This window comes from Mesoplodon densirostris, chromosome 2 (genome assembly GCF_025265405.1).
Source record: "Mesoplodon densirostris isolate mMesDen1 chromosome 2, mMesDen1 primary haplotype, whole genome shotgun sequence".
NCBI lineage: Eukaryota > Metazoa > Chordata > Mammalia > Artiodactyla > Ziphiidae > Mesoplodon > Mesoplodon densirostris.
Genome location: NC_082662.1, coordinates 59,543,400 through 59,615,488, shown reverse-complemented (window position 1 = coordinate 59,615,488; position 72,089 = coordinate 59,543,400). Strand labels below are relative to the sequence as shown.

The window sequence follows — 72,089 nt, the reverse complement described above, 5'->3', positions numbered from 1 at the left end:
CTTTTCCAGTTGGTGCCTCTTTAAGAGTAGGTCATGCCTATTAAACTTTCTAATCTTTATGTCTGTGAAACAAATGCACCAGCATGGAATAATGGGAAAGAGAAATATTCTGGTGCCAGAGGAACCTAAGTTTAAATTCAAGTTCGGCCACTTACTAGTTGAATGACCTTAGACAAGTCACAAGCCCATTTTACCATTAGTTTTCTTCTCTGTAAAATATGGGTAATAATACATACCATATAGGATTTGGGGGAGAATTGAATGAGATCACATCTATCAATGTATATCACAGTGTCTGGCACATAATTATGCAATAAATGTTAGTTTCTTGGTATGGTGATAACAAATGGAATAAGGCAAGAGTCCTGTCTTGAGTTCAATGCTGTGTTCCTTTCCACACTAAAATCGAATACTATTACAAAAAGGAAAAAGTCTCAAATAAAATGGAGCACAAGTTTACACAGGAGAAAAAAAGTAAAACATTGAAGTCATTGGCACTATACTTGAAACCAAAATTTGACTGAAAGAAAAAAAAGCAGTTGTTTGTTTTGTCAACTATTTCTGTCAGGAGAATCTTCTGGTAACCTAAACCTAACTGTGAGAGTTTTGCTTCACCTCTCAGGCGGTAGTGGAGCACATGTAGCTTCTTGTTAAACTGTTAGAGTACAGTGGTCTAAACACTGAGGAGCTTAACAGATCTTTCACTAACCACAATTTACAGGTGTGATTCAATTTTTTTAACATAGGAGAGATGTTAACTTTATCATCAGTAGCTAACCAACTTTCTCCTTCAGGATATTTCTTCCATGTGCCTCCTTTTCTTCACAGTATTGGGAAATCAAAGTGTTCACACCTGTAAATACATTGTAAAAAGGCAATTTATAGTATAAATTAGGTTGTCAATTTTCTACTTTCCTGCTTGACAGAGTATATCTTGGAAGATTAATTAATTTGTCTTCTTTAGCTGCCTTTATACTTTATGCATTTCACAAGTGGTCCTTGCTGCAGCCTTGTTTACAAGAACCTTTATATTTTGTCAGCATTTTCATAAGAAAGACAACTCCTCTCTTACTGAAAGGAAACTCTTCCTCTTTCTGTAAGGAATGCCAATGTAAGGAGACAAATCAGGCCTCAGTAGCAGCAAAAAGTAAAGAGACATACAAAGTAAGAAAGTGGTTTAAGCATTAATTCAATAGTTTCACTGCATTATAATAGTAATTTCATGACTATTATAATAGTATAAAAACAGGCAGGGGCTGGGGGAGAAGGGACACATTGGAGAAAGAATTTTTCTGAAAAACCTACAATATAGTAAGAGTAGCTTAATCTCCAACTGGAAAATGACACATTTTGGGGAAATTGTTTTGCAGCCATTATCATGAGATATTTAGTGTCATTTCAAGTCATTACTACTATTTTTTTAGTTTCAATCATTTAAACTTTTGTATACTGCCATCAAGTGGTAGAAGGGTGTGTGAAATAAGAGAATATTATTTTTCTCTTCATTTTATTCTTTGAACCTACTTCTGAAACTGCATTTTATTCTACTAAAGTTACACACCACACACACACACACACACACGCAGTTATTTACTGGACTCTGTTGATGTCCTACTTGAATCCCCTCAATTCACTCCTTTAAAAAAATTTTTATTTGTTTGTTTACTTATTTCTGGCTGCGTTGGGTCTTCGTTGCTGTGCGCGGCCTTTCTCTAGTTGCAGCGAGTGGGGGGGGGCTGCTCTTCCTTGTGGAGGATAGGCTCTAGGTGCATGGGCTTTGGTAGTTGCGGTGCACAGGCTTCTTATTGCGGTGGTATTTCTTGTTGCGGAGCATGGGCTCTAGGCACATGGGCTTCAGTAGTTGTGGCTCGCGGGCTCTAGAGCACAGGCTCAGTAGTTGTGGTGCACGGGCTTTGTTGCTTCGTGGCATGTGGGATCTTCCTGGACCAGGGCTTGAACCCGTGTCCCCTGCATTGGCAGGCGGATTCTTAACCACTGTGCCACCAGGGAAAGCCCCTCAATTCACTCTTGATATCACTTGCAGCTTCAAGAAGAATTGCTTTATATGCCATGGGCATCTCACCTCAAGCATCTGTATCTTTCTGCCTAGAGACTTTCTCTGGCCTCAGGAGTGAGCTCAGCCCATTTGTGGGGCAGGGTCGAAGTGCCAGGAATATAATGGCTCAGAATAACCATCAATCAGTGAGGGATGAGTGTTGTGGATAAACCCTAGCTTCCTCACCCATCGTAGGGACAATTATGTCATCAGTTCTACATCAATTCCATCAACTCTCAGAATTATCCAGGGAAACTGAGCCCCAGTTGCCCACAGCAGTAACCCATTCATTAAAGCATTGACTTTTCTTCTTTCCTTTCCTTGTTTCACTTCTTTATCACACTTCATGGGATCGCCTCCTAAATAAAGTCCTTATACCAAATCCTTGTTTTCGCTTGGTCTGCTTTTGGGAGAACCCAAGTAAGAAAACAATTCATCTTTAATTTTACTTTTAAAGCAAAAATCCTTCCCAGCACTATATCCTAAGTCATGCTATTCATTGCCAAACAATCTAAAGGTTGCATATCTATTAGTTTGTAAAATTTGTCTTGTGTCACAGATAAGATATTCACTCTGCTTAGGTTTTGCCTTTGAAGCACATGTATAGCCTTTGATTTTGTTTTGCTGTGAGGTGGAGTAGAAAGCTCCTGGCTTTGAAAGAAAAAAAAAATTACCTCTTTCTACCTAAGTAGCTTTGTCAAATTACTTAACCTGTCCAAGTGTCAGTTTTCTCATCTATGAACTGGGGATAATAATACCTACCTCTTAAGCCTGTGGGGAGGACTAAGTAAGGTTATGCCCTGAATACAGGGTCCAATTAAAAGTGGTTCATTCTTTTGTTTTAATATATTTTATTTTTATTTTATTTCTTTATTTATTTGGCTGTGTTGGGTCTTAGTTGCAGCATGCAGGATCTTCGTTGCGGCATGTGGGATCTTTGGTTGCGGTGCATGGGCTCTTTGTTGCGGTGTGCAGGCTCTCTAGTTGTGGCAAGTGGGCTCCAGAGCGCATGGGCTCAGTAGTTGCAGCACGCGGGCTTTCTCTAGTTGTGGCGCACAGGCTCCAGAGTACCCGGGCTCAGTAGTTGCGGTGCACAGGCTTGTCTCTAGTTGTGGCATGCAGGCTCTAGAGCATGCAGGCTTAGTTGCTCCATGGCATGTGTGACCTTAGTTCCCTGACCAGGGATCAAACCCGAGTCCCCTGCATTGCAAGGTGGATTCTTGACCACTGGACCACCAGGGAAGTCCCAAAAGTTGTTCATTCTTAATATTGCCATCTGCAGTGACATGGATGGACCTATCATGTGAAGCAAGTCAGACAGAGAAAGACAAACGTTATATGATATCACTTACACGTGGAATCTAAAAAATAATACAAATGAATTTATTTACAAAACAGAAAAAGACTCACAGACATAGAAAACAAACTTATGGTTATCAGAGGGGAAAGGGAAGGGGAGATAAATTAGGAGTTTGGGATTAACAGATACACACTACTATATATAAAATAGGTAAACAACAAGGACCTACTGTATAACACATGGAACTATATTCAATTGTTTGTAATAAACTATAATGGAAAATAATCTGGAAAAAATATATATATAACTGAAAAAAAGTGGTTCATTTTTTAATGAAATAGATAAAACATCTAGCAAAATACCTTGCACATGTGTCTTAGTTCCTTTCTCCTTAACTTCTTTCCCTTAAAGTATTACCTTCTTTCTCTAAATAGTACCAAAAAGAAGAAAATAACAAAAGAGCTATCTAGGGCATATTCTTATTTGGACCATAAAACCGTCATGATTATTTTTCCTTATTTAGACATAAATTATTTATTTGCTCTTTAATACTCTTCCCTCCTATTCAGTTTATTCTTATTTCTCTCTCTGTCCTTTTTATCTTTCTCCTACCTTCCCTGCCTCAGTTTAACTTTGCCTGGTTTGTCACTGGTCTACTAGGACTATAATAATAATATTTTTCCAATTTAGTTTTAGAGTATTTTTGAACAGTTTAAAGTAATAAGACAGATTTCCTAGAATTTTCCTAAGAAGTGACAGAATCCCTTGCAAAATATTTCTAATAAAACATATATTTAAAAATCACAGCCTAGGGCTCATGTCCCTGTCCAGGCACTACGGATGTGTGTTTGGGACTTCCCTGGTGGTCCAGTGGTTAAGAATCTGCCTTCCAGTGCAGGGATGCAGGTTCAATCCCTGGTCGGGGAATTAAGATCCCACATGCTGTGGGACAACTAAGCCCACGTGCTGCAGCTGCAGAGTCCATGTGCTCTGGAGCCTGCACACCACAAATAGAGAGAAGCCCGAGCGCTGCAATGAAAGATCCCGCGTGCTGCAACTAAGACTCGACGCAGCCAAAAAAATGAAATAAATAAATAAATAAATTTTTTTTAAGAAAATAAAATCAAAATCACGTTAAACTGGTTTTCCATCACAGTTGTAGAAAAGTTGAAAAACTGATTTTGGAATTATAATAAGATTCCCAACACCAAGTTCATCTAAGCAGGAATTCTGAGTTCAACTCAGCATAAGAGATTGTTTTAATTCAGTTGAGTGTACCCTCACTAGTTTTGAACAATAAAAATGTTTACATCTGATGTTATAAGTCAGGAGCAACTAATCTATTATTTCCACTCTAGGATACAATCTATATTTAGGAGTCTTGATGTCAGAGTTAAAGTGTCTTGACCATTTCAGATTTTTCCTGCCTTAGGATCGAAGCAGATTGCTGTATTGTATTTGTAAAACATCTTTGAGAGCAGGCCAATTGGAGGGGCTCCAGCTCTTACTCACACAAAAGTGTCTTGACCCCTCCCTCAGGTAAAAGTGCCATAGCCTGGAACAGACAATAGAAGCATTTTAAAGGGGATTGCTATCAACTTATCAGCAATTTTCCTCTTGTCTACATTCAGCTTTTTTTAAAAAATGTATTTATTTATTTATTTGGCTCCATTGGGTCTTCGTTGCTGCACGCGGGCTTTTTCTAGTTGTGGCAAGTAGGGGCTAATCTTCATTGCGGTGCACAGGCCTCTCATTGCGGTAGGTTCTCACTGCATAGCACTGGTTCTAGGCACGTGGGCTTCAGTAGTTGTGGCACGCAGGCTCAGTAGTTGTGGCACATGGGCTTAGTTGCTCCGCGGCATGTGGGATCTTCCCGGACCAGGACTCGAACCCATGTTGCCTGCATTGGCAGGCGGATTCTTAACCACTGCGCCACCAGGGAAGTCCTACACTCAGCTTTTCTATTTTTCATTAGTTTATCCCTTACTTTTGAAATCATTAAATTATTTTTTAAATCTTTAGCTTTATGTACTTTTATTCAAACTTTTTTGAATGCCAAATGGAAAGACATTTCAAACTTTTTTTCAAAGAGGCTCTTGCCTTTTCAAATTTCACAAGAAGAAAAAAAATTGGGGGCCATATTGAAGTATTTTAATAACTTGGGTGCAAATATAATACATATTCATATGTAGTCTCTACTATGCATTAGTCTTTTGTGCATTTAGAAAATGGAAGAGTACAAAGTAGCAAAAAAAACTCCAAGGAATAGTTTTACCACCCTAAGATAACCATCTTTTAAGAGTGTTTTATTGCAGATCTTTTCTGTGAATATAGACCCATACTTTGTTAAAAAAATAATTCTAAATGTAAATATGTAAAGTCCTATAATCTGATTTTTTTTCAACTAACACAACATCATGAACAGTTTCCTATATCATTAAATATTCCTTTACATCACTTTCAATAGCTGCATCATATGTAACATCCTATGGCTGGACAAAAGCTTGACAAGAAAATCTGAAAATAGTAGTAAAGATTATAGGCTTTGGAAACAGATATAACTGGGTTTAAATTCTGAATCTGCCACTTACTAGCTTTATGATCTTAACCAAGATACTTAAAGTCTCTGAATCCAACTTGTAATCTATAAAATGAAGAATAAATGAGACAATATATGTGAAATTCAGTATAGTACTTGATACATAATACATTTAGTAATTGAGAATTCAATAAATAATAAATAGATGCTATTATCCTATTTTTTACTTTTCACACCATTATAAAGAATGTTACGCTAACAGCATTGTGCCTAATTGTTTGTGCATTTCTATGATTAATTTCTAAATATAAATTCTTGAAAATGGAATTGCTGGGCCAAAGTTTACATATATTTTGAAAGATTTCCTACAAATTGTAAATCACCATTCTAACAATTCATACTTCCACTGGTACAGCATAGGTGTGCCTATTTCTCTGTTTCTTTCCCCAGATTGCCGATAGGATAGGGAAAAAGTTATATTTTGTAGGTTTAATGCATATGGCTTTGAATATTCTATTGATAATTAAAAATATAATTAATGGTCATTTGTAGGTATTCTTTTGCAAGTGGACTGTTTATATTCAACACACATTTTCCCCCCATTATTGTTTGTCCTCTTCTTAATGATTCCTAAGATTTTTGAGATACTTTTTGTTTACACATGTTGGGTAGTTTTCCAACTTTAACATGTTTTGATATTTTTTGACATGCAGAAATTTTAAATATTTATGAAGCCAGATTTTACAATCCTTTACTTTAAATATTCTGTTTTTGCATGTAAAGCAAGCAAAACATTTTAAGATACTATACAAAAGAATATGCTTAAAGTTGTGGTCTTAAACAGGAGAGGATTTATGGGGGAAAACTCTAGGATTTAATAATTTAAATATTTGAGAATATGTACTTTCTTAGTACTATAAAATCAAGTTCAGGTGGCAATTTTGAATTGTGCTGTGAGGACTTTGTGGAGATAGGGAGGAGGGCTAGGGGCACAGAAACATAATGAAAGTTTTGAGAATCTGCTTTTGTTAGGCACTGGGCTTGGTGCTTCAGATTGGTAAATCATTTAACTCTCAGACCAGCCCTATGAGATCATTAATCTACCTATTTTACGGTTTCCATTCATTTGACAAATATTTGTTGAGCATAGTATCAGTTTTTAGATTTCCTTTTATAGGAAGTGAAAAAATAAATCCAAACTGGTTTGTACACAAAGAGAATTTATTTTATCATGAAAAAGTCTGGCAGTAGTTGTAACTTCCACGGTAGCTTGACCCAGGGCCCTAACTGGCCTCACGTGAGTCATGTGTCTCTCCCTGAGTCAATCACTGTGGTCAGGGGGTACAGTCAGTGGTCTCATTGGCATAGCATAGACAACATGTTCTCCCCTTGGAGCTTTGGGATTAAGTTCCTCTAAAGTGTCTGTACTGAGGGAGCAGCATAAACAAAGGCACAAAGATATGAAAACCTGAAACATCTGAAAAATTTACATGAACAGATAAGGCTGTCATTTTGTGTACCAGGGATTGGCTGAGATTAAAAAAACACAATCAGAACTCAGTTCAACATAAACTGGACTCAGATGGTAGAAATTTCCATATCCATATTCTTTGCTGTGTAATTTGGACTGTGTTCTGAGGGCAATGTCAAGGCCAAGAAGGGAACGGAAACCGCACACCTCAGATGGGACTCGAACCCAGCCAAAACTCAGATTGATACTTGAACCCTGGGGCTGAGACTTTTACTCAGCCAAAACTCAGATTGGAACTTGAACCCATGGGCTAGGACTCAAACCTACTGTCTTTTAATTGAGATCGGACACCTGGTCTCAGGACTTAGTGAAGCTCAGACTCTTTATGTCTCAGTGCAGAAGGAATTCAGCAAGAAGCAAATTGATAGGTAAGAAGTGGATTTATTTAGAAAGATACACATTCTATAGACAAAATGTAGTCTGTCTCAAAAGGTGAGAGCAGCCCCGAGATATGGGGTGGTTAGTTTTTATGGGCTGGGTAATTTCACGGGCTACCAAGTGGGAGAACTGTTCCAAGTATTTTAGGGAAGGGCTGGGGATTTCCAGGATTGGGCCATCACTCTCTTTATGGCCTCTTATGGTCAGCCTCAGAACTGTCTTGGCACTGGTGGGTATGTCATTTAGCTGATGTATTACAATGAGTGCATAATGAGGCCCAGACATCTACTGGAAGTCAAATCATCTGCCATCTTGGGGCAAATCGGTTCTAACCAGTTATGTTGTATCCTCCACAGCTATGTCATTCTTTTAAAGATTGTGCCCTGTCCCCTTCCCTCCTGTTTCAGAACGAAGGAAGATAATAACAGGAAAGAATCTCAGGGTAGAATAATATTTGAGGAGTGAGAAGAGGAATAGGAGTCCATAAAGGAGAGTAATAAGAAAATTCTCAGTAAGGCAGGAGAAGTAGGCAGGAGAAGTAGGAGAGAGTAGCATCCCTTGAAGCCAAGGAACATTTCAAGGAGCCAGAAGTCAACAGTGTCAAATTCAGAACAGAGGTCAAATAGCATAGGGTCTGAAAGATGTCCATTGGATTTTCAAATAAGAGAGATGGAATTAAGGGGTCACTAAGGGGCCAAAGAGCCCATTATCTAGAAGTAAGAGAGGTGATAGGCTAAAGGGAGGAGAGTTTGTGATCTAAGATGATCTATTAAAGCTCAAGATTTCAGAGTTTCAGTTTCAGTGGACAATGAAGTAAAGATAGCTTTAATCTGGGAGGTTAATGAGTGTTGAGGTGAAACTATTGACTTCATAAATTTAATATAGAGACTGAGAAAGATCCCAACTCCAGAAAAGTGAGAAATGGCTGGGAATTTGTTAATAAGTAGGTGTGGAGAGATGGTTGGCACAAACCTCATAAAAGGAAGCCTTTCCTAAGGAAGAAGATAAATAGAGGTATGAAAGGGACAGTAGGAAAGTTGAAGAATAATGACACTTCTCCCAGGCCTCATGGTTTGTGTGGGGCAAGAAAAGAAATGCTCCCTTTTCTAGAGAGGACAGAAGGTGGGGAAAGACAGGATTTCACCATTTCTGAATGGCTAAATAAAAATCTGAATATTTTCTGAACAAGATATAGTCAGTATGTAGTAAAGAATATATAATAGGGGCTTCCCTGGCGGCGCAGTGGTTGAGAGTCCACCTGCTGATGCAGGGGACATGGGTTCGTACCCCCGTCTGGGAAGATCCCACATGCTGCGGAGCGGCTGGGCCCATGAGCCATGGCCGCTGAGCCTGCACGTCCAGAGCCTGCACTCTGCAACGGGAGAGGCCACAACAGTGAGAGGCCCGCGTACCACACACACACACACACAAAGGAATATATAATAAAGAATCTCTTGCCCAAAAAGATGCTCTGGACTTTGCCCTTGGCTTCTGGGAGGTAATCTCTGGGTTCTAGGAGTATTGTATCTGATAGAGTGTCTTTGTTTGCCTCGGGTCCTTGGGTCACACTGGATAGTCCAACAATGTGAGTTAGGTGGAGGGCTGGCTCCTCCCGCATAGTCTTAGGGGTGGGGAATGACCACTCCAGAAAGACCAACAATGTGACTTAAAGTGGGGGCTTTGGATCAGTCAACCTGGAGACTGAGATTAACCCTGTAGGCAATTAATCAGTCAGTCACGCGTATATGATGAACCTCCACTAAAAACTCTGGGCACAAAACTCAGGTGAGCTTCCCTGGTTGGCTGTGCTCCTTATGCATTGTCATACATCGATACTGGGAGAGTAAGCTGTTCCTGACCCTAGGAAAAGGACAAAAGAAGCTCTGCATTTGGCACTTCTCCTGGACTCTGCCCTATGTGTTTTCTTCCTTGGTTGATTTTAACCTGTATCCTTTCCCTGTAATAAACCCTAATCTTGATTATAATGGCTTTCAGTGAGTTCTGTGAGTCCTTCTAGCTAATTATTGAACCTGAGAGTTCAAACTTGGTGTCAGAAGTGAGTGGTCTTGGGGAAGATGCCCTCTAACTTTGTGGTTGGCCTAAACACCTTGCAGGAGGAAAAAGTCTGCAGATACTACTTTCTTTGCTTTCTTATATCGTTAGAATAGAGTTTATGTTTTAAGATAGTGTTGTCTGTTTATGTTTTAAGACATTGTATACTTTTAAAATAAAACATTCATTAGACTCCTTTACACAATATTTGTCTATAATAGGTTCATGAGCTCATTTAGTAAATACCTGTTGAATTTAACTGAGAGCAGTTAAGGAAGTTAGGAAAGAATCCATTTAAATTGTTTCTGATGTACATTTTTTTTTTTTTTTTTTTTTTTTTTTTTTGCGTTACACGGGCCTCTCACTGTTGTGGCCGCTCCCGTTGTGGAGCACAGGTTCCGGACGCACAGGCTCAGTGGCCATGGCTCACGGGCCCAGTCGCTCTGTGGCATGTGGGACCTTCCCGGACCGGGGCACGAACCCGCTTCCCCTGCATCGGCAGGCAGACTCTCAACCACTGCGCCACCAGGGAAGCCCTCTGGTGTACATTTTATCAAACGTTTTTTATTAAAGAGAAAATACTTTGTTATATTAATGCTTAATAATTGTATAATATTGGGCAAATCACATAATTTCTTTGCGTTTGATCATTTCTAAAATTGAAGATAATACCATTCTCATACATAGTAATTAAAGATTAAGGATTAATGAAAGATGAAGCATTGAATGAGAGATGTTATTAAAAATTTCTAGTCTAGTATCTGGCACATAGTTGTGTTCCATAAATATTAACTGATATAATGATAATATTCTAAGAATTTTATATAAGATTCATGTTTTATAAATTTTATTGACTAAAAATTGGTAAGTGGCTAACAATTCTGAACTCAATTCTCCTTTATTTAAGAAGCTAATTTCACCTTTGTGCAAATTTGAGGTGAAGGCCTTATAATAATGTTAGTCAAATGTCCACTAGATTCTATTTACCAATTCCATACAAATCATTGTACTTGAATGGATATGGTTTTAAAAATATGATAGAATTAAACTACCTTATACTTTTATCATTGAAAATCTTATATTTAAATAAATTGATTCCAATTTTTTCATACATTGGCTATGAATAACAATTTCTAACTCAATTTTTATTACTACATAGTTAAAACTACTTTTTTTGCCAAGTTCTGTCATTGCCACTAGCATGGACTTGTGTTGTGATGATTAATGCTGTTTTCTAAAGCTTTTACTTCTATTTGGATTTGCATCAGTTAAGGCACATTCCTGAAATAGTTATCAATATAACTCTTGACTAAAAAATTAATCATTGTTGTAGAAATGCTCCACCATTCTTGAGCAAATCAAGAATGTTTTCAAGTCAGTCATTTTTAGATTATTATTCTGTGGTGTGTATGAATGGTTTAGGGTGTGTGTGTGTGTGTGTGTGTGTGTGTGGCCAAACCTGCTATACAACTTGTAAAATACAAGGGTGATCTTAGCAATCACATGGGTGGTTTCTTGGCCTCAGGAGTAAGAATGGGTTTTCTTTTCTTTGTTTGTTTGTTTAATGTCATAAGTCATGAAAGCAGTCTTTCATCAAGTATTCAAAAATAGATTGTCAACTTCCATTCAGAGCTGCACACTGCATGGAGGAAGCTTTAAGCTTCTTTTTGAAATTCTGCGTTTCCAAGAAAGTACAAAAGGAAGAAGGAAATAAAGAGAAGCAAAGTCACTGCTCCCCACTTCTTTTTACTTGATTTTCTTCTTTTCTTAACCTCTCTCTCCTTCCAGTCCTCAGCATAATAGTTTTTATATCCGTAAGGGTTTGGTGAGTCATTTTGGCTTTTAGTGCCAGAAGTATGGGGTCGAAAACCCCTTGGAGGAGAGAGAACTCTGCTCTCAAGACCTTTTCAAGGTAAGGAAAGCTCAGGAAACTGTTTCTGTGGACACAGGACGCATTGCCAAGGGGCTAAAGCGAGCAGAAAAGACCTACCGGAGCCAGAAGAGAAAAGAAAGAAGTAGATGCCGTCTGGGGAGGTGGAGGCGCTGGAAGCCTGGAAATTAAAATTTGTATGGAGATGGAAGGCAAAATAAGAAATTCATAGTTTTGGGGCTTCCCAGGTGGTGCAGTGGTTGGGAATCTGCCTGCCAATGCAGGAGACACAGGCTCAAGCCCTGGCCCGGGAGGATCCCACATGCCGCGGAGAAACTAAGCCCATGTGCCACAGCTACTGAGCCTGTGCTCTAGAGCCTACGAGCCACAGCTACTGAAGCCCGCGCGCCTAGAGCCTGTGCTCCCAACAAGAGGAGCCACCGCAATGAGAAGCTCGCGCACCGCAACAAGAGTAGGCCCCGCTCGCCGCAACCAGAGAAAAGCCTGCGTGCAGCAACAAAGACCCAATGCAGCCAAAAATAAATAAAATAAAATAAAATAAATTAATTAAAAAAATAAAGAAATGCATAGTTTTATTAAGTCTTAGACCCTTCCTGCCCTGGTCGCAGTAATTTCTCCAGTGAGATCTGACTGGGGAGGGATTGGGTGAGAGGCGTGTCACCATCACGCTGGGTTGCGGGCTTGCTCTCGCCACGCTTTCTCAGATGAGTGTGGGCTGCAGGTGGGAGGCCGGCCTCAGGGGCTTTTCCCAGGTTCCTTGAAAAGACCTTTGCTTCTTCTATACTTAATTTTAAAGAGCTTCCTCAATCAAAACATCTTTGATATTTTGGCTTCCTATTTAAGGATCATAGGCATAGAGTGAGCAGAGCCCTTGTTTTCCATGTGCACCTGTGCACCTGTGCCCTGCCGGCAGTTCCTGAGGTGGAGGCTCCCTGGGGAAGCAGAACTGGAGGGCGGGCATGTGGTGCAAGCCGACTCTGGGCTGCATAATTGGTGCACTTCAAACTTCCCAAAACAGACAGAACGGGCCTGGACCCGTCTGGCTGGAGTTGATCACTCCTGCAAAAATTGTGGTGGGATTTCGAATTTGCCAATGGATTCTTCCAATCTTTATCTCATTGTTTGCCCACAGTAATACTCCCCAGAACATATACATCATACTTTTAAAACATTTTTGATATTTGCCATTAGAATCTTACCATCCAACCTCAAATTGGTTGGCCGGCAAATTTTAGTATAGTAATGTTTGAAAAAGAAGAGGCAATTTCCTCTCCCACTCTCTTATAATAAAAAGGGGACAAGAAATTATATGGTGTGGATCTATGCACATAGGCCAGGTTTAATAATTAATTCTTCTAATAATGAGTTTTTAAATTAGTTCTCGTGATTTGTGGGCTGTATTAGTTTTCTGGGGCTGCCATAACACCATACCACAGACGGTGTGACTTAAACAACAGTAATTTATTCCTCACAATTCTGGAGGCTAGAAGTTCAAAACCAAGGTGTCTGCAGAGTTGTTTTCTTCTTAGGCCTCTCTCGTGGCTTGCAGATGGATGCCTTTTCCCTGTGTCCTCACATGGTCTTTCCTTTGTGCGTATTGTCTATGTCTTAATCTTCTCTTCCTATATGACACTAGTCATAGTGGATCAAGGCCCACTCTAATGACCTCATTTTAACTTAATTACCTCTTTAAAATAAAGGCCCTCCCTCCAAATACATCCACATTCTGAGATACTTGGGATTAGGGCTTCAACATACAAATTTGGGGGTGACATAAGTCAGCCTATAATATTAGTCATTTATCAACATTTTAGACTAAAAAAAAAATTCCCTTGTGTGTGTACTTGGAATGTGAGGTAAAGAAATTCAGCCAGTTATCTCATTATGGAGCAAAAAGTAATCATTTAACAGAGTGCTTACTATGTGTTCAATACAGTGTTTAGTGGACTGTGTCAGGTACAAGTATAAGACAGAGGTCTTGCCTGCAAGGAGTAAACATTTGAACTGGTAAAGCCAGATAATGGAGTAAATTTTAATTTGAGCCTCCCCATTTTCTAGACAGTTGCTCAGTCCTGCTCTTTAGTTTGTGAGTTTAGAGCCACTTTCAGTTTTCCTAAGTTCTTCCTTTAATAGGAGACATTTGCAACTTGCTGAAGAAGTCTTCTCAGCAGAGCCAGTTATGTTGGCAATGTTGGGCTTTTTGTTCGTTTGGTTTTTGACTTTTATTTTCAAAGTGCTAACTGTTAAAATGAATTAATGCTCTTAAAAGTAACTTTTTAGTTTGGTATTGTTATTTTTAGTAACAACTCAGTCTCTAATGTGCTTATAATGTTGGCCTTGCAACCTTGAAATTGTTTGTTGATGTAGCCAAGTCTTTGCAGTGAGGCCTGTGGATGATTTACTATGAGAGTGACTGGGGATTTTACTCTGCTCTAGTTGGCAAGTTCTCTATTTCATTGTGTTCTTTTTCAAAAAACTGTCATTAATGAGCCAGTAATTAAGAACATAAATCCAAGTTCCCTTTGAAAATAATTTTACTGAGTTTAGATTTGGCAAGAACCAAATTTTATAATTCACTCAACTTCATATTTCATCCCCAGTAAATCATCATGAATTAATATCATCCATTACAGATAAACTGGGATTACTCCCCCTAAACCATTTTATTCAGAGACATTTCCAAACTAAATTATAATTTTCAGATCCCAGTTAGGTGTAAAATCCTTTGCCTGGTGCTGAGATTCAAAGGTAGGTAAATCAATTCTTGCTTTAAATGAGCTTTTAACACAGTGAGGAAGAAATTTGTCAAATGGTAAATCTCTATATCACAATGTGCCAAGTTCTATAATGAAGGACAGAGTATTATAGGAGCACACAAGGAAATGAAACTGTCACCGGGACAAAGAATGAAAGAATGTCAAGCAAAGTCTCACAGAAGAGGTTGCCTTTACATTAGGAGTTGAGAAAGAATAGGCTTTTGACTGGAAGACATGAGGAAAGAACATCCCAAGTGGAAGGAAAAACAGGAGTGAAGGACATGCTTGGAAAGGGGCAGGATGTGTCTGGGGAGTAGGACTGGTAGCATATGGCAGAAGAAGATGGGTTATGGTGGGAGATTAACTGGAAAGGTAGACCGAGCCAGGTCCTGGACTGTTTTCTTGAACTGTCTTGTATGTCATCTGCAGAGTTTGCGTGTTATTCTGCAGGTAATGGGGAGCAAGCCAAGGTTTGTGGGCTGGAGCTGGACCTGATCGGTGTCCTGTTTAATAAAGACAGCTCTGATGGCATTTTGAAGGACCAATATTTGAGGGATATTGAGGAGGAAGGTTAGGGGCTAGCAAATTAGGGAGATTAGAAGTGTAGTAGGGCTTCCCTGGTGGTGCAGAGGTTGAGAGTCCGCCTGCTGATGCAGGGGACACGGGCTCGTGCCCTGGGAAGATCCCACATGCCGCAGAGCGTCTGGGCCCGTGAGCCATGGCCGCTGAGGCTGCACGTCCAGAGCCTGTGCTCCGCAATGGGAGAGGCCACAACAGTGAGAGGCCCGCGTACCGCAAAAAAAAAAGAAAAAGAAAAAAAAAAAACCGTAGTAACTGAGAGGAGGGAAAATGAACACCTGAAGGTCTGAAGGAAGACATGACAATGAAAATAAAAGCAAGGATCAGAAAGGTCTTGTCCATTTAGGGTCAATGTTGCCTCACTGTTCATGGAATTATGTGAAAGACTACTGACCCATTTTAACCCCAAGATTCTATGGGTTAGGTTTCTGTGACCACATAAGAACTCTGTATTCCAGAAGGGAGGATTTCCCAGCAACCGTAAGTATATATAAGAATGCTTCAGATATATTGATACGTATTTAAGAAGTGAGATCATCTCTTTCACCCCTAGTTAATATATCAGTTGAAAGGGGGATGAGTAGATCTATTTACTTGAACACAAACTAATTTTGTTTTTGGATGAGTCTCCAGTATGGCAACATAGTAATGCTTATCAAGGTAGTGTCCCTAAACATTACTATATATTCAAGGCCTATGCTAACACTTTATGGGACAATGAGTTTTAGTTTCTGTTCACTGAACTCAGAATAAGAATTTAATAAAAAATTGAGAAGTAAAATTATGAGAAAATTAGAGAAGGGAAGGAAACAAGATAATAGATGACATGGTACAGAGGATACTGAATTTCTGGATTAAATTAGAAGATACTGGATTACTGGATTAAAATAGAAGATACTGACTTGCTGAATACTTATTGTTTCCCAAGTTCCAAGCATTTGATACAGGTATAATTGAAGAAATATACTGTGAAGGAAGCAAGTAGGCCATAAGTCATATGGAAACCATTGGTGATTGCATAGTGAAAGGTATGCAGAAAAAACCAAAATGATATGCATATGAGGAACATGCATTTTGCAGAATTTATATGTAATCTCACCATCTTAACCCTAACTGGTAAGTGTATCATTACTTATATTACTTCTTTTCTTATCAAACACTTAATGTGTCACTTGTATTCACTCAATTAAACCTCATAACCCCATGAAGTAGGTCCTCCTATTATTCCCATTTTATGGATGGGACAACACAGAAAGGTTAGGCAATTAGCCCACAGTCATACAGCTGGTAAGTAACAGAGCCAAGGATTCAAACTCAGGCAGTCTTACTTTAGAGTCCATGTTCTTAACCAGTGTACTATGCTGCCTTTCTAAGTTTGAAGGTGGGAGAGAAAGCAATGTTTTTTAATGCTATGGCTTGATCTAGAAGAACCTCAAGAGGACTCTGTCAAAGATTTATGTATACTCATAAATGTAAATGCAGGATGAAAGCAAGTGTAGCATTTACTGTTTTCCATTTCCTCTATGGCTGATGGTTAATTCATTTATTCAGTTTGTTAGGTATTAGGGATGCAAAGATGAATTAGACATGGTTCCTGCCTTCAAGAAACAGTATAGGGGGGAATAAAGTATATCAAATGCTTTAATAAAGTGTGATTAAGTACTAAGATAGCAGTATACATAGACTATCATGTGAACACAGACGTTGGACATCTAAATCACAGTGTATCAGGGAAAGCCTCCCAGCGGAGGTGTTATTTGTATTGGGTCTTGAGAGATGAATGGGACTTAGAAATACAGGGAATGGATAACAGCATTGTAGGCAGAGGGAACTGCAAAGACAAAGCAACAAGTAAAGGAAAATACAACACATTCAAGAATTGCAAGTTGTTCATTAGGACTGGAATATCAAGTATACGTGAGGGAGAGGCAGCTGAGGTTAAAGGCTTAGTCAGAGGCCAAACCATGAGCCTTGCATGATAAATCAAGGAGCTTGACCTTTGTCCTGAAAGCTATAGGGAGGCGTTGAAGCTGCAATCAGGGAGGCATGTGATTGTATTTTTCTTGAAAAGAATAATTCAGGCAAAAGTGAAGAATAAAATGGATAGGATGGAAAAAATGTACAGATATATTTTGAAACTACTACAATAATCCCGACAACAAGTTATGGAATCTTAAACTGAGGCAATAGCAATGTGAATGGATAAGAGGAAGAAAACCAAAAAGATATGTAGGATGTAGCATATACAAGAGAAAGTGACTGTTGTATACTTAGGGAAAGGGTGGGAGGGAGTTTTCTAGGAGAGTGGTGACAAAATTCTGGTTTGGGGAATGGCTGCATCACAATGGCTTTAAAAAATAGATCCCGGGTCTTTACCTACATAAATCCTGACTTAGTGGATCTGAGGTGGTAACTGGGAATTTGTATTTCTTCAAACCGTTTGAGTTCATTCTGCAGTGTAACTAGGATTGAGAACCATTACAACTCCTAAGTTTATGGGCTGGTTGCCTAAGATACAATCTGTGTGATAATAAAGAGATGCCTATGTGATAATAAAGGTTGGAAGAGATTTTTGGCTAAGGGAGCAGAAGAATGGATTTACTTTTAGACCTACCTTTGGGCTACCTGTGGGAAATCTGGATTGAGTGAGGTATATAGGTTTGGAACTCAGAAGAGAGATTTTCTATAGAAATAAATGGTATTTACTTCCAAACCCATGGTTTGGGTTTGGAAGCTCATCCTGGAAGAATATATGGAATAGTGGAAAAGATGGCTGAACATTTAGGAACACTAGTATTTAGGAAGCAGTCTGAGAAAGAAGAGCAAGTTGAAGACATTGGCAAGGAATGTTCAGAGAAGGCAAGAAGATGTGACGGTTGTCACAGAAACCGAGAGAAGGGAGACCCACAGAAAGGCATGGTCAACATTAGCAAAAGTTATAAAAACTCAAATAAGGTAAATAAGAGCAGAAAAGTGCCCACCTATGTATAAGATGGTGACCCTGGTCACTTATGAGAGCAGATTTAGAGGAATAGTTTAAGAGGAAGTCAAATGATGGCTGACTGAGAAGTAAAAGGGATGTAAAAAATTAGAAAACCTAAGTATAGACAACTAGCTTAAGAAATTTGGCAATAAAGGGAAGATGAGAGAGAATAATGGCTAGTAAGGTTAGAGGAGGAATATTTTCCTTTTTTCTTTTTTTAAATAGAAGAGACTTGAGCATGCTAAGGAGAAGAAATTGGGGAAGAAAACCAATGAAAGATAGAGGAAAGAGGGGATAAAAAATGGCAGTAATTCTTTTAGGAGGCCAGAGGTGGTAGAACCTAGAGTATTTGGGAGGGATTAGCTTTGGATGGGAGAGGAAACACTTCTATTAAAATTAAAATACAGGTGAGATGGGAATGGATGCCGATGAGACATTGATATGAGAAGTGGAAGTTGAAGAAGTTCTTACCTGAAATAGGAGAGACTATTTGCCTTGCCTAGGAAGAGGGGTGTCACAAGAAAAATATCTGCCAGGTGCCAACTTACTCAATAAATTTAGTAGAATACCTAGCACAGTGTCTTTCATGTAATAGAGTTAGTAGCTGGAGGCCAAATGAAATGTTTGTTATTAAATGAAAATGTATACTCATAGAAATAGGACAATGAAGCAGAACTTATGCCCATAGAAGTATAAATATGAAGCAGAAGTATGAAGTCAATATGCTGGTTTAAAATAGACATTAAGGGCTTCCCTGGTGGCACAGTGATTGAGAGTCCGCATTCCGATGCAGGGGACACGGGTTCGTGCCCCAGTCCGGGAAGATCCCACATGCCGCGGAGCGGCTGGGCCCGTGAGCCATGGCCACTGAGCCTGCATGTCCGGAGCCTATGCTCCGCAATGGGAGAGGCCACAAGAGTGAGAGGCCCGCGTACCGTAAAAAAAAAAAAGAAAGGACTGAAACACAGAAGGTCAAATTGAGGAATGTTTAATACAGTAGATGCATTTTACATCAAAAGATTAGTTTTTACTTCATGCAAAAGCCGTTGGGATGCATCGTCATATTAGACCCAATGTTCCTTTGCTCTCAGCATTTACTTGAAGAGACACAGCTAGGTCCTTGGAGCCCTTGGTATAATGATGAAAACAAGCAAGTTAGTCTGTAGTGTTAGTCTCACCTCCACTTTCTTCCAGTGCCCTTCCTCCACTGGGAACCATTGGCACATTGCCAAAGACCTATGAAAGCATTTGCAGACTGAAAAAGGAAGTATTGGTTCCAAAATATGAAAATAAAACTGCAAAACTGAAACTAATAACATTCCATCAATTTCATTAAGTGTCAAATTCCATATTCTTCACTTCAAAGAAACCCATGATATACACAGTGATTTGCCAGAAATCATATCATAGCTAAATAACTTACTCATAGCAAAATAATTTTAAATCAAAAACATAAAAATTCTTTCAAATTGCAGCTCTGTGTGCGTGTGTGTGTGTAAAAAATGAGATGATGTGGTATAGCTTAAAATGTCTGATGTGCTGTTAAAGATGAGGGACTCTAAAAGTAAGATGCATAAGACATTTTACCCTTTAAAAGGACCTGCTTTCCATCCCTTTCACAGTAAGCAGCATGTCTCAGTTCCCTCATGTAATTTTTACCTTCCCCAAACTTGGAAATGCATTCGTTTCAATATGCCAGTTCCTCTAGTTATTTACCTCTCTCTCTCATTTAGAAATAGAAACATTTGTCCCCAATAAAATAAATTTTGGTGAGAAATATAGCATCCTTCCCCATACTTGAAGTCATATTATGTTTAAGGGAAACACAGAAACTAAAATTCCTGAAGTTGTTTTTAGGTTATATAAGAGGGGTGGTTCCTGAATCTGAAAAGACAGCATATAGCATCCAGATAATCTCTATTCTCTTCCAAAATCTCTCCCCTCCTCTCCTGTAGGAGACCCAGAGAGTCTGAGGCATTCACACTCTGCTAACACCCTTGCCCTGCCTCTCTCCTTTCCAACCTGCAACCCAAGGTTATGTGGTTCACAACAAGGCAGGCTATCTGCCCACAGCCTCATAGCCCACAAAAGCCCTTTGTCACATTGGATTACATCATGGGACAGAGGTGAATTATTTAGATGTAGCAAAATGTCAGAGGGCATGCTGGGATGGAAAGACACTAGCAGAGCACCAGGAATTCACTCCCAGGGCAATAGGTAGTAAAGGAAAGAAAGTAGAAAAGAGAGCTAAAAGAAACCAAGTACAAAATAATATGAGCTTTTGGCATAGGATTCTTAATTCTTGTCTTTTCATGCTTTATTGTCTCTGTGTGATATTGATTGAATAATATACAATATGGGAGACATCGCATAAAATTTTTTTGAGCTAGAAAGGACCTTAGTGTTGACATTGATGTTCATTAGAAATATTAATGTATTAATAAAAGTATTAATAAAAATACTTTCTGTGAACTTTTACATTTAAATGCCGCTGGAGCCCATTCAATTCACTGAGCAAAGATGTGTCAAATGCATAAATGTCTACTCAAATTTTAAAAATAAATAAAATACAGGGAGATTTGGGTTAATATTCCTGATCCTTGCCTCCACTCTGCCCCTAGCTAATTTGTATTGCATTGTAAGGTACTTTGTGGCTTTTAATTTTCTCATCTGAAAGTGGAAATAAATTAGACCAAGTCCTGATGACTAACACTCAGGTCCCCAAAACTAATGTGGACCATCTGACCCCAGATGAAATTTTCAGCAAGTTAATTAGCTGGAAAATAAGAACTATTATGGCAACAGAACCTCACCAGTTTGGTTGCTGCTCCTTCTGTGTGACTGATTGTCTTCTAAGTGCTGTATTAACAGTTTTGGATCATTGACCAATTTAATTTGAATGTAATTCTATAAATGTGAGCTCTTCTTATTTACTTTCATTAAAATTAAATCATGACAAAAAGAAAATAGGTATAAATCAAGCTGCATGCCCTTGCTTCAGGTATGAGTCACATCTGGTTCTCATACAGTAATCTTGAAGTTTCTCCAACTCACCTTTATCATACATTTAAAAATTCCTGGGGCCCACATGCTTCCGGGAATTCTGATCATACGAGCTTCTATCTAAAAAACTTGCGTACCTCTACAATTCTGTGGTTTATTCCATGATCTATACAGTTCTTTTCTTTACCTAAAACAGTATTGTAAAGGTCGATCTCTTAATTTATGCCTAAATAATTGATTATATGTTTAAATTTAATTGCTTTGGAGATTTATTATTTTTCCCCCTCCTTTTAAAATAGGAATTTACTGACTGACAATGGCAAAAAAAATCTTAGAGAAGTTAGATATTCTGGATGAGCAAGCAAAGACACTCTTGGCCATAAGAGCAAAGGTTTGTAAAATATAGGCTAAAATTCAATTTTCCATTAAAAGGTTATCATTTCAAATGTGAACTTTTTTTTATTTCTTAGTTAATGATGCATTAGTATGAGGCTACAAACCAATTTGTAAAAAACAAATAATTATATTAGTTGAAAGAGTCATCTATGTAATACTCTAAAGAATTAATTAAATATACAAGGTAACTTTTAGCTAGCTGCTGTATTTGGTTATGATGTATCTAACCTGCTTAAAAAAAAATCCTGGGTTTCCCTGGTGATGCAGTGGTGAAGAATCTGCCTGCCAATGTAGGGGACACGGATTTGAGCCCTGGTCCGGGAAGATCCCATGTGCCACAACTAAGCCCATGCACCACAACTACTGAGCCTGTGCTCTAGAGCCCACGAACCACAACTACTGAAGCCCATGTGCCTAGAGCCCGTGCTCCACAACAAGAGAAGCCACAACAGTGAGAAGCCCGCACACCGCAACCAAGAGTAGCCCCCGCTTGCTGCAACTAGAGAAAGCCCACGCGCAGCAACAAAGACCCAACGCAGCCAAGAATAAATAAATAAAACAAGTAAATTAAAAAAAAAAGAATCCTAAGCAGTCAAATAGTAAATATGACTACTCCTATAGTTCTTACTAACCTGTTAAACATAAAAACTTGTTTAGCTGGTTCATTAAAAGGAAGAAAATATTTGGTATAGCTACCAAATTAGAAGTAAAGTTCATAGAGAATAATTAAACTAAAAAGGGTGAGTCTCTTATAAAATTCAATATAAAATATTAATAAAGAATACAGTTCTGAAACACCAGATTTTTTACCATATGTGAGCAATCTGTAAAATAATATAACAATGTGAATAAATGAGGCATATATAAGGAACAATAGAGTCTGAGAAATCAAGGAAGACATCACAGAGAGGAACTCTTAAGTGAATGAACATATTTGCAATTTGAAAATGAAAACGTTGGTGTTTGAATAATAATTTGGTTTCTTTTTAATTTTTCATAATTATCTCCTTTCATTCAGAAAATAAAGGAATACTGAAAATGTAATAAATTAATTCTGTTATAGCTATCAAAATTTTGAATAGCAAACCAGGGGTAACTTAACTAAAGCAAACCTTTTAGACTTTGACACCCCAAAGTTTGTTGCTTTTTAATTTTTTGTTTAAAATGAATTGTAATATACTTTAAAAAGTATAATCAGAGATAAATCTATTAAATTTGTCATGAAGTTCCCTTTTACATAAAATTTTAAGTTATAATTAGTAATAATAATTCTTACTCTTCCTGGGAGCTTCGTTTGGGCAAAGCATTTCCACATATTTTCTCATTTTGTGTTACTATTCATGTGTTACTGATAGAAAATTCTCTGGAGATTCTTCTGAAAGTATATATAATCATTTTTAAAACCTTTTCTTAATTTTCAAATTATATTTTTGGAAACAAGTTAAGCAACGTATAGATATGTATAAAGAAAATTATCCAAAGGAAAATTATATAAAGAAATATTAATAGTCTTTGGCCTCTTCCCTCTAATCCTTTCCTCTGAGACAGACACATTTTAGCAGTTGAAGTTTATTCATTCACAACTTTTGTACTCTTACAAAGATATACAAGTATGAATATCTGTATGTATACATACATTTATCTTTACTTACAAATATCCATAATATAAATATACATGTACATATATACATATACATTTATGAAGGTGGATTATCTATTTTTTTCTATTGACAAAAAAAGAAATATAGTATATAAATCACTTTGGTAATTTTTTTTTAATCTTTTAAAAACTTTTATTTTGAAATAATCATAGACTCACAGGAAGTTGCAGAAATAGTACAAAGAGTTCCATGTGCCTTTCACCCAGTTGACCCTATCAGTGACAACTTACAGAGTTGTAGTTCAATAGCAAAACCAGTATGAGTCACATCCAACATTGACACGGGCGTATTACTGTTAACTAGACTACAGACTTTATTGAGTTGTCACCATTTTTTAACCTTCATTCATTTGGGTCTGTAGTTTTATGCAATTTTATCCCGCTACAGATTTACGGAAATCACTGCAATCAAGACACAGCACACTTCCATCCTATGAAAGTACTCCCTCATGTTACTTCTTTATATTTGTATCCATGCCCTCACCTCAATTCTCTGTCTCTAACCCCAGCAAGGACTAATCTGTTCTCCATATCTATAATTTTGTAATTTTGAGAATGGTATATAAATGGAATTATTCAGTGTGTAAAATTTTGAGATTGACTATTTTACTATGCCCCTGAGGTCCGTCTAAGTTTTTGCATGAAGCAATAGATTTTTTTTTTTTTTTTTTTTTTTTTTTTGCGGCACGCGGGCCTCTCATTGTTGTGGCCTCTCCCGTTGCAGAGCACAGGCTCCAGACGCACAGGCTCAGCGGCCACGGCTCACGGGCCCAGCCGCTCCACGGCATGTGGGATCTTCCCGGACCGGGGCACGAACCCGTGTCCCCTGCATCGGCAGGTGGACTCTCAACCACTGCACCACGAGGGAAGCCCAGCAATAGCTTTTATATGATAAATAATATATAAATTTTATTGCTGAGTAGTATTTCATTATATGGGTGTACAGAGTTTCAACTGCTCACCCATTGAAGGACATTTGGGTTGTTTTCAATATTTTACTTTTAAAAATGAAGCTGCTAAAAAAATAAGATGAAGTAAAACTGCTATGAATATTTGTGTACAGGTTTTTGTATGAACGTAAGTTTTCATTTCTCTGGGGTGAATGCCCAAGAGTGTGATTGCTGGTGCAGGGTCTGTCTCTCAGACTCAACAAGGTCAGAGCCACAAGCTTTGGTTTAAGTTCCCCCTCCTTGTGCGTCAGTCCAGAAATTGCCTCCAAGAAGTAAGCTAGGCTATTGTAGGGTTTACCTAATTTGTTCCCCTTTCTTCAGGGATCATGGCCCTTCTCTGCCTGTTTCCTAATGCCTGATTGTAGTTGTTTTCACATACTTTGGCTGGTTTTTCTACTTGTGTAGAGCAGAAGGGCAATTCCTGTAGCACTTAATCCCTCACTGGCAGAAACAGAAGTTCCCGTATCCTTTGACTTCTTTTTCAAGTTTTTTTCTCTTTATTCCTCTGTGCTGTGCTCTGACAGAATGTATTAAAGAAGATTTTCAGCTCCTAACTCACTCTTTAGCTTTACCCTTTTCCCTCTTCAGTCCATCTATATAAATATTTGAACAAAGTTCTCTTTTGATTGCTTTCTTAACTCTATTTCTGGCTCATGTTCCACCATGTGTGTGGCTCCAGGGAGAAGAGCAGGTTGGAGAGAGCTGCCAGCTGTAGTTCCAATAACTCTATGTATCAATATTGTCTTTGCTAAATATATAGGTCATTCTTAAATTCTGGACTTTAGATTTTGGAGGGAGACTTCATGATCATCTAGTCCAACACCCTCATTTCACAGATAGAAAAAGAGTTGGTACACAAGGCCTCCAATTTTCAGTCTGCATTATTTTTCCATTGTTGCCTGCCACATACATTCTGTGTGTGAGTGTGTGTATGTACGAGGTGAGATTAATTTTGTCCTTTCCATATCAGATTTTCCTTATATGAAAAGTGCTCCCTTTTTCACTGAGTTATATTTTGGATTTGCTGCAGAAAAACTGCCTTCAGAGTGAAGTAAAGAAAAAGATTTCAGTGATACCCCTGACATTTGATTTTCAGTTGGAATTTGAAAAGGATATTGCTACCTCCATATCTGAGGCAGAATCAAAGATCACAAAAGACAGATCATATGGCATTAAAAAAACAAAAAGGTAATCATCATAACTACCTCAAACTTTCAGTTTGAACTTTTGAAGCATTATTTTATATTTGTCTTAGATTATGCAATCTATATTAAATGTAAGCTTTGTCAAACAGGTATATGTCATAATGGTTATGAGTTATAATATGCTAGATTAGCATTCTGAATATTCCTAGTTTATAAAATATTTATTATAATATTTCACTATTACAGATGATAATTGTATATAGTAATTATAATTCCAGATTTTTAAAGAAAGACTTCTTGAGCTTTATTATATTGCCTCAAATTAATGTCAGGATTTATTTCAAACTTTAACCAATATACTGCAAAAAAAAGGTAGACCTAGAAAACTAAGTAAGGCAGTTTCTCTGTGTACTTACAAGGGGTAGCCTGAATATGTAATAATTGGTCTTTCACTGGCATTGTGTATGTATGTAATGCTATATAATTTTCTAGGCATCAGAAATGTGGAGGAGAGCCCAGACAAAAGAAATACTCAGGTGTAGAATCAATAGGACTTCAAATCAATTGGACATTGGCGGTAGTGTGTTCTTACCTCATTTATTCTGTAGTAAATCAGTGTATTAAGTGCAGTTTTACAGATGCCAAACCCAAGTCTTGATGAAGTAAAATAACTTGCCCAAAGTCACAAAGCTAACAAGTGGCAGAAGCTGGATTTAGACATAGCAGTCTGATTTCCGAGCCTATGCTCTTATCACTACCACATTCAACAGAATGATTTCCAGCTTTTGGTCTTGGTGTACTAGATGTATTTAGGTGGAGATCATAGGATGAAAAGCAGATTGGAGTGGATAAGAGATTAGAGTGAGAAATGCTGAGCTTTATTTTGGATATGTTAAGTTTTAGATGCCTGTGGGGCATCCAGGTGATGGTGTCTAGAAGACAATTGGACAAATGTGTCTTAATCTAAAGTAAAACAAGATCATTTAGACTCAAAATACAGTTTACTCAGATTTTTGTTGTTTATGATTTACCAGGATGTCAGAACATGTTTCCATTGTGCAGCCATAAGAAAAAGGAGTTTGTTCCTAACACAAATAAATATTAGTGGTTTATGTAATTCAGCTTTATCACAAACTTCTTTCACTACTACTTTGTTTTTATGTAGATACAGCCAATACTTTTACTTTGAAATCATTTATAGAACTATCCATGTTAAAATAGAATATTTTAATAATACATAGAAAAAGTTACATAAAATGGAAGTTGGGCATGTAGAGAAGGGAAAAATAATATCTTATTATATATTATGTATTATATAATTGTAATTATATATATTTTATATTTGTATATATTTATATTTTTGAATTTATATATATGTATATCATTATGTGATAGCATAATATATGGCTAATGACCCATTAGACACATTTAAAGATAACGTGCAGTGTGTTTTATGACAGTATTTTCCAGGATGATACTGTTGCTTTCCCTTTCCTTTCTGTAGTTTATAAGTAGTTTATAAAGGCATCATTGATCCTGTCTTTAGTGATGATATCAATAGCTGAGTGATGTTCCTTTTGAGTTGTTTAAGTCTGGCTGAGTTGAAGTTTGAAATCAGAGTCTAAAATAAAGACAAACAGGCACATATTTTCAAGATTCAAAGACCAAGTAAATTTTGCTTGCTCGGTGCTCAGAGGACCAAAACTATCTCACACACACACACACACACACAAGTACAGGAAAATGTCAAGAATTTACACAAGAATTAGGGTGTAACCTAGGCCAAAAGAAAGAAAATTTGGTTGAAGAAATTAAGAGGATCTGGTACATACAGATAAGTCCAACTGGCAGCATATCTAGGCTCTGAGTCACACAGCTTTCAGCTTAGCCTAAACCTTACATCATAAACACCACCACCACTACCATAGTAACTCCTGGTAACTGTATGCCTCTTTCATTTTTGATCTCTGGTCTCTTGCTATTCAAAGTGTTGTCTTCCACCCAGCAGCATTGGCATCATCCAGCAGTATTGGCATCACCTGGCAGCTTGTTTGAAATGCAGAATTTCTGACCCCATCCCAGACCACAGCTGCAGTTAACAAGATTCCCCCAGGTGATTCCCATGGACACTAACGATGGAGAAACCCTGCTCTAGCCCAGTGGTTATCAAACATGGAGGACTCGTTAAAACACAGATTGGGGGTCCCCACTGGCAGAGTTTTTGATTCTGTAGGTCTGGGCTGGGGCCTAATAATTTGCATGTCTAGTAAGTTTCCAGGTGATGCTGACACTGATGGTCCAGGGTCATCATCCTCTAGCTGGATGAGTCCCTCCTCTAACTGTGTCCCACTATAACCATGCTGCCCAACACTGACATCGGTTCCATGTTTCTCCTTGGCTTGCTGAATATCATAGCAATGCTCAACCTGGTGCTACCTGATTTGTAGCTGAGCTTTGTTTTCAGAGCAGTGGTTTTCAACCCACCTGCATGTTAGTATTACCTGGGAAGCTTTAAAGTAATTGGATTCAACTTTAGTTTGGAGTAGGTCCCAGGCATTACTATTTTAAAGATTTTCCCAGATGATTCTTACATAAAGCTAGGATTGAAAACCATTAAAATGCATAGGGCTTCTTTTTCAGTTACTCCCAGAGTCATCTTTTCCATGTAACTATTATCTCAGGATTTCTGCATTTTTCTCGGATAAAAGGGAACTGATAAAGGTGATGGCCACAGGGCTTCCCTGGTGGCGCAGTGGTTGAGAGTCCGCCTGCCGATGCAGGGGACATGGGTTCATGCCCCAGTCCAGGAAGATCCCACATGCCGTGGAGCGGCTGGGCCCATGAGCCATGGCCGCTGAGCCTGCGCGTCCAGAGCCTGTGCTCCACAACGGGAGAGGCCACAACAGTGAGAGGCTCACGTACTGCAAAAAAAAAAAAAAAGTGATGACCACAAATACCCAGAATTTGCTGGAAGGACCTTCCTAAGATTACTTTCCTGATACAGAGAGAGTTTTATAATCCTTCAAAAGTCTCAGTCTTTTGCCTTTCATTTGTATATAGTCTTTAAGATTTGTCAATAAACACCAAATCTACTCTTCTTTGCAACTTTTCATAATTGGACCTTTTACAGAAGAGCCATACTCATTTTAGAAAATTACCTGGAACACAAAAAAATGTTTAAAGAGAAACAAAGTGAGTTCTTCAATACCTAAGCATTCAGTACTGGATTATCAGGTGAAAATGGCAACTTTACCATTTATTAAGTGGTAAAACATAAGAAACAATTTAGGAGTAAGTAGACAGATTTAGATTAATAGGGGCTTCTCATTAGAAGAATTATTTTCCTAAAAATAAATTCAAAATAATATTCTTTTCAGAAATATTTTTATGACAGAAAGATAAACTTGCATACAGGAAAGATAATGAAATATAGAGAATATGGTAACAGCCTATAGTGAAATTTAACTGGTCAAATTCCACATGAGAAGCCCGCGCACTGCAACGAAGAGTAGCCCCCGCTCGCTGCAAAAGCCCGCGCGCAGCAACAAAGACCCAACACAGCCATAAATAAATAAATAAATAAATAAATAAATAAATAAATAAATAATGAGATACACGAGCCATGTTTACATATGGCAATCATTTCGACGATAAAATCCTAGGTAAAGTGTGACTTATAATAGGTAGGTGTGTTGGGGAGGGACAGGAGCAGGAAGGAGAAGGAGGCATTTAAGTAAGTGAAAACAGAGATTCATGCCTTGCTTGCTGCTACCCACACAACTTCTCCCTTACCTGGGCACAGGCTCCTTAAAGGTCCCATGAAGATTCTGGGCAGGTAACAGCCTTGCCTCCTCCAGCTCTCTGTGGAGAGAGCTTCATTTCTGGGCTGGATGCTTCCTCTTCCCTGCAGCTGGAAGAGGGCTCCCACTTATTGCTCATACCTGGAGAAACCTGAGACTCTCCCACAAAGCTTCTCAGCAGTGGCTGCTCACTTCAGAATATTTGGAAAATGCACCGAGCCCTGCCCTAGAGCTCATGATTTAACTAGTAGGGAAGAGTCTGGGCATAGGTGCTTTTTCACAGCACCCCAGATGGTTCTAATATACAACTAGAGGTTTGAGAACCATTTCTGGAGGGCTGTTCATTTCTCACTCCCTCAGCTGTCATGTGAGACCCTCTCATGACAGCTTGTTTACCACTGATCACTGCAAAAGAATCTTCTCTCACTGCCTGATACTACCTGAGACCCAAATAGCCTGACCTTCATAGGTGCTGCAGGAACCCACACTCACTGAAATGAGTAAAGAGAAACCACAGGTCATTTAAGGGGACTCATATAAAGGATGGAGATGAAGCCAAACAATCAGAACAGGTACCTGACTCCTAACGAGGCAGACTTATGGGAGGAAACAGAAGAGAACTTTAGAAAATGTCTCTCTTAAGGATAGTAAACTGGAGAGAAGGGGATTTAAAAAAAATAGACATTTTTGAATCAAAAACTGAGTAGGGAAATTAAAAATAGAATACAGATGAAGACTGAATTGGTAATCTAGAGATCAAATAAAGGCACAATCTTATAAAAACACCAAAAAATGGAAATCAGTTTGAAAAGAGACATGTAGATACATTCAGGATACTCAGTATGAAAAAATATATTTAATACATAAAGCAGGAGAGTAAGAAACAGATGGTGAGGAAATAATCAAAGAAATATAAGAAAAAAAGTGCCCTTTGCTTAGACAGACTTGAATCTTCAGATCAAAAGTGTTACTAAGTGCTAGACTTACGGTAAAATTACCCAATTCCAAAGGCACAGGAAAAAAAACGGTTAATTACAAAGGAAAGGATAGCAAATCAGTTTCATATGTCTCATCTGCATCTCTGAGGCTAGAAAATAGTAAACCATTTTCAACTCCTAACAAAATGGCAATCCAGGAATCTGCTATTCGGATGAATCATCATTTATATTTGAGAACAAAAGAAAGACAAGTTTTTGGATATGAAAAACTTTAGAATGTAAACTGATTATTTATTCTTTCTGAGGGACTTGGAGAAATATTTTTATCCAAATTTAAATTAAATATGAATAAAATAAAGATCCAATCTGGGTATCTTTATTACACAAAAATGCATTTGAAATTTTCCCATGGTGTCTGAATGAAACTCTGGACTTCCATCTCAAAGTGGCTGTTCTATAAAAACATAAAACATTCCAAAGAACTACCAGGTAAGTAGTCCATAAGAGATTTCAAGTTGGGAAGAGGCAGCTTTAGCTCAACCCCATCCTTCCATCTGAGCTGTACTTTTCTCTGGGTTTCTTCCTTTGTTTGCCAGTGCCACTTCAATGGTCCATCCCAGACACATGCAGCAGCCTTCCTTTAATTCCAGCCCATGCAGCACAAATCAAGGCCTTTACTTGTATTCCCTTTAACTCAACTGCAACAGGATGTAATTTCACAGGGAATTTTTCTAACTATAAGACAAAAAAGGTGGGAGAGGGAAAAGGATGAATTTTTAAAAATTCGAGCAGCCCCAAACCAATACAACTTACAAAAAACAGATTTATAAATTTATGCTAGTGAACTAACCTACCAAATTTATAACTCCAGTTCCATTCCTCATATTCTATGAAAACCCAGTGCTAGGAACACAATTTTTATTCCAAGGCTCTTATCCCTCCCATTCCTTCTTCCTACTGTTGGGGGAAAATTCTCCATGGGTCTCCTGTATTTCTGTACATCTTGTGAGCAGAAGCACTAGCTGCCTTTGTTCCTATCTTTTCAAGGACATTTGTATGACAGACAGCCTCAGAAGACAGAGAAAGAGCCTTCTTCTGAACAAGAACAGGAATATTACTGTCCATTATAAAAGGTTTGGGTTCCCTAAACTCAAGGTTCCATTCTTGTAGCACAACCCAGTGTGTGTGCAGGTGACATCTGGCCCTCTGCTTGTTGCCCAGTGGAATTGGGGCTCAGAGAACTGGCACAGAAGGTGCTACTCCTGTTGCTGTGCATAATAAATTGTCCTTTGTCTCTGACCCAGGAGTCTCATGTCTTCTGCCAGAAGCGATGAAACTGTGGCAGGCTAACTTGCTACTTTGTAAGTAGGGCCAAATCTCCAACCTTTCACAGTTCTTCACACTTACTTGGAGGGAAGGAGCTTTGTGGGTAGAATGAGAGAAAACTTGGCCCTTCTCACAAACTAAGTGGTAAAAGTAGTTGTGGCTCATTCCTCAGTGAATAATAGAGCATCCTTATCCAGGCCCCTGTGAGCCTAGAAGGAGCATATTTATATACCCATTTTATCTATCCTATAAGTCTATCTGCTTCTAGGTAGCAGGATTTATAATTTAGTTATACCTAAACTAAATCCACAAAATTAATCCATATAATAAAATTTTTATAAAGAAAGAAAACACCATGACAAGGGACTATGTAAACTAGAAAAGAAAGACGTGATTAGTTGGGGACAGAATTTGTGTAAAGTTAATTTTATAAACCAAATACCTAGAACTTAGTTCAATTTATTTTTTAAAAATTATGTTAACAACTGATGGGAACATACTGTATAGCACAGGGAACTCTACCTAATGCACTGTGATAACCTAAATGGGAGGGAAGTCCAAAAGCGGGGGGATATCTGTATGTATATGGCTGATTCATTTTGCTGTGCAGTGGAGGCTAACACAACATTGTAGAGCAACCATACTCCAAAAAAAAAAAAAAGAAGAGCAAAAATAAAAATTATGTTAAGTGTGCATTTACTGAAGGACCAAAAATAAATGAATAAATAAAGCTGTCGGGGGAGGCCTTCAAGATGGAGGAGGAATAAGACGTGGAGTTCACCTCCCTCCCCACAAATACACTAGAAATACATCTACATGTGGAACAACTCCTATAGAACACCTACTGAACACTAGCAGAAGACCTCAGACCTCCCAAAAGGCAAGAAACACCCCAGGTACCAGGGTAGGGCAAAAGAAAAAAGAAAAAACAGAGACAAAAGAATAGGGATGGGACCTGCACCTCAGGGAGGGAGCTGTGAAGGAGGAAAAGTTTCCACACACTACGAAGCCCCTTCACTGGCAGAGGCTGGGGGGAAGCTTTGGAGCCACGGAGGAGAGCGCAGCAACAGGGGTGCGGAGGGCAAAGCAGAGAGATTTCCGCACAGAGGATCGGTGCCGACCAGCACTCACCAGCCTGAGAGGCTTGTCAGCTCACCCGCCTGGGCAGGTGGGGGCTGGGAGCTGAGGCTCCGGCTTCATAGGTCAGATCCCAGGGAGAGGACTGGGGTTGGCTGTGTGAACACAGCCTGAAGGGGGCTAGTGCACCACAGCTAGCCGGGAGGAGTCTGGGAAAAAGTCTGGAACTGCCTAAGAGGCAAGAGACCATTGTTTCAGGGTGTATGAGGAGAGGGGATTCAGAGCACCACCTAAATGAGCTCCAGAGACCAGCACGAGCTGCGGCTACAGAGACAGGCATGAGACACTAAGGCTGCTACTGCAGCCACCAAGAAGCCTGTGTGCAAGTACAGGTCACTATCCACACCTCCCCTCCCGGGAGCCTGTGCAGCCCGCCACTGCCAGGGTCCCGTGATCCAGGGACAACCTCCCTGGGAGAAGGCACGGTGTGCCTCAGGCTGTTGCAACGTCATGTGGGGCTCTGCCGCCGCAGACTCACCCCGCACTCAGTACCCCTACAACCCCCCCGGCCTGAGTGAGCCAGAGACCCCGAATCAGCTGCTCCTTTAACCCTGTCCTGTCTGGGTGAAGAACAGACGCCCTCAGGCGACCTACACGAAGAGGAGGGGGCTAATCCAAAGCTGAACCCCAGGAGCTGTGTGAACAAAGAAGAGAAAGGGAAATCTCACCGAGCAGCCTCAGGAGCAGCAAATTAAATCTCCACAATCAACTTGATGTACCCAGAATCTCTGGAATACCTGAATAGACAAAGAATCATCCCAAAATTGAGGCAGTGGACTTTGGGAGCAACTGTAGGCTTGGAGCTTTCTTTCTGCATCTGATTTGTTTCTGGTATTATGTTTATCATAGTTTAGTATTTAGAGTTTATTATCATTGGTAGATCTGTTTATTGATTTGGTTGCTCTCTTCCTTATGTTTTTTTATATATAGATACATATGTATTTTTCCTTCTTCTCTTTTTGTGAGTGTGTATGTGTATGCTTCTTTGTGTGATTTTGTCTCTATAGCTCTGCTTTTACCATTTGTCCTAGGGTTCTGTCTTTTTTTTTTTTTTTTTTTTTTTGTGGTACGCGGGCCTCTCACTGTTGTGGCCTCTCCTGTTGCAGAGCACAGGCTCAGGACGCACAGTCTCAGCGGCCATGGCTCACAGGCCCAGCCTCTCCCTGGCATGTGGGACCTTACCGGACTGGGGCACGAACCCACGTCCCCTGTATCGGCAGGCGGACTCTCAACCACTGCACCACCAGGGAAGCCGTGTCTGTCTTTTTTTGTTTGTTTGTTTTTAGTATACTTTTTAGCGCTTGTTATCATTGGTGGATTTGTTTTTTGGTTTGGTTGCTCTCTTCTTTCTTTCTTTTTCTTTTCTTTATTACTTTAAAGTTTTTTTTATTTTTAATAATTAAATTTTTTTTTATTTTAATAAGTTTCTTTTCTTTTCTTTTCTTTCTTTCTTTCTTTCTTTCTTTCATTTGTTCTTTCTTTGTCCCTTTTCTTCTGAGCCATGTGGCTGACAGGGTCTTCATGCTCCATCCAGGTGTCAGCTCTCTGCCTCTGAGGTGGGACAGCTGAGTTCAGGACATAGGTCCACCAGAGACTCTCAGCTCCATGTAATATCAAACATCAAAAGCTCTCCCAGAGATCTCCATCTCAACACTAAGACCCAGCTCCAGTCCACGACTAGCAAGCTACAGTGCTGGACACCCTATGCCAAACAACTAGCAAGACAACAACAGAACCCCACCCATTAGCACAGAGGCTGCCTAAAATCATAATAAGGCCACAGACACCCCAAAACACACCACCAGACGTGGTCCTGCCCACCAGAAAGACAAGATCCAGCCTCATGCACCAGAACACAGGCACCAGTCCCCGCCACCAGGAAGCCTACACAACCCACTGAACCAAATTTAGCCACTGGGGAAGACACCAAAAACAATGGGAACTATGAACCTGCAGCCTTCAAAAAGGAGACCCCACACACAGTAAGTTAAGCAAAATGAGAAGACAGAGTAACACACAGCAGATGAAAGAGCAAGGTAAAAACCCACCAGACTAAATAAATGAAGAGGAAATAGGCAGTCTACCTGAAAAACAATTCAGAGTAGTGAGAGTAAAGCTGATCCAAAATCTTGGAAATAGAATGGAGAAAATACAAGAAATGTTTAACAAGCACCTAAAAGAACTAAAGGGCAAACAAACAATGATGAACAACACAATAAATGAAATTTAAAAATATCTAGAAGGAATCAATAGCAGAATAACTGAGGCAGAAGAACGGATAAGTGACCTGGAAGATAAAATAGTCAAAATAACTACTGCAGAGAAGGATAAAGAAAAAAGAATGAAAAGAATTGAGGACAGTCTCAAAGACCTCTGGGACAATATTAGATGCATCAACAGTCGAATTATAGGGGTCCCAGAGGAAGAAAAGAAAAAAAAACGGGACTGAGAAAATATTTGAAGAGATTATAGTTGAAATCCCTAATATGGGAAAGGAAATAATCAAGTCCAGGAAGCGTAGAGAGTCCCATACAGGATAAATCCAAGAGAAACACACCAAAACACACAATCAAACTATCAAAAATTAAATACAAAGAAAAAATATTAAAAGCAGCAGGGGAAAAACAACAAATAACATACAAGGGAATCCCCATAAGGTTAACAGCTGATCTTTCAGCAGAAACTCTGCAAGCCAGAAGGGAATGGCAGGACATATTTAAAGTGATGAAAGGGAAAAACCTACAACCAAGATTACTTTACCCAGCAAGGATCTCATTCAGATTTGATGGAGAAATTATAGACAAGCAAAAGTTAAGAGAATTCAACACCACAAAACCAGCTTTACAACAAATGCTAAAGGAACTTCTCTAGACAGGAAACACAAGAGAAGGAAAAGACCTACAATAACAAACCCAAAACAATTAAGAAAATGGTAATAGGAACATACATATCGATAACTACCTTAAATGTAAATGGATTAAATGCTCCAACCAAAATACATAGACTGGCTGAATGGATACAAAAACAAGACCTGTATATATGCTGTCTACAAATGACCCACTTCAGACCTAGGGACACATACTAAATGAAAGTGAGGGAATGGAAAAAGATATTCCATGCAAATGGAAATCAAAAGAAAGCTGAAGTAGCAATTCTCATATCAGACAAAATAGAGTTTAAAATAAAGACTATTACAAGAGACAAAGAAGGACACTACATAATCATGAAGGGATCAATCCAAGAAGAAGATATAACAATGGTAAATATTTATGCAGCCAACATAAGAGCACCTCAATACATAAGGCAAATGCTAACAGCCATAAAAGGGAAATCGACAGTAACACAAACATAGTAGGGGACTTTCACCAACGGACAGATCATCCAAAATGAAAATAAATAAGGAAACACAAGCTTTAAATGATACATTAAGCAAGATGGACTTAATTGATATTTGTAGGACATTCCACCCAAAAACAGCAGAATACACTTTCTTCTCAAGTGCTCGTGGAACATTCTCCAGGATAGATCATATCTTGGGTCACAAATCAAGCCTTGGTAAATTTAAGAAAATTGAAATCATATTAAGTATCTTTTCCAACCACAATGCTATGAAATTAGATATCAATTACAGGAAAAAAATCTGTAAAAAATACAAATACATGGAGGCTAAACAGTACACTACTTAATAATCAAGAGATCACTGAAGACATCAAAGAGGAAATCAAAAAATACCTAGAAACAAATGACAATGAAAACACGATGACCCAAAACCTATGGGATGCAGCAAAAGGAGTTCTAAGAGGGAAGTTTATAGCAATACAATCCTACCTCAAGAAACAAGAAACATCTCAAATAAACAACTTAACCTTATACCTAAAGCAATTTGAGAAAGAAGAACAAAAAACCCCCAAAGTTAGCAGAAGGAAATAAATCATAAAGATCAGATCAGAAATAAATGAAAAAGAAATGAAGGAAATGATAGCAAAGATCAAGAAAACTAAAAGCTGTTTCTTTGAGAAGATAAACCAAATTGATAAACCATTAACCAGACTCATCAAGAAAAAAAGGGAGAAGACTCAAAACAACAGAATTAGAAATGAAAAAGGAGAGGAAACAACTGACACTGCAGAAATACAAAGGATCATGAGAGATTACTGCAAGCAACTATATGCCAATAAAATGGACAATCTGGAAGAAATGGACAAATTCTTAGAAAAGTACAAACTTCCAAGACTGAACCAGGAAGAAATAGAAAATATAAACAGACCAGTCACAAGCACTGAAATTGAGACTGACTGCGATTAAAAATCTTCCAACAAACAAAAGTCAAGGACCAGATGGCTTCACAGGTGAATTCTACCAAACATTTAGAGAAGAGATAACACCTATCCTTCTTAAAGTCTTCCAAAATATAGCAGAGGGAGGAACACTCCCCAACTCATTCTACCAGGCCACCATCACCCTGACACCAAAACCAGACAAAGATGTCACAAAGAAAGAAAACTACAGGCCAATATCACTGATGAACATAGATGCAAAAATCCTCAACAAAATACTAGCAAACAGAACCCAACAGCACATTAAAAGGAGCCTACACCATGACCAAGTGGGGTTTATCCCAGGAATGTAAGGATTCTTCAATATATGCAAATCAACCAATGTGAAAAACCGTATTAACAAATTGAAGGAGAAAAACCATATGATCATCACAATAGATGCAGAAAAAGCTTTTGACAAAATTCAACACCCATTTATGATAAAAACCCCCAGAAAGTAGGCATAGAGGGAACTTACCTCAACATAATAAAGGCCATGTATAACAAACCGACAGTCAACATCATTCTCAATGGTGAAAAACTGAAACCATTTCCTCTAAGATCAGGAACAAGACAAGGTTGCCCACTCTCACCACTATTATTCAACATAGTTTTGGTAGTTTTAGCCATAGCAATCAGACAAGAAAAAGAAATAAAAGGAATCCAAATCAGAAAAGAAGAAGTAAAGCTGTCACTCTTTGCAGATGACATGATACTATACATAGAAAATCTTAAAGATGCTACCAGAAAACTACTAGAGCTAATCAATGAATGTGGTAAAGTAACAGGATACAAAATTATTGCACAGAATTCTCTTGCATTCCTATATACTAATGATGAAAAATCTGAAAGAGAAATTAAGGAAACACTCCCATTTACCATTGCAACAAAAAGAATAAAATACCAGGAATAAACCTACCTAAGGAGACAAAAGACCTGTATGTAGTAAACTATAAGACACTGATGAAAGAAATTAAAGATGATACAAACAGATGGAGAGATATACCATGTTCTTGGATTGGAAGAATGAACATTGTGAAAATTACTACCCAAATCAATTTACAGATTCAATGCAATCCCTATCAAACTACCAGTGGCATTTTTCACAGAACTAGAACAAAAAAATTTCACAGTTTGTATGGAAACACGAAAGACCTTGAATAGCCAAAGCAACCTTGAGAAAGAAAAACAGAGCTGGAAGAATCAGGTTCTTGGACTTCAAACTATACTACAAAGCTACAGGAATCAAGACAGTATAGTACTGGCACCAAAAAAAGAAATATAGATCAGTGGAACAAGATAGAAAGCCCAGAGATTAAAGCCACACACATATGGTCACCTTATTTTTGATAAAGCAGGCGAGAATATACAATGGAGAAAAGACAGCCTCTTTTCTGGGAAAACTGGACAGCTACATGTAAAAGAATGAAGTTAGGGACTTCCCTGGTGGCACAGTGGTTGGGAGTCTGCCTGCCAACACAGGGGACATGGGTTAGATCCCTGGTCCAGGAAGATCCCACATGCCGTGGAGCAACTAAGCCCGTGTGCCAAAACTACTGAGCTTGCTCTCTAGAGCCCACAAGCCACAACTACTCAACGCACGTGCCACAACTACTGAAATCCTCACGCCTAGAGCCCGTACTCCACAATAAGAGAAGCCAGGACAATGAGAAGTCCACGCACCACAACAAAGAGTAGCCCCACTTGTGGCAACTGGAGAAAGCCTGTGCGCAGCAATGAAGACCCAACGCAGCCAGAACTAAATAAATTAAAATTTAAATTTAAAAAAGAAGAAGAATGAAGTTAGAAACCTCCCTAACACCATACATACAAATGAACTCAAAATGTATTAAAGACCTAAATGTAAGGCAAGACACTATAAAAGTCTTAGAGGAAAACGTAGGCAGAACAGTCTATGACATAAATCACAGCAAGATCCTTTTGGACCCACCTCCTAGAGAAATGGAAATAAAAACAAAAATAAACAAATGGGACCTAATGAAACTTAAAAGCTTTTGCACAGCAAAGGAAACCATAAACAAGACCAAAAATCAACCCTCAGAATGGGAGAAAATATTTGCAAATGAAGCAGCTGACAAAGGATTAATCTCCAAATTTTACAAGCAGCTCATGCAGCTCAATATCAAGAAAACAAGCAACCCAATCCAAAAATGGGCAGAAGACCTAAATAGACATTTCTCCAAGGAAGATATACAGATTGCCAACAAACGCATGAAAGGATGCTCAATATCACTAATCATTAGAGAAATGCAAATCAAAACTACAATGAGGTATCACCTCACATCAGTCAGAATGGCCATCATCAGAAAATCTAGAAACAATAAATGCTGGAGAGAGTGTGGAGAAAAGGGAACCCTCTTTCACTGTTGGTGGGAATGTAAATTGATACAGCCACTATGGAGAACAGTATGGAAATTCCTTAAAAAACTGAAAATAGAACTACCATATGACCCAGCAATCCCACTACTAGGCATATGCCCTGAGAAAACCATAATTCAAAAGAGTCGTGTACCACAATGTTCATTGCAGATCTATTTACAATAGCCAGGACATGGAAGCAACCTAAGTGTCCATCAACAGATGAATGGATAAAGAAAATGTGGCACATATATACAATGGACTATTACTCAGCCATAAAAGGAAATGAAATTGAGTTACTTATAGTGAGGTTGATGGACCTAGAGACTGTCACAGTGTGAAGTAAGTCAGAAAGGGAAAAACAAATACCATATGCTAACACATATATATGGATTCTAAAGAAAAAAAAAAGCTTCTGAAGAACCTAGGGACAGACAGGTATAAAGACGCAGACGTAAAGAATGGACTTGAGTACACAGGGAGGGGTAAGGGTAAGCTGGGACGAAGTGAGAGTGGCATGGACATATATACCCTATCAAATATAAAATAAAAAGCTAGTGGGAAGCAGCTGCATAGCACAGGGAGATCAGCTTGGTGCTTTGTGACCACCTAGAGGAGTGGGATAGAGAGGATGGGAGGGAGACACAAGAGGGAGGAGATATAGGGATATATGTATATGTATAGCTGATTCACTTTGTTATAAAGCAGAAACCAACACACCATTGTAAAGCAATTATACTTCAATAAAGATGTAAAAAAAAAAAAAAGCCGTCATCTCCGAGTACTTCCACCAGACTTTGGCTTTCCTCTCATAAAAACACTGAATCTTTAAGAACATTTTACAAAATTAGCATGTTTAAGACCTCCCCAAAGAACGTTAAAATGACCATAATTTAAGAAATGGAAGAGAAGAAACAGACAACGTAAAGGCACAATATTAGTAATGAGAAAGGAGCTATGACGATGGACATAGAAGAAATTAAAATAATTATAATGAGTACTTCATATAACTGAGCTGCTTTTTTTTTTTTTTCCTTCTGTGGTACACGGGCCTCTCATTGCTGTGGCCTCTCCCGTTGTGGAGCACAGGCTCCAGACGCGCAGGCCCAGCGGCCATGGCTCACGGGCCCAGCCGCTCTGCGGCATGTGGCATCTTCCCGGACTAGGGTATGAACCCGCGTCCCCTGCATCGGCAGGCGGACTCCCAACCACTGCGCTACCAGGGAAGCCCTAACTGAGCTGCTTTGAAACATGAGTCTGTTAGTGGATAATCTGGGAAAATATGAATGGTGAAAATAGAATCAATAAGAAAAAGAAAATGTAACTAAATCAATAACTAGAAATTTTTGAGAAATTGTCAAAGAACTGTCTTTTACAAAAGCAGCATCTTGGACTTCCCTGGTGGCGCAGTGGTTAAGAATCTGCCTGCTAATGCAGGGGACATGGGTTCCAGCCCTGGTCCGGGAAGATCCCACATGACACGGAGCAACTAAGCCCGTGTGCCACAACTACTGAGCCTGCGCTCTAGAGCCCACGAGCCACAACTACTGAGCCCACGTTTCACAACTACTGAAGCCCACGCGCCTAGAGCCCGTGCTCCACAACAAGAGAAGCCACTGCAATGAGAAGCCTGTGCACCGCAACATAGAGTAGCCCCCGCTCCCCACAACTAGAGAAAGCCCACGCACAGCAATGAAGACCCAACGCAGCCAAAAATAAATGAAATAAAATAATTTAGTAAAAAAAAAAACAAACAGCATCTTGAAGCTGTGTCAGGGTGACTCCAACGTTTCAAAGAAGTGTTTAAATGGTTTCTGAGCATAGAGATGGAATAGTTCCAATTCTTTTTATAAAGATAGTTTTGAACCTCAAGTCTGACCACAAGAATATAAAACCATTGCAGTATCTCGCTTATAAATATAGATTTTAAAAAAATCTAAAATAAAAATATTAGCTTAACTGTTTTACTGCCTTTCTCAACTTGGGAACATAAAACATAAAGCAGTTTTATATTTATTTCTCCAATTTCACTCTGATCATTTTTGGTTATTAAAAGTCTGACCAGTTTAGTATTTTGATCCCACGTATTAGTTGAGGTTTCCCCTTCCCCCATATAAGCCAGTTTAGTGACCTGAAATGAAAAGGGGTATGGCCAGCAATTTGATTCTTCCTGTCCTGACCTGTAAGTGGGAGATGGGTGTGGTCTTCCTCTAGCGCGCCTCCTCTTCTTCCCTCTTTTAATCTTTTTTTTTCTTCTGGTATGGGATCATTGGTGTGCTAGAGTCAGTTCCCAACAATTTGTTAGAGCTGATTGTTGAATCTTCAGGGATTTTGTTAGATGGTTATTAAACACAGTCATTATTTAAATTAAATATGTAAGCTAAAAATTCATTGACATACTAAAAAAGATAAAACTCATCACCTCCTAATTATTTTATTACATTTCACTATTATCTAATGTTTTTTGTTTGTTTGTTTGTTATTTGAAGGCCCAGTGTTTGATTTTATTTCATCCAACAGAAGGTTCTATTTGTGTTAGCAAACAGACGCTGGGGATTAGGGCTGAGAGGGGGCAGGAAAAGGAAAAAAAAGCCACATCCACTACCACGCATAGGTTTTCCCCACAATTGCCGCGTGGGGATGAATGAGTGATTCTGGAATTTATCACCTTCTCTCTCCTCCCTTCCTCTGGCTTCCACTGGGTCTCGATAACGCCCATGTCTTCAACAGGAGGTCCCAAGGCGCGGGGCAGTGAGGAGATCCCTGGAGCAAAAGGCGTCACTCCGCGGCTGCAGTGAGTGGCGGGTGCCTATCTAATGTAAATAATTCTTATAACAACCCCAAGAGGTAAATATTACCCTCAGTTGGCATATGAGGGACTGCGATTTAGAGAAACTCAATATTCTGCAGAAGTTTACATAGAGTCTAGATGCAAAGTATGGTCTAACCTCAAAGCCCATGCTCTTTGGTTCACTGTAAGGAAATCCATATCTGAACATCTCTATATATTCTGCAAATGTATTTGAAAAAAATACCTTAGTAAGATAAGGATAAAAAAATCATCTCCTTAGCAAGACTATATAGCCAACAACATTAGGGTGGAATCTTTGACACATTCCCGTTTAAATTAGAAACAGAGGGATGCCCATTCTCACTAGTATACCAAACTATTCTGGAAGTACTTGCCAATGATATTAAATAACAACATAAGATACAAATTTAAATGTTTTGAAAGGAACAGATAAATTATTTTATGAAGATTAAATGATTGTTTATTGAAAAACCTGAAGAGAATAAACTGAAAACTCATGGGAAATTATAAGATTTTAAGAGAGTTCAATCAAAATTTACCAAAACGATTCATACATTCAACAAATATTTATTATACGTGTACTATGTGCCAGTCACTGTTCTAGGTGCTAGGAATACAACAGTGACTTAAACAAAGACCCTGACCTCAATTTGCATTCTAGGATAAGGTGGAGAGACAGATAACAAATAAACAAGCAAATGAATGTATAATATAAATTCACTAGTGATAAATGCTATGAAGAAAAATATAGTAAATTAACGGAATTAGGATTGATTCCCTTAATTTACTATATTAGATGAGAGGGGGCACAAAAAGACCTTTCTGGAGAGATGGAAATTTGTGTAAAGACTTATGAAATACATCTCTTATGATTTAAGTGAGTAAACCTTGCAATACCTAGGGGAAGACTATTACAGGCAGAGGGAAGAGCAAGGGTCAAGGTACTTACGTGGGAGCATAAGTTCCTTTCCTTAAACCAAACATCCAAAAAACTCACTCTGCTTCCATGTGGAGGAGAGAGGTAAAGGGATGCACAGAGAGAGGCCTGGAGGAGCGTTCAATGGAAGCTCCTCTGCGTGGAAATACAAGAATTGGGAGGAAAGTTTCTGTCTTGCAATGAGAATTGTGAATTTCATTTCAGTGTGACAGGAAACAGTTGGAGGGAAATGACAGCCTCATTTATATTTTACAGGTGCCACCATGGTTGCATTGGGAAAATACAGCTGGGCACAAGAGTAATAGCAGAGAGAGCAGTTAGAAGAAGACGAGGGATGTAGAGAAGTAGTTCAGATGAGAGATGAAGGGGCCTTGGACTAGGGTAGATGTGATGAGGAAGGAAGTGGTTGGATTTGGAATGTATTTCAAAGAAAGATCCAATGAGATGGGCTGAGATATTGGGAATGGGGAACGAGAGAAAGAAAAGTCAAAGATGATTGCAGAGTTTTTGGCCTAAGCCTCTGGCTGAATGGAAATGAGAAAACCTGGGGAAGGAACAGATTGGAAAGGAAGTGGAAGCAAACATTTGGTTTTGAATATGTTTGAAATTCCCATGATATATCTAACTGCAGAAATCATGTAGCAGTTGGATATATAAATCTGGAGCTGGGAAGAGTTTGGGGTCTGTACTATAAATCTGGAGGACATCAACCTATAGATAATAATGGGTGGAGACTGGATGATATACTAAAGGTGAGTGTCTGAGATCTGAGTCATAGCATTTAGAAGTCAGAAATATCATAAATTATATAATGATTATAAGTACATACCATCAATAGTCAGTTAAAGAATTTAGTGGAGAAAAATTTCTGTTTACAGTAAATAGATTCTGTGATCCTATCTGGTATACTATTCTGGAATCTGAGCTGACCCTGACTGCATATCCCACCACTATGACTAGGCTTGGCAATGTCCCCAGTATCTCATTTAACAAATTTCCAATGTATTTTTCTAAAAGGGTTAATTAGCTTGTGAACAATAGTTTCCTGAGTGCCCTCAATTCTATGACAACAGCAGTTTTCTCTCTCTGTTTCCAGTGATTACCACTAATATTTTCAGCTCCTGCATAATCAATCCCAATCTTTTACACTTTGTACTATAATATATTAAAACAATAACATTCAAATCTATATAACTGGGACTTGACCACATTTCTCCAAATTTATTTTTTAGATTAGTTTTGTAAATTTTCTGATTATTTTAATTTAGATTAATTTTATTTCTTTCAGATATGTCTCCTTCAAAAATATGCCTGAACCTAAAAAGAGTGATTTTGAAAAGTCAAATTTAAGACCACACTTTGTACCGACAAAAATAAAAATTCAAGAAATCAAGTCAATAGGTAATGCTTTGTATATTTACCTCTGTTTTGATGTATTAATGAAGTTCTTTTATTAAATACTTTATTATTTATTAATGTTTGTCTTATAAGTTCTTATAATTTGATGTTTCTGTTGAAAGCATTTGCTTGAAAGCCTATGGGTTATAACTGCAGTGTGAAAGATGTCAGTGAGCTATAAAGAAGAATTTCCTAAGAGAAAGAGATGATAAATGTCAGAATAGACATTTGTACAATTCACAAATTAAGAATATATTTTTATGTTTATTTTTCTGGAAAGAAAATCTCTGGATTTCCTTTCAGCTCAATCCTGAGTTTTCTTGTAATTGTTTTAAAAAAATCACTCAAGCTTGTACACCTTACTTAGTAGAAACTTACTTTACAGGGACTGTAAAGGAACTCACTTTCCTAGAAACTTCAGGAATCTGTGAGCTAGGAAACAGCATTATGGATCTTCAGAAAATTTAAGTGTTTTATGTTGTCTTTGTTTTTCTTTCCCTGGCATTATCAAAAAATCCATCTAATTGTGTTATGCTCATCAACAACCCTGACTGAGGCTCCTTGAATCCACATTGCCCCATATTGCCTCATTTCTGTGACTCTTTGTAATCTAATTCCTCAAAAGATTTGTTTACATATACTGTCTTACTCCCTCAACTTTTGTTTAAACTTCAACCTACTCCAAATTGGTCTTGCCTCCACCATTCTACTGAAGTTACACTGATTAAGAGTACCAGTGATCTCCATGTTGCTAAATCGAAAGGATATTTTTCTGCCACCTCTCAGTACCAGTATAGTTAGTTGATCACTCCCTTCTGCTTAAAACTCTGTTTTTCTGCTATCTCACCCTTTTTCAGTCTCTCTTTTTAATTTCTCTTCTCCATCCTTAAAATACTGTATTTGCATAGAGCTCAATCCTGAGCCTGCCTCTGCTTCTACATTCTTTCTCCTTGGGTGATCTAATCCAGTCTTATGGATTAGATCACCCAACAGTATTTTAAATCTCTATGGTTTAAAATACCATAGAGATACCGTTAAATCCTTCATTTATATCTCAATCCAGACTAATCCTCTGAAGGGCAGGTACCTACACTGAACTACCTATTTGATATCTCCACTCAAACTTCTCATTACATCTTAAACCTAATATCCAGAACTGGTCTCATGATTCCCTATCCTAGCCATCCTCTCAAACTTTCTCTTCCATCCCCTCCCCGCAACAGCATTCCATTCTCAGTACATTGGACCAATTTACGCCAACTGGCTCAAGTCTAAAACCTAGAAGCAATCCTTGATCTCTCCTTTCCCTCCTCCCCAAAGTTCAATATGTCAATAAGCTGTTTTCATTCTAACTCATCTTGAATTAATCTATTTTCACCATGTCTGCTGTCACCACCCTAATCCAAATCATCATCATCTTTGTATGTCAACTATAGTAGCTTGCCAACAGGTATTTCTTCTTTCATTCTTGTCCTCTTTCTAATCACTTTCCTTTTTTAGTAAACCATTTAAAATTTTGAAATAACATACATTATAAAAAGTGAATGTAGCATAAAATGTACAGTATAATTACCAATTATTAAAAAACACCTATATAACCATATTGCACATCAAGAAATAGAGCATTGCCAACATCACCCCTTGACCTTTCCCAAATCACCTCTCCCTTCCTTGTCCCTGGGAGTTACTACTGTCCTGATTTCTGTGGTAATCACTTCCTTACTTTTATTTAAAATTTTACCATCTATTATTTGCATCTCTAAAGAATATTGTTTAGTTTGCTTGTTTTTTACTGTATATGAATGTAATCATACCGTATGCATTCATTTGTATTTTTTTTTCTTAGCATTGTTTGTAAGATTCACTCATATTGTTCTGTGGAGGTGTAGTTGCTTCATTTTCATTGCTGTTTCGTATTCCATTGCATGAATATATCACACTTTGTCCGTACTACTCTTGAAATTTGGGGTTTTTAGTTTGTCAGTCATTGCAATGCTGAAATGAATATTTTTGTTTAGGCATCCTGCTGCATCTGCGTAAAAGTTTGTTGAGAGTGTATATCCAGGATTTACATTACCAGGGATGCTTATGTTCAACTATAATAGATAATGTCAACTTTCCAAAGTGTTTTTACCAATTTATGCTCCCATCAGATTTGTGAGGGTTCTTTTGGTTCTGCTTCCTAACACTTGGAATGTCAGTTTTCCATTTTAGCAATCTACTGGGTAGTTAATAGTATATCATTATGGTTTAATTTGCATTTCTGTGATTACTAATAGGTTTGAGAACTTTTTCATAGACTAGTGACAAATTGTATTTATACTTTTAGAAATCATCCAAGTTTTACCTTATTTTAAAATTAGTTTTTTATCCTTTTCTTGTTGATTTTTAAATATATTCTTTTTTTTTTTTAACAGTTTAAATTTTTTTATTTATTTATTTATGGCTGTGTTGGGTCTTTGTTTCTGTGCAAGGGCTTTCTCTAGTTGTGGCAAGCGGGGGCCACTCTTCATCGCGGTGCACGGGCCTCTCACTATCGCGGCCTCTCTTGTTGTGGAGCACAGGCTCCAGATGCGCAGGCTCAGTAACTGTGGCTCACGGTCCCAGTTGCCCCGCAGCACGTGGGATCTTCAGAGACCAGGGCTCAAACCCATGTCCCCTGCATTGGCAAGCAGATTCTCAACCACTGTGCCACCAGGGAAGCCCTGATTTTTAAATATATTCTTTTTACTAGTTCTTTGTTGGTGTTGTGAATATCTTCCCCTTTTCTATGGATTTTCTTTTCACTCTCTTTTTTTTTTTTTAGATTTTTTTAAATTTTATTTTACAAATTTAATCAGTTATACATATACATATGTTCCCATATCCCCTCCCTTTAGCGTCTCCCTCCCACCCTCCCTATCCCACCCCTCCAGGCGGTCACAAAGAACCGAGCTGATCTCCCTGTGCTATGCGGCTGCTTCCCACTAGCTATCTACCTTACGTTTGGTAGTGTATATATGTCCATGCCGCTCTTTCACTTTGTCACAGCTTACCCTTCCCCCTCCCCATATCCTCAAGTCCATGCTCTAGTAGGTCTGTGTCTTTATTCCTGTCTTACCCCTATGTTCTTCATGACATTTTTTTTTCTTAAATTCCATATATATGTGTCAGCATACAGTATTTGTCTTTCTCTTTCTGACTTACTTCACTCTGTATGACAGACTCTAGGTCCATCCACCTCATTACAAATAGCTCAATTTCATTTCTTTTTATGGCTGAGTAATATTCCATTGTATATATGTGCCACATCTTCTTTATCCATTCATCCGATGATGGACACTTAGGTTGTTTCCATCTCTGGGCTATTGTAAATAGGGCTGCTATGAACATTTTGGTACATGTCTCTTTTTGAATTATGGTTTTCTCAGGGTATATGCCCAGTAGTGGGATTGCTGGGTCATATGGTAGTTCTATTTGTAGTTTTTTAAGGAACCTCCATACTGTTCTCCATAGTGGCTGTACCAATTCACATTCCCACCAGCAGTGCAAGAGTGTTCCCTTTTTTCCACACCCTCTCCAGCATTTATTGTTTCTAGATTTTTTGGTGATGGCCATTCTGACTGGTGTGAGATGATATCTCATTGTAGTTTTGATTTGCATTTCTCTAATGAGTAAAGATGTTGAGCATCCTTTCATGTGTTTGTTGGCAGTCTGTATATCTTCTGTGGAGAAATGTCTATTTAGGTCTTCTGCCCATTTTTGGATTGGGTTGTTTGTTTTTTTGCTATTGAGCTGCATGAGCTGCTTATAAATTTTGGAGATTAATCCTTTGTCAGTTGCTTCATTTGCAAATATTTTCTCCCATTCTGAGGGTTGTCTTTTCGTCTTGTTTATGGTTTCCTTTGCTGTGCAAAAGCTTTTAAGTTTCATTAGGTCCCATGTGTTTATTTTTGTCTTTATTTCCATTTCTCTAGGAGGTGGGTCAAAAAAGATCTTGCTGTGATTTATGTCATAGAGTGTTCTGCCTATGTTTTCCTCTAGGAGTTTGATAGTGTCTGGCCTTACATTTAGGTCTTTAATCCATTTTGAGCTTATTTTTGTGTATGGTGTTAGGGAGTGATCTAATCTCATACTTTTACATGTCCCTGTCCAGTTTTCCCAGCACCACTTATTGAAGAGACTGTCCTTTCTCCACTGTACATTCCTGCCTCCTTTATCAAAGATAAGGTGACCATATGTCCGTGGGTTTATCTCTGGGCTTTCTATCCTGTTCCATTGATCTATATTTCTGTTTTTGTGCCAGTACCATACTGTCTTGATTACTGTAGCTTTGTAGTATAGTCTGAAGTCAGGGAGCCTGATTCCTCCAGCTCCATTTTTCGTTCTCAAGATTGCTTTGGCTATTCGGGGTCTTTTGTGTTTCCATACAAATTGTGAAATTTTTTGTTCTAGTTCTGTGAAAAATGCCATTGGTAATTTGATAGGGATTGCATTGAATCTGTAGATTGCTTTGGGTAGTAGAGTCATTTTCACAATGTTGATTCTTCCAATCCAAGAACATGGTACATCTCTCCATCTATTTGTATCATCTTTAATTTCTTTCATTAGTGTCTTATAATTTTCTGCATACAGGTCTTTTGTCTCCTTAGGTAGGTTTATTCCTAGATATTTTATTCTTTTTGTTGCAATGGTAAATGGGAGTGTTTCCTTGATTTCACTTTCAGATTTTTCATCATTAGTATATAGGAATGCCAGAGATTTCTGTGCATTAATTTTGTATCCTGCAACTTTACCAAATTCATTGATTAGCTCTAGTAGTTTTCTGGTAGTATCTTTAGGATTCTCTATGTATAGTATCATGTCATCTGCAACCAGTGACAGCTTTACTTCTTCTTTTCCCATTTGGATTCCTTTTATTTCCTTTTCTTCTCTGATTGCTGTGGCTAAAACTTCCAAAACTAGGTTGAATAAGAGTGGTGAGAGTGGGCAACCTTGTCTTGTTCCTGATTTTAGTGGAAATGGTTTCAGTTTTTCACCATTGAGGACGATGCTGGCTGTGGGTTTGTCATATATGGCCTTTATTATGTTGAGGAAAGTTCCCTCTATGCCTACTTTCTGCAGGGTTTTTATCATAAATGGGTGTTGAATTTTGTCGAAAGCTTTCTCTGCATCTATTGAGATGATGATATGGTTTTTCTCCTTCAGTTTGTTAATATGTTTTATCACGTTGATTGATTTGCGTATATTGAAGAATCCTTGCATTCCTGGAATAAACCCCACTTGATCATGGTGTATGATCCTTTTAATGTGCTGTTGGATTCTGTTTGCTAGTATTTTGTTGAGGATTTTTGCATCTATGTTCATCAGTGATATTGGCCTGTAGTTTTCTTTCTTTGTGACATCCTTGTCTGGTTTTGGTATCAAGGTGATGGTGGCCTCGTAGAATGAGTTTGGGAGTGTTCCTCCCTCTGCTATATTTTGGAAGAGTTTCAGAAGGATAGGTGTTAGCTCTTCTCTAAATGCTTGATAGAATTCGCCTGTGAAGCCATCTGGTCCTCGGCTTTTGTTTGTTGGAAGATTTTTTATCACAGTTTCAATTTCAGTGCTTGTGATTGGTCTGTTCATATTTTCTATTTCTTCCTGATTCAGTCTTGGCAGGTTGTGCATTTGTAAGAATTTGTCCATTTCTTCCAGGTTGTCCATTTTATTGGCATAGAGTTGCTTATAGTAATCTCTCATGATCTTTTGTATTTCTGCAGTGTCAGTTGTTACTTCTCCTTTTTCATTTCTAATTCTATTGATTTGAGTCTTCTCCCTTTTTTTTCTTGATGAGTCTGGCTAATGGTTTCTCAATTTTGTTTATCTTCTCAAGGAACCAGCTTTTACTTTTATTGATCTTTGCTATAGTTTCCTTCATTTCTTTTTCATTTATTTCTGATCTGATTTTTATGATTTCTTTCCTTCTGCTAACTTTGGGATGTTTTTGTTCTTCTTTCTCTAACTGCTTTAGGTGCAAGGTTAGGTTGTTTATTCGAGATGTTTCCTGTTTCTTAAGGTAGGATTGTATTGCTATAAACTTCCCTCTTAGAACTGCTTTTGCTGCATCCCATAGGTTTTGGGTCGTCGTGTCTCCATTGTCATTTGTTTCTAGGTATTTTTAAATTTCCTCTTTGATTTCTTCAGTGATCACTTTGTTATTAAGTAGTGTATTGTTTAGCCTCCATGTGTTTGTATGTTTTATAGCTCTTTTCCTGTAATTGATATCTAGTCTCATAGCATTGTGGTCGGAAAAGATACTTGATACAATTTCAATTTTCTTAAATTTACCAAGGCTTGATTTGTGACCCAAGATATGATCTATCCTGGAGAATGTTCCATGAGCACTTGAGAAAAATGTGTATTCTGTTGTTTTTGGATGGAATGTCCTATAAATATCAATTAAGTCCATTTTGTTTAATGTATCATTTAAAGCTTGTGTTTCCTTATTTATTTTCATTTTGGATGACCTGTCCATTGGTGAAAGTGGGGTGTTAAAGTCCCCTACTATGATTGTGTTACTGTCAATTTCTCCTTTTATGGCTGTTAATATTTCCCTTATGTATTGGGGTGCTCCTATGTTGGGTGCATAGATATTTACAATTGTTATATCTTCTTCTTGGATTGATCCCTTGATCATTATGTAGTGTCCTTCTTTGTCTCTTCTAGTAGTCTTTATTTTAAAGTCTATTTTGTCTGATATAAGAATTGCTACTCCAGCTTTCTTTTGGTTTCCATTTGCATGGAATATCTTTTTCCATCCCCTTACTTTCAATCTGTATGTGTCTCTAGGTCTGAAGTGGGTCTCTTGTAGACAGCATATATATGGGTCTTGTTTTTGTATCCATTCAGCCAGTCTGTGTCTTTTGGTGGGAGCATTTAGTCCATTTACATTTAAGGTAATTATCCATATGTATGTTCCTATTCCCATTTTCTTAATTGTTTTGGGTTCGTTATTGTAGTTCTTTTCCTTCTGTTGTGTTTCTTGCCTAGAGAAGTTCCTTTAGCATTTGTTGTAAAGCTGGTTTGGTGGTGCTGAACTCTCTCAGCTTTTGCTTGTCTGTAAACGTTTTAATTTCTCCATCAAATCTGAATGAGATCCTTGCTGGGTAGAGTAATCTTGGTTGCAGGTTTTTCTCCTTCATCACTTTAAGTATGTCCTGCCACTCCCTTCTGGCTTGTAGAGTTTCTGCTGAGAGATCAGCTGTTATCCTGATGGGGATTCCCTTGTGTGTTATTTGTTGTTTTTGCCTTGCTGCTTTTAATATGATTTCTTTGTGTTTAATTTTTGACAGTTTGATTAATATGTGTCTTGGTGTATTTCTCCTTGGATTTATTCTGTATGGGACTCTCTGTGCCTCCTGGACTTGATTAACTATTTCCTTTCCCATATTAGGGAAGTTTTCAACTATAATCTCTTCAAATATTTTCTCAGTCCCTTTCTTTTTCTCTTCTTCTTCTGGAACCCCTATAATTCGAATGTTGGTGCGTTTAATGTTGTCCCAGAGGTCTCTGAGACTGTCCTCTGTTCTTTTCATTCTTTTTTCTTTATTTTGCTCTGCATCAGTTATTTCCACTATTTTATCTTCCACCTCACTTATCCGTTCTTCTGCCTCAGTTATTCTGCTATTGATCCCATCTAGAGTATTTTTCATTTCATTTATTGTGTTTTTAATCGATGCTTGATTCATCTTTAGTTCTTCTAGATCCTTGTTAACTGTTTCTTGCATTTTGTCTATTCTATTTCCAAGATTTTGGATCATCTTTACCATCATTATTCTGAATTCTTTTTCAGGTAGACTGCCTATTACCTCTTCATTTGTTAGGTCTGGTGGGTTTTTATCTTGCTCCTTCTCCTGCTGTGTGTTTTTCTGTCTTCTCATTTTGCTTATGTTACTGTGTTTGGGGTCTCCTTTTTGCAGGCTGCAGGTTCGTAGTTCCCGTTGTTTTTGGTGTCTCTCCCCAGTGGCTAAGGTTGGTTTAGTGGGTTGTGTAGGCTTCCTGGTGGAGGGGACTACTGCCCGTGTTCTGGTGGATGAGGCTGGATCTTGTCTTTCTGGTGGGCAGGTCCACGTCTGGTGGTGTGTTTTGGGGTGTCTGCGGACTTTTTATGATTTTAGGCCACCTCTCTGCTAATGGGTGGTGTTGTGTTCCTGTCTTGCTAGTTGTTTGGCATAGGGTGTCCAGCACTGTAGCTTGCTGGTCGTTGAGTGAAGCTGGGTGCTGGTGTTGAGATGGAGATCTCTGGAAGATTTTCGCCGTTTGATATTATGTGGAGCTGGGAGGTCTCTTGTGGACCAGTGTCCTGAAGTTGGCTCTCCCACCTCAGAGGCACAGCACTGACTCCTGGCTCCTCAATTTGGGATGATTTGTTGTCTATTCATGTATTCCACAGATGCAGGGTACATCAAGTTGATTGTGGAGCTTAAATCCGCTGCTTCTGAGGCTGCTGGGAGAGGTTTCCCTTTCTCTTCTTTGTTCTCACAGCTCCTGGGTCTCAGCTTTGGATTTGGCCCCGCCTCTGCGTGTAGGTCGCCGGAGGGCGTCTGTTCTTCGCTCAGACAGGACAGGGTTAAAGGAGCAGCCTCTTCGGGGGCTCTGGCTCACTCAGGCCGGGCGGGAGGGAGGGGCACGGAGTGCGGGGCGAGCCTGCAGCGGCAGAGGTCGGCGTGACGTTGCACCAGCCCGAGGCGCGCCGTGCGTTCTCTCAGGGAAGCCGCCCCTGGATCCCGGGACCTCGGCAGTGGCAGGCTGCACAGGCTCCCGGAAGGGTGGTGTGGACAGTGACCTGCGCTCTCACACAGGCTCTTGGCGGCGGCAGCAGCAGCCCCAGCGTCCCACGCCCGTCTCTGGGCTCCGCGCTTTCAGCCGCGACTCGCGCCCGTCTCTGGAGCTCCTTTACGCGTCGCTCTTAATCCCCTCTCCTCGCGCACCAGGAAACCAAGAGGGAAGAAAAAGTCTCCTGCCTCTTCGGCAGCTCCAGAGTTTTCCCGGACTCCCTCCCGGCTAGCTGTGGCACATTAGCCCCCTTCAGGCTGAGTTCTCGCCGCCAGCCCCAGTCCTCTCGCTGCGCTCTGACCGAAGCCCGAGCCTCAGCTCCAGCGCCACCTGCCCCGGCCGGGGAGCAGACAAGCCTCTCGGGCTGGTGAGTGCCGCTCGGCACCGCTCCTCTGTGCGGGAATCTCTCCGCTTTGCCCTACCCAGGTATGTGGGGAGTTTCTTGCCTTTTGGGAGGTCTGGGGTCTTCTTCCAGCGTTCAGTAGGTGTTCTGTAGGAGTTGTTCCACGTGTAGCTGTATTTCTGGTGTATCTGTGGGGAGGAAGGTGATCTCCGCGTCTTACTCTTCCGCCATCTTACCCGGGAGTCTTCACTCTCTTTATGGTGTTTTTTTTTTTTGGCGTTACGCGGGCCTCTCACTGTTGTGGCCTCTCCCGTTGTGGAGCACAGGCTCTGGATGTGCAGGCCCAGCGGCCATGGCTCACGGGCCTAGCCTCTCCGCGGCATATGGGATCCTCCCGGACCGGGGCACGAACCCGTATCGCCTGCATTGGCAGGCGAACTCTCAACCACTGCACCACCAGGGAGGCCCTATGGTGTCTTTTTGATGAACAAAAATTCTTCCACTTTAATAAGGTCAAATATGCCAAATCTTTTCTTATTTGATAAGTACTTTTTGTACCATATCTAAGAAATCTTTTCCTACTCTGTGGTCATGAAAATCTTTTTCTATTTATCTTGCAAAAGATTTTAGTTCTTCTTTTTACCTTTAGGTCTAAAGTCTACCTGGAATTACATTTTGAGTGAGGTAAGAGTCAAGTTTAGTTTTGGTTCATGTGAATACCCAGCTATCCCAGTGTGGTATTGAAAAGGCTATTCTTTCCCTAATGCTCTGGGCTCTTTGTTCTGGAGTTCTTACTATGTTTCATTATATTATTTATCCATTTCAATATCAATACCACACAACATTAATTTCTGTAGCTTAAAATAACCCTTGATATCTGGTATAGCAAGTCTTCCCACCTTGTTCTTCAAGAGTATCATGGTTATTTTTTGTTTTCCATTATGATTTCTTCTTCTGACCCATTGGTTATTTAGAAGTTTATGTCTTAATTCAAAATATATGAGGCTTTTCTAATTATCTTTTGGTTATAAATTTTTAGCACAATTACATTGTAGTTTGAGGATATACTCCATAGGATTTCAGTCAGTCCTATGTAATTAGTTAATTAGTATTTTCACCCAGTATATGGTCGATTGTTGTAAATGTTCAGTATGTGCTTGAAAATAAAATATTTTCTGCAGCTCTTGCGTGCAGTGTTCTATATATGTCTTTTAGGTCAAATTTCTTCATTGTTTTTCAACTCTTATATATCCTTACTGATTTTTCTGCTTGCTTATTCTGTCAATTGCTGAGAAATTTCAGACTTATTTATTATTTCCTTGTAGAGTTATCAAATTTTGCTTTACAGATCTTTAATATAGTTTAGGCTGTGTTATTAACTGCATAAAATTTTAGAATTATTATATATTTCTAGTGAATTGAACCCTTTTTAATTACAAAGTGATTGTTTTATTATCCAATATTACTGTAGTTACCCCAGCTTTCTTTTGGCTAACATTTACATGGTATATCTTTTTCCATCATCTTGTTGCCACATTTCTGTAACATTATGATCTCTTACATAAGAGACTTAACTCTTGTAAACCTCAATTTGTTAGATTTTAAAATCTACTCTGTAATCTTTGTCTTTCAAATGGAGCATTTAATCCAGTTATACTTAATGTAACTACTTATATCTTTGGATTTAAATCTGCCATCCTATTTTGTTCTTTCTATCTCTCCTGTTGATTCTGTGTTTCTTCTTCTGTCCTCTTATGTCTTATTTAGGATTGAGTTTTTAAAATTTAAACTTTTCCCCTTTACTAATTTGGTAGTTATGCATTCTGTTTCTATTCTTTAAATGATTACCCTAGAAATTACAATATTCATCCTTTCAAAATATATTGTTACCCTCCTTCTGGACAATAAAGGAATCCTAGAACATGTTAATTATCTTCCTACCATACTGAGTTTTATGTTATTACTAAAGTCCAAAGTCTCACCTAAATATCTTCTAAATCAGCTATGGTGAGACTCAAGGTATGATTGATCCTGAGGCAAAATTCCTCTCCAGCTTGAACCTGTGGAATCAAACAAATTATGTGCTTCCAAAATACAGTTGGGACAGGAATAGGATAGATATTCTCATTCCAAAAGGGAGAAATAGGAAAGAAGAATGGAGTAATTGGTCCCAAGGAAGTTTAAAACCTACTAAGACAAACTTCATGAGATCTTAAGGCTCAAGGATAATCCTCTTTGGCTTGATGCTCTGCCTTCCTGACCCACTGGGACAGAGGTCCTGCTCTCACAACTCTGCTGAGTGGGGGGTCACATCTCCCCCACTTCCCCACTGGGACTCTGCTAGACCAGGATTTCATCCCCAGGAGTGAGAGTGTTGGCCCACCCCCAAGGGCTCCATAGGCAGAAACTGAGGCAGTGGCCTCATTTTGAAACTGAGGCAGGCCTGATGATCTTTGAGACACTTTCGTGGTCATTCTTCCCTTGTCTTGAGTAATAGCACATTTGCACATAGCACATCTGTGGTCCTATCCTGTAAAACCCAAGAAGTCCGACAGCCTTCCTTCATTTTATCCTGTCTCTATCCCCTTCACTTCAAACTGGCAGTGTCTCTACTGGGATGGCTGATTAGGTCCATGTTTCACACCCATACCAATCTCCTTATCTCCTTATCAAATGGTCAGTGCACCACAGCCTTAGTGTTCTCTTTTGAATGTGCTTTCTCAGTTTTTGTAATATGAGAATTTTCTAAATTCTTAAGTTCTGGTTCCACTTTGCTTAACAATTTTGTCTTCAATTCATTTCTCACGTCTTGCATTTTACTACAAGCAGTCAGGAGAAATCAAGCCTCTTCTTTAACACTTTGCTTAGAAATCTCAGCTAACTATCCAATTTCATCACTCACAAGTTCTACCTTCCACAAAAAACCAGAACACAAACACAAGTCAGCCAAGTTCTTTGCCACTTTATAACAAGGATCACCTTTGCTCCATTGTTCAATAGCATGTTCTCCATTTCTGTCTGAGACCTCATCAGAGTGGCCTTTACCATCCGTATTTCTACCAACATTTCTGCATATGGTTACTCATGTAGTCTCAGTGAAAATGGAAGCTTCCTCAATGGCTCTCCTCTTTCTTTCTGAGTTCTCACCAGAATTGCCTTTAAAATCTCTTCATGGCCATATTAGCTTTTTCTAGCATCCACCTCACAACTCTTTCGGCCTCTACCCACTATCCAGTTCCAAAGGTTCTTTTATATTTTTAGGTATTTGTTACAGCAGCACCCCACCTCTCAGTCCCAATTTCTCTCTTATTCAGGCTGCTATAACAAAGTACTATAAACTGGGTGGCTTAAACAACAAATATTTATTTCTCACAGTTCTGGAGGCTGGAAGTCTGAGATCAGTAGGATTAGGTTCTGTTGAGAGTCTTCTTCTTGGTTTGCAGATAGCCACCTTCTTACTTTATTCTCACATGGCGGAGAGAGCATTATTCTTATCATGGGCATTCTACCCTTACCACCTCATCTAAACCTAATTACCTCCCCAAAGTCCAGCTCCCAAAACCACCACATTGAGAATTAGAGCTTCAACATATGAATTGTGAGAGAGACACAAACAGTCAATCCCTAGCAACTACCCTATCTAAATTATACCTCCCTCTCATGCTGTCCCTCACCAAAATCTGTCTATGTCTGTCACGGCATGCATCTCAATTTATAATTGTTCATTCCTTTGTTTCTTTATTTAATTCTTTTCTGTACTATCCAATAAAATGTGTGCATCATTGGGCAGAAATCACAGTTCCAGAGTCCAACACCAGTGCCTGGCACATTGCAGGTGATCAACAAATAACTGTTGATTGAAGGAATACCAGTTGTAAGTTTGTCACATCTATTATCTCATTTAATCCTCACATCATATCTGTTACATAAGTACTATTATTTCCACTTAACAGATGGGGAAACTAAAGCTCAGAGGGGTTAAATGATTTTCCTAAAGCTACATAACTCACAAACAGAAAAGTAGTTTTTGGTCCCAGGCTATGTACATCCAAAGTCTGCATGCTTGACCCTACATTATACCTACTTAAAAAAAAATCCATTAAATGATAATCCAAATTAGTAAAACTCATAATTGGAGATGGGGGATTCAGGTTGAGGGGAATCTTTCTCTTTTCAAAGGAATTAATGAGAAGATTTATTTGACTATCAAGTATGATTCTGTTTTATTTAGAAATCTTTTTTTTCTAAGAAAAGACAGCTTTATTCTACAATAGTAATTGAATGTTATATTCTGTTAATAGAAATTCTTTTTAAAAGCAAATTATTCTAGAATATATTTAGCTCTAACAAACTACATTTCTAAAAAGTTTACAAGTAGAGAAAATGGTTTGTTGAGTTAAATTAGAAATAGTCTAACAGTATAGAAATATCATTTATGTTTGGATTTGTTTCTTTAGAGCCAGTAGAAGAATATCTAAAATCAAGATCTATTAGACCTTTTCATTATCTTAAGGATACAACTGAGGTAGGTTTAATTTGCATGCTTACAATTATTTAATAGAAATTCAGATTATCCCTAATAGTTTTATATATTTTTCTACAAATCCCAAATTCAAATGAATTTTAGGATTCAGAAGCATAAAATTTTAAAGTGATTTCATCTCTGATATTATGCAAAACTTTATATATGGCAATAATAGAGAAAATAATATGTTATTTGTTGGACAGGCAACACAGTGGAAATTATTTATTGAATGTGAGAAGTACTAGCAGTTATCATAAGGTCAGTTAAGACAGGGCCTCATTTTTATCATATCTGGTAAATCTTCATTTGTTCATATTTAAAAATAAAGATATGGGTTAATTTTTCCATGAAACTGTCATTAATTTTATAAATAAGTCTCTCTCCAGAATTGAACACTAACTATTCTGTGTATATGGTAGAGTTCTCAACCAGCTAGCTTTATTTTAGGATCAGAAGGCAGAGAGTAGGCATTTTGCCTGGTAGCCTTCCTTCCAGATGCTAACATGTGAAGAGCTTTACTTTGGGGAGCCCAAACCCATACTAGCAGAAGTTTATTAAGAGAAAGCCACTTATTTTAGCCTGGGATTAATTTCCTGTAACTCTCTATGTGGGATAGGGTAACTAGGAGATGGGGGAATTGGCAACTGGCTCAGAAATTTCATAACAGAATTTCAGTTAACGTATCTCTTTTACAACTTTTGTTCTCATTCCCATCTTCAATACCTGCCAACTTTAAGCTTGCAGTTTCATCCAAAAGATAGAAAGATAACATAATTTTTTTTAGTGACCCACCCACTACTATGCTACTAGCTTCAATTAACTTTATGTCTTTCAGAAATCTGTTTGAACTCTCCCATGTGCTAACCGCCCCCCTCTTTCTCTCTCTCTGACACACATGCACACACACACCCCTACCTGTTCTCTTTCTATTATAGGTTGATTCTTTTTTTTACTCCTTTACCACAATTGTAAAGGGCTCTCAATAAGATATGGCTGTAAACAGCATGGTCCATCACACTGACTCAGAAAGCCCCCTCCCCTTTAAAACTACTAACACCTTTATCAGTTCCTCTCATCTATATTCACACTGACTCCTGAAAGGCCTTGCTCATTCAATGAGTTTTTGTTTGACTTTTACCAAAATACTTCTTAGACAAATATATCATCTGTTGCTATATCTTTTCCATAAATCTACAAGGTAAGAGATGGTGAGGCACCGAACCAAAGTAGTAGCAATGGGAATGTAGTGGAGGGCACTGATTGGAGAGAAATAAAGTAGTTAGAAACTGTTTGGTGGGGCTTCCCTGGTGGAACAGTGGTTAAGAATCCACCTGCCAAGGCAGGGGACATGGGTTTGAGCCCTAGTCTGTGAAGATCTCACATGTCGTGGAACAACTAAGCCCATGAGCCACAACTACTGAGCCCTCGTGCCACAACTACTGAAGCCTTCACGCCTAGAGCCCATGCTCTTCAACAAGAGAAGCCACTGCAATGAGAAGCCTGTGCACCTCAACTAAGAGTAGCCCCCTCTCACTGCAACTAGAGAAAGCCCATGTGCAGCAACGAAGACCCAACACAGCCAAAAATAAATAAATTAAATAAATAAAAATTTATTAAAAATAAAAAGAAACTGTGTGGTAATGTATGGAAACTAAATTTTTGGCGGTGAGCACACTGTAAGGTATACAGAAGTAGAAATATATGCTGTACACATGAAACATATATAATGTTATAAACCAATGTTACCTCAATAAAAAAACATTTTTAAGACAAAAAAAAAGAAATTAAGTAGTTAAACTTGACAGAATTTTTAAGTGACTGGATATGGTGCTTAGAATAATAATCCCCAAATTTCTTTTTCAGAAAACTGGAAAAATGATGGTGCCATTAACTAAAATTCCATTAATTTTAATATCTTATATTTACACTGTCATTCAGTTTGAAAAATTATCTGATTTCTTCTATGATTTCTTCCTTAAAACATGAATCCTGCAAAAGTGTGTTGTAGAAGTTCCAAATATTTGGAGTCTTTCTAGATATCTTACTTTATTGATTTCTAATTTTCATTGTGGTTAGAGAACATATTCTGTAGGATTTCAATCTTTCTAAATTTATTGAGACTTGTTTTAAGATTCAGCATATGGTTTGTTTTATTGAAAGTATTATGTACACTTGAATAGAATGTGTATTTGGCAGTTATAGGGTGTATTCTATAAGTATATATTTATAAATATATGAATATATCTATATGTTGTAGATGTATACATATGTAACTATACCTATAAATTAGGTTAAGGTGATAGTTTTGTTCAGATCATCTGTATCTTTAGTGAGTTTTTAGCTAGTTATTCTACCAGTTGCTGAGAGATGGGTGTTAAAACCTCTATTATTATAAAATTGCCTCTTTCTCCATTTTATTCTGTCAATTTGCTTCATGTATTTTACAACTCTGTTATCAGGTACATACATATTTATGACTTTTATGTCTTACTGATGAATTGATCATCTTTATCTCTGCAAATACTATGTCTTGAAGTCTATTTTGTCTGATATTAATAAAGCCACCATATGCATCCTGTTTACACAGTATATATTTTTCCAACAATTTACTTTCAACTTACATTTAAAGTACATTTCTTATAAACAGCATATAACTGGGTCTTGCTTTTTTCCTATTCTGAGAATTTCTTTTAATTGGAATGTTTAGTCCATTAATATTTAATGTAATTTTTGATATGAATGATTTTAAGACTGATATTGGGGGGGTTGTTTGTCTCTCCATTTTTTTGTTCCTCTGTTCTTCTTTTCCTGCCTTCTTTTGGATAATTTGAATATTTTTTAACATTTCATTTTAATTTATTGACTTTTAGCTGTACCTCTTTGTGTTTGGATTTTTTAGTGGTATCTTTAGGGATTAAAAGATACATCATCAACTTTTCAAAGCCTACTTAGAGAAAAATTGTACTATTTCACATAAAGATTTAGAAGCCTTTAAATTGTATAAATCCATTTACTAACCCTGTCTTTCATAATATAGTTTTCATGTATTACTATAAACCCCATAGTACAATATTATAATTTTTGTTTTCAACACTGCTATATGTTTTAAAAAAAGTAACAGAGTAAAAAAACAACCAAATACAACCAGATTTGATGCTCTTCAGTACTTCCTGAAGATATATTTCCATCTGGTATCATTTCCCTTTAGCCTGAAGAACTCCCTTAAGTATATTTTGTAGTGAAGTTCTGCTGGCAACAAATTATCTGTTTTCTTTTACCTGAAAGTGTCTTAAGGATATTCTGAAGGAAATTTTTGCTTGACACAAAATTTTGGCTGATAATTGTTTTTTCTTTCAGCATATTGATGATGTTCCAATATCTACTGGCCTTCACACCATTGATATCTATATATATCTATCTATGACCACCATAGTTTCTGATGAGAAGTCAGGGGTATTTTGAATTGTTCCCCTGTTTGTATAACTTGTTTTTCTCTGGCTACTTAAAGATGTTTTCCTCATACTTGGTTTTCAGCAATTTGATTATGTGCTTAAGCATGGTGTTCTTCTTAATTATCCTGCTTAGGGTTCATTAAGCTTCTGGAATTTATAAATTTATGTCTTTCATCAAATTAAGATCATATTTCATCTGACCACTATTTATTTAAATATTTTCCACCCCATGCTACCTTTCCTGTCCTTCTGGGACTCTTGTTACACATATATCAGACTTTTATTTTTTTCTTTTTTGAGTTCAGCAAGTATTTATTGGGTTCCTACAGCAGCCAGCCTCCTGTCCAGAGACTTGTGGCCTGAGATCACAGTGTAAGTGAGCAGGCTCAGACTTTTCATTATTGTTTTCTCACAGGGACACATATGTCTCTGAATCCCTCTAAAAAAAAAATTTCTCCTCTCTTTTTTCATATTGGGTAACTTCTATTGTTCTGTATTAAAGTTCCCTGACTCTTTGCTCTGATGTCTCCATTCTGTTTTAAAGTCAAACAGTGAATTTTTTTACTTCAGGTATTATATATTTTTGGTTCTAGAATTTCCATTTTTAAAAATAGTTTCTACTTCTCTAAGATTTCCTTTTTTTTCATTCACTGTGAACATATTTTACTTTTTTCATTGAGCATAATTATAATAGCTGCCATAAAATCTGATAATTCCAACATCTGGGTCATTTCAAGGTTGGCTTTGATTGATAGCCTTCTCTGTTGAGACTAGGTTTCATTTTCCTGGTCTTTGTATGTTAAGTTGGATTTATCCTGGACACCACAACTGTTATAATGTGGAGACTCCAGAGTCTGTTATATTCCTACAAAGAGTAATGATGTTACTGTTTTAGCAGTCAGCTAACTTGGTTGCGCTCAAAATATACTCTGTCTCTACAGCAGCAGCTCAAATTTCAGTTCAGTTGTTATATCCTTAGCTGGGCTGCTTGCAGTTTTCCCTAAACGTGCATCATTCATGGGTCAGCAAGAGACTTGGACAGGGTTTATACATTAAAGATGGGGCTATCATCTTTGGCACTCTTCTTTCTATCATTCCCTTCTCATTTCCCAGAAGTTCTGGTCATCCTGAACTTTTTCCTCTGGTTCTTCTGGCCAGAAAGAACTTAAGTTTTCTATCAGAGTTTTAGATGTCCTATACTTTGGCCTGCCTTCAAACTAAAAGCCATAAAAATAGAAACTTCACTCTATGCAAGTCAGTAATTCCAAGTTTCAATGTTTTTCTTTGTCACCTGCTTTTGTTCATTCTCCAGGACCTTCAGGCAACTTATATGTGTGTATGTGTGTGTGTTTTCTAGAGTATTTTGTCTAGAGTTTATAGTTTTTATCTGAGAGTGGCTCTGATAGAGGCTTACTCAGCCATACTGAATAAGAATTTTCCAGAGTTTTTACTACTTCTTTTATTTTTTCCTACTGCATTGCTTAATATTTCCTAAACACCTATAAATAACAGTGTTGATAGGTGTCCCTATTGTCATGCCACACACTAGTGTATTGTCATTAACCATAATATTAGTTATTGGTTTTATATGGGTATAATTTTTTAAATTTTGCTAAGATATTCTTTATCATATTAAGAAAGTATTCTCTCTAGTTTTATTACAGTTCTTATCAATGATGGTTACTGAATTTATCAAATGTATTTTAAATATTACAGCTATTAAAATAATTACATTATTTTTCTCCTTTGATCTATTGGGAGATAAATTATAATAACTTAGAACTATTAGGAGCTTTTAATTTCTTGATAATTTTGTTTGGCCATTACAAATTGTTCCATTAGTATAACGTTAAGTAGTATTTTTTTTTTTTTTTTTTTTTTCGATACACGGGCCTCTCACTGTTGTGGCCTCTCCTGTTGCGGAGCACAGGCTCCGGACGCGCACGCAGGCTCAGCAGCCATGGCTCACGGGCCTAGCCGCTCCGCAACATGTGGAATCTTCCCGGACCGGGGCACGAACCCGTGTCCCCTGCATCGGCAGGTGGACTCTCAACTACTGCGCCACCAGGGAAGCCCTTGAGTAGTATTTTATTTTGAATTTGTGAAATCACCTGAAGTCATATGTGAAATTAGCTTGTAGGCTTCTGCTGGTGCATTATCTTTTCAGACTTTGGTGTCAAGACTATGTCAACTATAAAAAGAACTGAAAAGTCTTTGTTGTTATTTATTTTTTAATTTAACTGACATTATATTGCATAAGAATTGTTTGTTGCATAAAAATTTGAAAGAACCTATGTATAAATCTATTTGGGCTGGGTTACTTGTTTAAAGGTAGTTATTTGAAACTTCTTTACATTTCTTTTAAGAATTACTGGTATGCTCAAATTTTCTACTTCCCCTTAAGTCAATTTTGGCCATTTTTCTTTACGTTAAAGTTTATCTGTTTGACTCTGAAGACATCGATAGTCTATCCCTCTCACAACCATCCTTCTTGACTATTGAAACTTAACCTTTATACACTACAAATGATAAATGCTCCCCTGCCTCACCTGGCTTTGAACATGCTGTTGACTGTCTTATGAATACCCTGGACGTATGTTGTTGGCCTCTCCTGATATTTCCTTATCTCCAAATCCCAGCATTAAGTTCTTCCTCACTGATGAAATGTTTCCTGTCTATTCCAGCCCTCTCTTCTAAACTCCTTCTCATTTAAAGATTGTATTGATTGGTTTGGTTCTTAGTGATATTATCTTATATTATTTGCCAATGATTCATACATGCTAATCATATATATTTAGAATGTGAATTCTTTATGGCCTGGATTTTTGTCATATTTAAATTTTTTATCTTATATTATCCAGAATGAAATATATTCTGTGCCTAGTGTGAAAAAATATTGTAGGTACTAAACAAATATTTTTTTGTTTGGTTGATGGACAGTCACAAGTTATGCAGTTTATACTTACATATGTATGTTTATTTTGGGTATCTAAATGATTATATTTAAATAGAAATATACAGAGACAATCTGAGACACTAAGTAAAGCTGGATCACTTTTTTCCAGTTTCTCCCCCTTTACTCAGAACTATTCTGCTGTACCTGCTCTGTGTATGAGACAGTAAAGTTTCTGTTTAAACCAAGAGGGCTTTTTTTCCTTAGTATTTAAACTTTAGACTTTCTCTGCATTTGGAGAAATACATTTTATATGAAAATAATGGCTAAGTTTTAGAGACAAAGAAAATAAAAGTTAGTAAAATGTGTGAGCATAGGCAAATTTTAAAATTTCTGTAGATTTGTTCCCTCATCTATGAAGTGGTAATAACATCTATTTCATAGGGCTTTTTTTTGAGGATTAAATAAGCATTATATTTGAAATTATTTAAAGATCTAGTCAGCTATTAGTTATCATGATTAGCTATTCCAAATATGAATAATCAAGTACAAATTATTTATCAATATAGACATGGAAAAAATAATTTCTAAGATAGTTTGCTCTTTTCTTTATGTTTAGGCGGAACATGTTAAGCCCTTCCATGAACTGTATTCACAGCATAGACAACAACAATGTAGAAGAACATTGGGTTCTACAATCTTTTCTCCTGTACCCAGCATTCAGTCTAATGCTTATAAGAATGAAAAAGACTCTATTTACAGGTATACACATTGTGTGTTTATATTGAAATAACTGAAAATTAACTGCATCTAACTTTAAGATATAGGCATTAAGAAAATCTTTAACCAAGGAATATTAATCATATTACCACATTATTTCACTACTTAATAACATCTGAAGACTCTATAACAAAAATGGTAAAGCTTAGATTCCTTAGTATGGCATATAATATCTTTCCAGTCATCTATTCTGTCCTTTGCTTATACTGAGTCTAATCACAACAAACAGTCTGTTCCAACTACTGTGTGATTGACCCACTCTGTTCTTTATGCTCAGAACATACTTCTCCTGATAGATTCCTATTCATCTTAAATAGTTGGGACACTTTTAGCTGCAATTAAAAGAAAACTAACTACATATGATTTAGACAAAAAAGATATTTATAATCTCAAATAACAAGAAGTCCATCAGTAAGGCAGCTCCAGGTTAATTCAGGGGTTTAATGATGCCATCAAATATCCAGCTTCTCCATCTTTCCTCAACTTGCTTCTACTGTCTCAGCAACTAGCTTGTCCTCCTAGCCTTGCTGTACAAGATGGTGACCACTATTCAAGATAACTGGTAACAGCACCCACTGAAAAGGAGAAAAGCTCTTTGACCCTTTTTTTCTTTTAAGGATTTATTTTATTTATTATTTTTGGCTGTGTGGTGTCTTAGTTGGAACGTGGGATCTTCATTGAGGCATGTAAGATCTTTTGTTGCGGCGTGCAGGCTCTTCCTTGTTGTGCGCGGACTTCTCTCTAGTTGTGACGTGCAGGTTTTCTCTCTCTAGTTGTGGTGCACAGGCTCCAGGGAACAAGGGCTGTGTAGTTTGCAGCACATGGGCTCTAGTCGAAGTGTGCAAGCTCAGTAGCTGTGGTGCATGGGCTTAGTTGCACCGTGGCATGTGGAATCTTAGTTCCCTGACCAGGGGTGGAACCTGTGTCCCCTACATTGTGAGGCAGATTCTTTATCACTGGACGACCAGGGAAGTCCCTCTTTGACCCTTTTTGTTAGAATGAGGGAAATGCTCCCCAAAGCCATCCAGCAGACCTCCCCTGTTGTCTTCTTGGCTAGAATAGCTTCATACACTCATATCTAAAACCCAGTAAATCATTAACAGCTTTTAACGCAACCCACAATATGAAATACTTTTTATATCACAATGATTGATATCTATATATATCTATCTATCAATCTATCTACCTGTGGAACAGAAGATTCAGATTCATAGACCCCTAATTATTTGTCTTTCTGTTAGTTGAAATTGATTGCAGTATTTTGAACAATTGTTACTAAGGATCTATTTGACACACTGTATTCTATTCTACTTTTTTAAATGTTGGTCAGGAGATGCTAAATTGATTTATTGTCTAAATTGATGGGTTGTAGCTCACATTTTGAAAAGCACAGGCTTAGATTATTCCAGATTCATTCTCTTGATTTAGGAAGGCGCTCAGCCTCCCTTGGAGGACAGGGTTGCTTGGAGAAAAATGAATAGGATCAGAGTTCTGTTAACAAAAAAGGGGGGAAAAAGACTCTTAAGTAGGCAACCCTCTGTTTACTGCATTATCCTTTAAGTTCTACTCAGATGTCACATTTTCTCTGAAATGTTCCTTGATAGCAGTTGTGGGCTGTTCTACATGTGCCCTTATATGTTTTGGCCCCTGACACTTGTCTCATCTCATCTTACTCCACTCTCCTAATCCCTACACTACAGCAACACTGGCCTTCCAGTGAGCATTCCAAGCTGGTTTCATACTCAGACCTTTACACTTGCTATTCCCCCAGTTCTATCACCTGGATGCCTACTTCCCTTTCTCAGATTTCAGCTCAAATATCCCCTCCTGAGAGAGGTCTCCCATAGCCACCCTAGATGAAGTATCATATTTATATTTTTCTGTAATACTTACAAGTAGTTGAAATTATTTTATATATATGTTTTGTTGGTTGGTTTGTTTGGTTTTTGACTATTTCCTCTCTCTAGAACAGAGCTTCCTAACCAATAAACTGTGGTAATTTTGTGCTCAGAGAGGTTTATAGGTGTGCTGAAATGTTGATCCTTCAGCCTTCAAAACTGCGGAGTTGGCCCCATGGTACCCAGGCTACAAGTGTTCTCAAGTGTTTATCTCAGTGTACTGAACAAAGACTATTAACTAATATGTCTGTCATTATGTGGAAAAGGTTGGGAAACATTGCACTAGGATACAAACTACTTGAGGACAAGAAAAAAACTGAATTTATTGCCAACAGCATGTGTGTCTGGGAACATGTTTAAGAAAGTAGAGTAATGCTGGAGTGGCCAGCAGGCATATTTGGAAGAGTTCTGCCTTGGACACTTTATTCATGCCAGGTGGCAAAGTCTGTCTGGCATGTGCTAACTGACCTCTCTCCATACCAAGTGTTTAACCATCTGAGGCTTCCTACTGGCTAATAATGACTTTACATTTTAGAGAGATTTGCAAATTTGGGAATGCCTCTCTTCAACAAGACCAGTTTTATGTTAGCCAAACATTAGATCCTTGATATCAGTCTTTTCCAGTTCTATCTTGTTCACTTAAGAAGTTTTTACTGAATAGCTACTACAGATCAAGCAGAATACCAAGTACTTTCCATGTTATTTTACATTGAAAAATATTTTATATAAAGTATTTTCTAAATACCATAATATGTATGTGTCTTTTATGAAAATCTTTTATAATTTCATCTCAAACTGAAAAAAAAAAACCTAGGGGATCATTTGATTTTGTTGGTCACTTAGAAGATTAAGTTAATAAAAGTAATTTATTTAAAATTTTTAATTTTATTTTGTTCAAAGATGTTTCTAAGAAGAAGAATTCTGCCTTTTATTTTCTTGTAGACCAGAATGAACTTATTCTGGCTTATTATGGCCATCTAGGCCCATACTACAATCCAATGACTGTTCTAAGACTGCTCAGCTAGTCACATTCACATTCAGACAAGTTCATACACATGTGACACAAGGTCACATTCAGACCTTGAGCACATGCTCTATCTGCTGCAAGTTCACAGTCAAATGGAGAGGAAGACAATGAAAAATGAATGGAGAGAATGCAATTGCATTTTTATAGTAGATACAAATTTAATTACACTACAACATGGATGTGAAAAAAAAGTAGCTTTTTATTTTTATATAGTTCTGATACTTCTCATGAGATCCTCAAACCCTGTGTAATGAAAAAAATTCATATTAATCCATTGTGTTTTAAACTTTGTTTGGAGTAAAAATGCACAGCCTCTTTAGGTTTAACACAGTCCTTCTGTTTCTTTCTACCATGGTATCTTAGTATATGAGTGAGGGGCTCACTGGACTTCGTGACATTGAGGAAAAGGTACTTGGCCAGGGATCTTGGTCAGTGCCCTTGTACTGCTGACCTCATTCCTAGATGTTCTGTGGCTACTGACATTTGTGCTTCATGAACGCATAGTCTATTCTCTCTGAACCTGGATAGGGTCCACTCTCAACTATCACTAGTATGGTAGAACTCATTTAGCTCTCTTCATGTCTTCTTAGACTGTCTATTTATACCTCACCCAAGTCAAGCCTTTGCTATGGGTCACTGCACCCCTGCAATGACAAGCTTGTTGCAAGCTTAATCTCAGTGTCCATGTCACGTGTGGACCAAGGGAGATCTGGAATGAAAAACTATATCCTCTCTCTGCCTAACCACACCATTTCATCCTGATAACAAAGCTAGGGTCACCCTGTGTTGGCTGGAAGCTGCCCTGAAAAGCACTTTCATCCCAGAATCTCAACAAAGGATGTGGCAAATATACCTCTCTTCCTCTGTTGTTCTCCTCAACCTACATAATATACTTCCTCTCCACTCAAAAACCAAAGAGGCACACATACTACAGTCTTGCTTCCACCCCTGCTTTTGCTATTTTCCCCCACAAACCAAGCAGGAAAGGATGGTCTTGTCAGGTTGAAAGTATAGCAGAGGGTTTGAGGGAGATGTTAGCAGTAGTGATTTTTTAAAAATTTGGGGTATAGCTGTTTTACAATGTTGTGTTAGTTTCTACTGTACAGTGAAGTGGAGTTTCCTGTGCTATACAGCAGGTTCTTATTAGTTATCTATTTTATACATATTAGTGCATATATGTCAATCCCAATTCATCCCACCCCCCCATGCTCCCGCTTTCCCCCCTTGGTGTCCATACGTTTGTTCTCTAACAGTAATGATGTTGAGGAATGGGAAAGGCAGACAAGAACAGACAAGCTGAAATCAGCCCTATAAACGTTTATGCTGAACTTGTGTTCATTTTCAGAATAAAATCTCCTCCAGAGATGAATGATTTTAGTACAAAAGAAAATAAATCCATCAGAAATGATCAATTAAATGAGTATTCAGTAAGAAAGAAAAGCTTGCTCCCCTTGTGCTTTGAGGATGAACTGAAAAAGCCAAATGCCAAGATAATCGACATTAGTCCAGCAAAGACAGCAACTTCTTACACGGTAATAAAAACATCTACTACTGTTCAGTAAAAATGTGTATTATTACTACTTGTGGGAATGTCATATTCCAGTGCCCAGAATCTTTGATAAATTCTCCTTACCTCTTGGCTTCATATTCTGAAGTGACAACAACACAAATTCTTAGTGTTCTTTTTAGAACCTCCACCCCAAATCTGGGGATTCTTCTGCACCAGCTGAAAATTTTGTGTTTTTCTTTATAAAGAACGATTTATCAAATTTTCTTGATTATAAAAGAAATATAAAGATGGTATTTTTTAAATGACTGGATTATGTTTCACTTTTCTATCAATCTATTTTAACTATTTCAACCAGAAAATACAGTCATTAAAGGCCATCTGGTAGCTCAGAGTCTCTAGGATGCTGGAGAGACAATCTGGCTTGAAAGCTCTCCAATCAGGACTAACCCTGTTACAGCCCCAGGTTGCTCTACTGGGGCCCATGCTGTTGTCACAGATAAAAGTTTACAGCTCTGACTCTGGGCAGGGGACACTGTGTCTAAGATCTTTGCCAGTGCTGCCCTTCAGCTAGATATATCTCCCACCATCCTCACTAGAATAGTTTTCACAATGCCTACTTTTCAAAATGCTTGCTTTTTCTGAACTGAAGACTGTCTTAGGTATGTCTGAGTGGCAGAGCCTAGGTCACACACCTACGCCCTAACCTCAAGGGAGGCTGATAAAGCGAGTTTTTGCCTCTACCTAAGTGTACATTGACTCGGAAGGTGGAAAATTCCCTAAGGTATTGATTAGACAGACCAAAAATTTGACAAACCTCTACTACTATCACTAAATAGGTAACATGGGCCTCACCAGTGGATTGCAAAACTAGATCTTTTGTCATTTTTTCAATAATCATATGCATTAATATGCCTTTCACACTAAGGACACTAATATACAATTAGATGATCCTAATTTCTTACTTCATTAATTATATTTCTAAAAGAAAGTAGAAATCTAAGTAGAAATCATTGACTTAAAGTTTACAAACTAAATACTAGTAATACTCATATTTGATGAGTTTCTGTGGAGTTAATCTTTTTTTCTTACAATGGAAATGTGAAAAAGAGTTCAGTGAGTAGCTCATACATACAGATTTTGCTACTACTGTGATAAAAGTAATCTATTTTTAAGTCAGTCTATTACTTTGGCTATTTTATTCCACAGATATATATTGAGCACTTTTTATTGGGCTAAGTATTGTGCTAAATGTTGGGGTATAGTAATGAATATAATTATTTTAAAGAAAAATTTACATTTTCTGAACTTATTAGGATACTCAGACTGTAATTTTGGCTTATAATCAGTTATATTTCTTTTGATTTTTGACTCAATCCATTTTTTGGTATGCTGCTTATTTCTGGACATGGAAACCTAAGAAATGACAGAACAATGTTCCATCCCACCAACTTTCATATTTCCCAGTGACAACACCAAACATTTCTTTATATCTCACTCTATTTCAAAAAGGGTTTTAGGAGGCCAAAAGTTCAGATTTTACTCCTAACATCTCAACAGAGTGTCAAGAGAAAGAAGTGTGTCACATACAAGGACATCTTTTTTATATGTTTAAATACCATTATTGTTTATATTAAAAACTTCTATGTAGTCATTTCTAGAATACTTCACGATTTTATTTTCATGTTTTAAAAATTATAGCCTTCTTGCCTCAATAGACTAATGATGAATACTCTCTTCTTTAATCCACAGGAACAAAATGATACAAATCCCATAATTTTCCATGAGACTGGATATGTACAAATGTTACTTTTGACAAAAAACAGGCTTCCTCCCCATTCTATGAAAAATGGAAATGGTTACCCATATAAAAGATCAAATATTGTTTTAGAAAGAAATTGTGAAATGCTCAAATCTGTAGCTAGAGGTCAATCTATTACTCTTTCCAAACCCAAAAGAACTCTGCCTACAACACAGAAGAAAGCTATACAAGCAGTATCTTTTGAAGTAAGCCGTAGAGTTATAGATGATAAACTAAGGAAGAAAACTAGCGAGCACACATTTGAAAACATATCTTGGAATAAACTCTATAACTTTTCACAGACTTTTTCCAGCCTAACAAGAAGATCTGTGGGTTTCCTTGATAAAACTGTTATTCAAGAAATGAGTGCTAAAACTGGCAAATTTGAAAAAATGTTTTCTACAGTAAAACCAATAAGCAAATTGAGTGCCTCACCTCTCAAATATTGCTCAAAGCCTTCAAAAAATATACTCAAAGTCCATAAAATAAATACTGTAACACCATTGGATGATTTGTTAAACTTGTCAAGTAAAAATTAAGCACCTCATAAAATATTGTTTATACAGCAAAATTTGGATAACAAGAAGCAAATAAAGTTCCTAGATCACAGAAGAAATTCTTGTCTAAATGGTAATGTTCTAGTGGATGGTAGAAGAAAACAAAGCATAGAAATTGGAATTACAAACAAACAGTGGTATACTATTTTTAGTAAATAAGAGGACAAAATTAGGAAATAATGATCAACAAGAGGAACTAGTTCAGGAATTTCTCTTATCTCAATTAGATCCCTCAATCATCAGCATTC

General features: G+C 37.9%; 1 protein-coding gene across 1 annotated transcript; it reads left to right on the top strand.

Annotated features, from left to right (window-relative positions):
- The first annotated feature begins 21,384 nt into the window (after positions 1-21,384).
- On the top strand, positions 21,385-71,823 carry C2H1orf141 (chromosome 2 C1orf141 homolog). The gene is made up of 7 exons (XM_060119539.1): positions 21,385-21,459; positions 25,105-25,262; positions 44,153-44,265; positions 57,859-57,926; positions 64,891-65,033; positions 69,355-69,508; positions 71,236-71,823. Exons 1-7 carry the CDS (start codon positions 21,385-21,387, stop codon positions 71,821-71,823), a joined length of 1,299 nt encoding a protein of 432 aa, XP_059975522.1.
- Positions 71,824-72,089: the final 266 nt, after the last annotated feature.

Bases quoted from the DNA above. Each gene is read 5' to 3' on its own strand.
- C2H1orf141 (XM_060119539.1), top strand. From the start codon at position 21,385: ATGGCAAAAAAAATCTTAGAGAAGTTAGATATTCTGGATGAGCAAGCA. The intron at 25,263-44,152 runs GTAATCATCATA...TATTTCTTTCAG, and splicing joins GGCATTAAAAAAACAAAAAG to ATATGTCTCCTTCAAAAATA. The intron at 69,509-71,235 runs GTAATAAAAACA...TTTAATCCACAG, and splicing joins AGACAGCAACTTCTTACACG to GAACAAAATGATACAAATCC.